The following is a 72,089-nucleotide window of genomic DNA, read 5'->3' as shown; positions in this document are numbered from 1 at the left end:
CTTCCACGTCATTGATGAAAAGATTAAACAGGATCGGCCCCAGGACAGAGCCCTGGGGGACCCCACTTGTCACTGGCCACCATCCCGATGATTCCCCACTAATGGTTACCTTCTGCTTTTGGTCAGTCAACCAGGCCCTAATCCACCAGACAATGCTTTGGTGTATCCCAAAACTCCTCAGTTTCTCCACCAGGATATCATGGGCCACTGTCGAAGGCCTTGCTGAAATCCAGGGAAACCACATCCCCTCTGTCCAGCCACCTTGAAACCTTGTCACAAGGTTGTCTGGTAGGACCTGTTTTTGCGGAAGCCGTGTTGTGTGGCTGTCAGCCACCCTTCCCTATCTAGCATCACTAGATCTCTCTCTATTATGAGCCTTTCCTTTGTTTTTCCTACAATGGGCATAAGGCTAACCGGTCTATAATTCCCCATGTCCTTTCTACTATGCTTTCTGAAAATTGAGACCACTGATTCCACTCTCCAGTCCTCTGGAACTTCACCCGTTCTCCACGAGGTCTCAAAAATGGAGGCCAGCGGGCGTGAGAGAACCCCTGCCAACTCTCTAAGTACTCTCGGGTGTAACCCGTCAGGGCCTGGCACCTTTGTAATGTCCAATGCCCTGAGGAGCCCCTCGACTTCAAGGGGGGGTGACTCTAATCTGTGCTCCTAAGTCCCCAGCCTCATCTAATCTCCTATGCGGATATCCCTCGTCCTGCTTTGGGGAGAACACAGAGGCAAAATAGTCATTTAGCATCTGTGCCTGTTCCCTCATATCAGTCACTGGATCTCCTTCCTCCTTATTTAGTGGTCCCACCACTTGTCTCCCCTTCCTCTTCCTATTTACATGCTGATGGGTGGCCTCTCCAATGGAAACCCAGTTCCTATGCTGGTAAAAGCATGTACTCAAGGGCAACATTTTTATGTTACCGAGAAGAGGGTGTTCCTGCTTCAACAGGAGCTGAAAAAGCTGGGAGGGCAAGTCTATCTCTGCAGTTGCCTGGAAAGCGGCCTTCTAGATGATTTTTTGATGAGCGAGAAGATCTAGTGTCAGGATCTAGGCTGCCCTCAGGCGCCACCTGATGGCCAGAACCAGAACACCACCTCAGCATTTGCAGGATCGGTCCAGGCCCTGTTGGATCTCAGCTAGGAGCCTGCTGGGAGCCCCGGGGGAAGGAGCAAGGTCTTCCTTACAGCAACAAACCTTTGTCTTGCTCCACAAGGTCCGCTTGTTCCTGCCCTTGCCCTGCTTGTCACAATGACAGAGCAGTTTTTGGACTTTGATACTGGACTTTGGATGGTGCTGGAGTTGGTCTTGCCTTGGGTTCTTCTGCATCTGCCCTGTTACCTGCTGCCCATGCCTGCAACCCTGGCATCTGGTCGGGTTTGGTGTCTCCTCGATGCCCACGTCGATAAGAGGTCGTGCACAGACCCCTCAAACTTATATCGGAACGTCAGAAGAGCCGGGCTGGATCAGAAGAGGGAACGTCTAGTCCCATATTTTGTTCACACAGAGGCCAGCTAGATGCCCGCAGGAAACCCGCAGGCAGGCTGTGAGGGCAACACCACCCTTGCTCAAGCAACTCTGGTGGGAGCGTGTTACCATCAAGACTAGAAGCCACTGATAACCTTCTCCTCAAATCTCCTTTTAAAACCCTCCAGATTGGTGGCCATCATTACCATGGATCAGCTTGGATCACTGTGGGAAACGAAATCAGGGAAGCATCCAAGAAATGCAGGACCGTCATAATGGATGACTTCAACTCTCCTCACATGGGCTGGATGAATGCATGTTCCAGTTCTGACAGAAGGGTTAAATTTCTCAGTGCCCTAAATGATGGTGCCCTTGAACACACACCAGCTGCTGAGGAGCTTGGGCAGGAGGTGGTCTTGCCCCCATCCCGCCGGAGGGATCCTGCGGGCAGCTGGTTTGTCACCGTGTGCAGAGTGCCGGACCGGATGGACCTTTCGTCTGATCCAGCTTGGCTTTTCTTATATTCTTATGTTCTAGCATGATATCTTGCTGTGGTCACCTCATTCACTGCACACATTTATCTACAAATAACTCCCAATCTCCAGGTTCTTTGCTCCTTGTTATGTCTTAGACTAGAAGAAACTCCACCAAAGACCTGTGTTGGGGCCATGCCATGCGTAGTCACATCAGTGCAAAGCACCCGTGGTTCCTCAGAGGAACCAACATGTTTCAACACCCAACACAAGAGTGTTTTTATGAACCCATCATTAAGGAAGTTCAAAGTCCACTTCTAGGCACAAGACATCTGCTTATAAAACAACTCTTAGGATTGGGGACAGTTTGGGTTAGAAGCAGAGACGAATCTATGATTTCTTATCTCATCACGCTGAAATGTGTTCGGCATTCTGAGCGCCGCCTTGAGACCCCAGACCTGCCCGTGCAATGCACTCACAATGAAAGATCAACCGCACGCTGCAGATTATCAGTTTAATTCTTCATCTGAGCAGTTCATTTTTGTTTCTGTTGCCTGAACTTTAATCCCTCACAACCTACAGTTGGTCTGCCCCACTCCTTATCAGTGCTCCCACACCCGTCCTGCCTGCTGCCGCCCTTCCGTTTGCACCACCTTTATGTTGACAACAACAACATGAAGGAGATGACATTGAGCGGATGTGGTTCAGCAACAAGAGATAAAACAATGCGAAAATGATGGAGATTCTCGGAGCTTATCAGCCAAATAGGACACTGGACTGGGGGTGGGGGATGGAGAGAGAGAGAGAATAATCAACATAAAGCTCTTATCAAAATGTCTCCCAGGAATAGGTTATTTGAAAACATTTTTATAAAAAAAACCTGTCACTGCTAAAGGAAAAAAAAACTAGATTATTTTAAAGCAATTTCATTTGAGAGAGATTTGGTTTGTTATGAAGGGTGCTGGGGAGTCCAAGCAAGAGGCAGACACCCAGGGAGGTGTTCTGCCCTGTGAGCGTCCATCGTCATGAGAGCAGAGGGAAGGCAGGCCTTGCTGCTCCTCCTTGTTTCCATGATCTTTCTCCACCGCTTCCGCTCGCTGGAAGGGAAGGTCGCACCTGATGCGTTTCTCAGCTCGCTTTGAAGGAAGTCAGTTTTCTTAACTGGAGGCCTGCTCTGAAGGCGCACTGGTGGCATTTCTATTTATTTATTAGATTTATTCTGCTTTTTAAAAAGAGCTCAGATTGGCTTACTTCATTCTCCTCCTCCTGCTCTCAGTCTTATCCCCACGACAACAGCCCTATGAGGTAGGTAGGTTGGGCTGAGAACCTGTGACTGGCCCAAGGTTGCCCAGTTGGCTCCATGGCTGAGCGGGGACTAGGACCCGGATCGCCTGAATTGCCAGAACAGCCTGAATCACAGTCCCTGTGCTCTTAACCCCGACCCCACTCTGGCTCTCAGTAGAAAATATATATTGTATTTTCAGTATAAAGGGGGTATGACAGTATAAAGGGGGTATTTCCCCATTGTTCACCTTGTTCCCTTCTTTGTATCCTTGATCGTCACTTGCTGGCCATTTCTGTTCTAGTCTTATGCCTAGAAATGGTCATGCCTTCCTGTTACCCGTTCCGATTGGCAACATGGAAGCATACGTGTTCCTTGGGCGAAAGCCACCATGCGGAATCGAAAAGAGACGGCACCGAAGCTGCAGAGAGGCTGACTCTGTAACTCCATTGCCTCCACTGGAATGCCAGCTCGTGGCGAGAAGAACGACGCCTGAATGCGGGTTGGACAGCGGCATTGGAGAGAGCCACCGGAATGCGTGTTGGAGTGGTGGAACCTCACTGCCCTTTCAGCTGCTCCTCCAAGATCAACCCAAATGGGATGTTGGCAGGACAACCTCTTTTCTCATACTTGGAACAGAGCCAGTTTTGGAACTTAGGGTGCAGTTTGGTTGCGGTCCCATGCTCATGTATAGAATTAAAGGCATTACTTTTGAGTCGCCAGGCATAAGCGTGTGCTGTTAGTTTCTGAGCTGACTAGAGAAGAGAAAAGCTTTGGCTTAATCACAGTGGTGCTCAGGGTATTGTATGGGATGTCAGTGTTGTTCAGCTTGTACCAGAGCTATGGATATGATTGTAAATTCATGGTTGTGAGCCACTTTGGAAGTATTTTGCAGGCAGTGTGGGATGCACATATTTTAACTACAGACAGTCCTTGGGTTACAAATGTCTGGGTTGTAACCTGTACTTACAAACATGAAGATTGCCATAAACCCTAAATGAATATCTCTAGTAAAAACCTGTGAATATTTGTAGGGAACTATTTGGCAATGTATCATCAGTGGTCACGTAGTTCCCTACAGATATTCATAGTTTTTCACTAGGGATAGTCATGGCTATCTCTAGGGAACTATGTGATGGTTTGGCAACATGTCTCTCAGTGCCCACGTAATTCCCTAGAGATACAGTATTCACAACTTTTAATTTCATGGTATACAGACTCTAGTTTCCAGGTGCAATCCCTCCTCTCTCCAGCAGCACAAGCAAACCCTGACTTTCCAGCACCAGGTCCATCTCCATCATCATCATCAGTTAAAGTTAGGCTTAATGTTGCCTCAGGAATGTTCTAAACTGTTTTAAGAAGCCCCATCGGTGAGGGTGTTCAAGGATAGGCTAGACATGCACATGGTGGGCATGTCATGAGCACAGCTAGCCGGAGCTGGGGGTTAGACTAGATGACCCAGGAGACCCCTTCTGACTTGCTCTGCTTCTATGTTTCTAAGAACTGCTTCTTTTATTTGGCTTTTTTACAATACTTTTTACTACACACACACACACACACACACACATATAGATTGTCTCTCTCTTCAGTCCCTGTAGTTACTTTATTATTACTGTATTATTATCATTATTGCAATGCTGTGTTGTGTTTAAGATGTTTTAGTGAATATGGAATTGCTTTATATGCACAGAAAAGTAAAATATATACATATAATAAGACAAACATTTGGCTTACCCATGCGATGCAGCTCATATACAAATGCAACTTAAGGATGTTCCCAGGAATAGACCATACTCGTCCATAACCTGGGGACTACCTGTAAATAATTGCTGTGGAAACACTGTCAAGGGAAACCTCCTGAGTCAGAACTGAGTAAGAGTTATTATAGAATTTGTGCTTGTTGACTTCCTCCTTGAATGTTGAATTGCTGGTTTGCTGCAGCAGGTCTCAACATCTTTGGGCCTATCAGAGGTAATACTTCTGGAATTTTCCTTTAAAATCATGAAATGCTCATGGTTTCTTTGATATCTTCTTCAGGATTGCATCGTTGCACATTTGCACAATTCTGCCCACATTCACAATGCAGTTTAGCAAAAAGTACCACACACACAGTGTGGGAAGTGGATTTATGATACACTTTAGACCAAACTGGGGCATAGGAATGGGTGTCATAAGTACAGGTTAGGTGACAAGTGGCTGGAGAGCAGCCCCTGTGAAAGGGGTGCTGGTCAACTGCAGGCTGAACATGAGTGATGTGGTGGTCAAGAGGACGAACGCCACCCTTGGTTGCTTAGCCAGAAGGGTGGCTTCTGGGTCGAGAGAGGTGTTACTACCACTCTATATGACTCTGGTGTGCCTGCAACTGGAGTATTGCATTCAGTTTTGGGCCCCTCATTACCGAAAGGATATAGCCAGGTTGGAGTCAGTGCAGCGTAGGGCCACAAGGTTGGTGGCCGGTTTGCAGGGGATGCCGTATGAGGCGAGATTGAGGGAACTGGGTCTCTTCAGCCTGGAGAAGAGGATACTCAGAGGGGATCTGTGGTGACATACAGGTATGTGAGGGGAAGTCCGGGCCCAATTCAAGGTGCTGGTTATCACCTACAAAGCCCTGAACGGCTTAGGCCCTGGTTACCTAAAGGAGCGCCTGCGTCCATATATGCCCTCCCGCCCCCTGAGATCAGCGGCAGAGGCCCTTCTCTGGGAACCCTCCGTGAGGGATATTAGGAGGGTAGGTACTCGGAGGAGGGCTTTCTCTGTGGTGGCGCCCAACCTATGGAATGCGCTCCCCAGAGAGATCCACCTGGCGCCGTCGTTATTTGATTTTCGGCGCCAGGCCAAGACTTTTTTATTTAAATGCTATTTTAACTGTTAATGGTTTATTTGTTGATTTTAAATTGACCAGGCTGTTTCCACTTTTTTATTTTATGTATTTTATAATTTTTTTTGTATTTTATGCGGGATTTTAATGATTGGAAGCCGTCCTGAGGCTTATGCGATGGGGGCGGCATATAAGCTGTCTAAATAAATAAATAAATAAAAAAGTCACATGGAAGTGGGTATAGACCTGTTCTCCCCTGCAGAGGAAGGCAGGACGCGCTTCAACGGTGCAAAGCTCAGGGAACCCAGGTTCCATTTAGATGCCAGGAAGAACTTCCTGACAGTCAGGACCTCTAGGGTGTGGAATGGGCTTCCACGAGAGGCTGTTGAGGCCCCATCGGTGAGGGTATTCAAAGATAGGCTGGACATGCACATGGTGGGCATGTCGTGAGCAGAGCCGGCTGGAGCCGGAGGTCAGACTAGATGGCCCGGGAGGACCATTCTGACTCGCTCTGTTTCTATGTTTCGAAACTACTCAGTGGGTGCTGCAATTTTCAATTGCATCAGGTCTCCTTCCTACAAGAGTTCCTCTGTCCCATTTTTGAGAATCCGTCCTTCCCGACACACCTCAGCTCCGCCATTCAGCAGCATCTCCTGACTTTCCGTGCAGCAGTTTCTGGGGTTTGGAGTGAAAGCTGTAGGAAGGAGAGGATGAAATCCACTTCCAAAAAAGTTGCTCTGGCTTAAATCCAGATCTAACCATCAGTAATATGAAAAATGCACTCCATGCATCACCAGGAAAAGCATCCAGGTGCTTCTTTGGCCTGCACATTCCCGAAAGCTGGATCACAAATTTATCAGAAAGGAATGAGAAGTGTGCACCAAGGCAGTTCCTTCAAGCGTGAATGCTGCAGTAGGTGTTTCTTTAGTTTTCAAAAGCCCATGAATATTTCAGGATAATAAATGTCAAATTAAATGCTTAACGATCTTGTTTACATTTAAAAGACCTTGAGAAGGATCGTTAAAAAAGCCACACAATTCCTGCTTTTTGTTCAACAGGAACATCCACCCCCCAGCCCTGCAAAAGGCAAATGCACTTTTAAAAAGTGCGAAAACCTTTAAAAAACTTTAAAAAAGGGTTGATAGCAACCCTCAAAACATACTGTGCAGTGCAATCCTGTACAAGTTTACTAAGGTTCAAAGGGAGCAACTCCCTAGTACGGTGATCCTACCTGGTACAGATAATGCTAGGGAAAGTCAAAGGCAGAAGAAACATAGAGGACCATCTCTGAGAGGGATCTATTCCTTGAAGGAAGCTTCAGAATGAAGTCACAAGAGCTGAGCAGAGCTGTCCAGGGCATCTGGACAGCTGGGCTGGAGTCCAGGGAGCCACATCCAGGGAATTGAACAGATTCCCGCTCTCCGAATGGATTTCTCACACATCCGTGCTTCCCACTGGCACCAGCTTCATTATTCAGAACCCGGTTAAGGCTGACCTCTTTGCCAGTGCCTTTAGCAATTCCAAATAGCACAAGGGGTGATGTTATGTTTTACCTCAGATTTTGTTTCCCACCTGTATTTTATTGTTAGCCACCTTGGATGCTCTGGTTTGGGTGGAAGGACAGGGCATCAATTTATTAATCTTAATATCATGATATTATGGGCAATTCCCTGGGGATTTTAAAAGTCCATTTATTTATTTTATTTATTTAGCAAACCTATATGCCGCCCCATTCACCTAAGCCATTCTTAGTGCCCTGTTCATTCAATACCTTCCTAATGTCCATTCCCTCTATTGTGGCATTGTCTGTTTTTTGCCATTATCTTGCATTTTATCATTGTCAATTAATTGTACATCAGCTAAGGTATTTTGGTTACTGGGCACCCCAAACAAATAAAGAAATAAAATGTGGTTGTTTGGAGATGCAGCGCAAAGTGCCATTATTTATATAGATGTTTAGGAAGGTCAAGTGTCCCTTTTGTGTGGGTTTTCTTGCTGTTTTTACAGGTTAAAAATTGTCAATAGTTACTTTCCATCCATGTTTTGCAGCTGCTTCTTTTTCCCAGTTTCATATGGTGTTTATATTTGTAGTGTTGTTTTACTTACACAGTAAAAGGTGAATGATTTGGATATCCGAAGAGAAAGCTGGGGTTGCATTACAGGGAAAGATGTTTCCCAGGGAGGGCATATGGTTCTTTGTGATGGCTCGGATGAGTCAGGCATGAAAAGTGTTAAATTCAATATGGACTGAATGCTTTTGAATCCACCTACTTTCCTTTTGATAATTCTGAATTACCCTCCCCTGCAAAATATAAAGAAGCTATAAGCCAGCTCAAATATTCTCATCAAGAGCTAGTCTGTCTCTCTCTCTCTCTCCCCCTTGCTCTAATCTTCGCTAATAATCATCACAAACGTCTTTGGTGTGGCTCTTTGAAATGCAACTGATTTAATGTTATCAGCAAGTGAAATAACCTTAGAACTGAAATAGACTTGGTGAGCTGGTCTTGTTAGGAAGCACGGGCCTTTCATAATCTCTTCATCACAAACCTTCTGTCAGCACTGTCTGCAAATGCAGTCGTGTAACAGAGCGAACCTCCGACGAGACACGGAGTACCTTCTTTTCTCAAAATGCAGCTCATATCTCTTGGATGATAGAGCATGGAAGTGCACACGACGGAACTGATGGTTTCTCTACCTGATAATTTGTTGAACTCTGCTTGTTGTTGTAGTATCATAATTTCAGCTCAGCAGTGCAGTCTCACCTGGTGCCCTTTGCTATTACAAATCACAAGCATCGGTGTTTCCAGAGCACCGCCATCTGCCTCTCTCAACCGGCTGCCTTCCAGCGGAGTTGGACTGCAGTTCCCATCATTCCTAAGCAGCATGGGAGTTGCGTTTTGGGAGCTGTGTTCTGGCACCTCTGGAGGGCAATCCACAGGGGAAGGCTGGCTGACAATGTATAGGCAGAGTGAGAAGATCAGGTTGTTGCTGTGATGATAACAATTCTTTTATGGCTGCTTATTGCTAAGTATGTTGCTGCCTCTGTTGATGGGAGGTTGAAATGGAAGGCTGCTTGGGCAAGGGACCCGTCCCCCTTATAAAATGACGTGCATGCTGTTGGCACTACATCGCTGGCAAATGAAACAGTAACGATGGCTTCTACAGTAACTACAGGATCAATGCATATCTTATTATTTGCGAAGTGCAGATTGGAATGTCGCTGGTGCATCCCTGGTTGCGTTTGTGAAACATCAGCGTGTCTAGAGATACCTGCTTTCAGTGGCCAGTTTCTGACAACTTAACATGGGTCCTCATTGCCCTGTGTACTGCTGTGGTGATGTGGGTTGTCAGTGAGCTCCAGCTACAGGGCAGTCTGGAAACAACAAGCATTACCACTGCAACAACAACGACAACGTTGTCTGAAATCAGCTGTGCTAAGCTGCCCACAATTCTCAACCCAGCAACAAACCGTGGCTTCTCTTCCTGTGTTGTTCATGATGAACAAACCGTGGTTTGTTTGTGTGTTTGTTGTGGCAATGTGGGCCGTAACAACATGGGTTCTCGGACAAGGCGCTGTGAGCAAACTGTCCCCAGAGGCCGCATGTACCTGCTGCTAGGACAACAGAGACAGATGTGCAGCATTCCAAATAAAAACCAAAGGGAAATAGTAGCGGAAGGAGAACAGGGACACAAGGAGTTGGTTTTTAACTTCAGAGTCAGAGACTAATGAGGTGGCCAGACTTAAGGTGGGCTCTGGAGCATTTGACTCTAAGAGTCTTCTCTGGGCACACAGAAGGAAACATGGCATGCAACATTAGCTCTCAGGATTTATTACTATTTATTTAAAACGCTTGTATGCCGTCACCACATGCCTTGGCATCTCGGGATGGCTCACAATATATACAGTTAAAAACAATAAAATGATCTATAACAAATTCAATAAAAGATCACATAAGAAAAAAAACCCAAAAACAAAAAGAGCGACTGTTCAACGATAAAATATTAGTTTTTAAAATAGCGATTAAATAAAAAGGTTTTAACCTGGCACCGAAAAGAATATAAACTCGGTGCCATGCGCGGCTCTCCGGGGAGCACATTCCATAATCTGGATGCCACCGCAGAGAAGGCCCTGCTCTGGGTAGATGTTCTTTTTATCTCCTCTAAAGCGGGCTCCTGGAGCAGAGCCTCTCCCACAGATCTGGTCCACAGGTTGGAGTCTCTTGATAATACCTCACTCTCTAACTTCTCAGCAACACCCAGGCAATGCATCTCAGGGACCCTGCATCAGAAAATGCATGTTTCAGCTCTGTTGGCCTTGGCTTCAGCTCATCCCTGGCTAAAATAAAAGGGCCAAAGAGCTGCCTGCAGAGGCTTGACAGGTCTGTTGTAACCTGGAAGCTATCAAAGAAAGAACAGAGCATTTCTGAGGATTCTTTGAGCTTAAATACAGACTCATGTGCATGCCTGCGTCAAGGAAACAGGAATTCCACAACCTGTACCCCTGATTCAAGTCAAGCATGTGCACATAACTTTTCTCATTTTGCAATAAGAGCAGAGAAGAGTACCCATGTCTCACCCCTGACCCTGGGAAATCTCATTTTCAAACACCTCTGCTGCCTCTGATGTCACACACATACATTTAAAGGTATATTTCAAGCCATAATGGTGACAAACCTGCCCTAGAAACAAGAGCTTATAAATGTTGCAAGCTGAACACTACATCCAACATAACGCTTTTCCCTGCAGAATTGCAGTGCACCCTGGGATGGGAGGAACCTTGCTCCTTCACTTTTGATCCCACGTATAGAATGGATACCCAGAGTGCTTGCTGGTCCCTCTCCCTCCATCCCATTGCAGTTGGCCCAGCTGTATCTGGAATAGCAAACGCATGTGGGAGAAGTCAGGACATGCTTAAAAAAATGCATGCCACCTCACCTGGGCTCCAGCGAGCCAATCAGTCTTACCCCCCTCTAGGTTGCGTGGGATCAACATAGTCCTTGCTATCTCCCCTTCCTCAATTTTCCCTATTTCTCTTCCAACCACCACCCAGTATTTCCTTATTACCCACCATGCTCAGTCCTCCACAGGTTTGTTCCAGGAAGGACTTTGCCCCCTTGAATGTTCTTTCACAAGAGCCTTCTGCAATCCTGCTGATCATGGAATCAGAGAGTCACAGAGTCATAGAATCAACCATAGAATCATAGAGTCATAGAATAGTAGAGTTGGAAGGGGCCATAAAGGCCGTCAGGTCCAACCCCCTGCTGTTGCAGGACACCAAGCCACACCATCCCACTCAGATGGCTGTCCAGTTTCTTTTTGAAAGTCTCTAGTGTGGGAGAGCCCACCACCTCTCTGGGCAGCTGGTTCCACTCTCTTATTGCTCTGATATTTCCTGATGTCCAGCCTGAATCTGGGTTGTCACAACTTGAATGGATTACTCCGTGTCCTACACTCTGGCATCAGCAAGAAGAGCTCTTGACCTTCCTTTTTGCGACAGCCTTTGAGGTTCTTCTAGAGGGATCTCATGTCCCCCTCAGTCTTCTCTTCTCAAGGCTGAACAAGCCCAGTCCTCTCAGTCTCTCCTCACAGGGCAGAGTTTCCAAACCCTGGATCATTTTTGTTGCCCTCCACTTGGCCCTTTCTAATTTCCTGCCTCTTTCTTAGGTGATGCCTCTGCATCTCTTCCCCCAGGTTTGTCTGTATGTGCATTGTCACTCATTAGCTCAGTTTGCTGTTAGCAAGACTGATGGGACATGAAGGCACCAAGGTGGCACTGTGCCTGGTCTGACCCGCCCACGTGAGCATGCTTTTCCTCCTTGGTTCAGTACTGGGACAGGGTATGAAAGACTCCTTGGAAACTGGACTGTGTCCTCTTCCATTTGGGCAGCGCATGAACCTCCCCTTACCTCCCAGAACAGGGAAAGGTGCACCTTTTTGGCATTCAGCCAGCTGATGAGGTCTCTTCCTCTCTGTTTGTTAAAAGTTTTATTTTCAGACATGCAGTTGAAGAAAACGGGAAGTGATAAGGAGAAGCATAACTCATGCTAATGAACTTCCCGCCCTCCCCATTCAGAGCGGCTATAGAGAAGCTTTGCGAGAATTTTAATTAGCCTCCCATCGGCATGTATATCATCCATAATATCTCTTGCTGTTCAGGGACCACAGCAGGAAAACGAGTTTGGAAAAGTGGCACAAAGTGGAAAGTGAGCTGGGGCTGCCCTATATTATGGGATGGCGGCATCAACTGGAGAAAGTTTGGAGCTGCTGGTACAGACATTTTCTCTGCCTTTTGCCTCCTTCCTTGTCATTGGCCGTTGTCCTCTGATTTGATCTTCCCCTTCCCAGTTTAAGGCTGTCTATAGATGCCATCAGGTGAGCTTCACATTATTTTGAAAGGCCAAATTCTCAAAGGAAAGGTGATAATACAAACTCATACCTTGTGCTCAATGCCCCCATTTTTGTTAGCATGCCTGTAGATAATTTAATGGCTTCCTCATTTGATACCTAAGATGAGGGGTTGGGGAAAAGGTAGAGAACAAAACTGCACAAACAAGAGGCTTACTATTGGGAGCACCCAAGAGTACAAAGGAAAGCCACCTGGTTTATGATCTGGTAATGCCTTTTCAGAGAGGATCTCAAGGCTGGAAGAAGTGGTCCTATTAGCTCATCTGCCAGCACGTCCACCATAATAGGCAGCTGATTGGTTCTTTCTGATCTGGCCTGCTTATAATTACTCTCAGCTTAGGTCTGGGATTTGGCTAGACCTGGGAAAGGCAAGCTAGTACCCTCCAAATATTTGGGAATGCAACTGTCCATCACTCCAGCCAGAATGAGCAAAGGTAAGGGGCAATGGCAGCTATGGTCTGAAACATCTGGAGAAACATCTGGTCTAGCTGTTAGTAGGATATAGATCAAGTCAAGCCAGAATTTTCCTGGGAGCAAACATGATGAAACTGAGGCTGTTGTACTTTGGGCGCATCATGAGAAGGTAAAACTCCCTGGACAAGACCATCATGCTCGGGAAAGTCATAGGCAGAAGAAGAAGAGGAAGAGCTGCTATGAGGTGGACTTACGATAGCTGAGCAGGGCTGTCAGTGACAAGACCGTTTGGAGAACCTTCAGTGGAGGCTCAGTATGAGCAAGAGGCTGGATGGCATGACCAGCGCGAGGGCAACCACATCGACGGCCTTCCCCTCTGTCAATTTGTCATGGGCAAATGTGCCCTTTTAAAGCCGTTTAAGTTAGACAAATCAAATCTGCAAAGAGAAAAACAAGCGCGCGCGCGCACACACACACACACACACACACACACACACACACACGCTGTAACCTGTACACACTGGGCAAATTAGGCCTACTTGCACACCATCTTCTCTGTGAAATGTGTTTTTTGGTTGTTAATGTGCAATCTCACCAAACCATGGCACGACCCATCAAGCCCAATAAAATAACACAATGCCAAAAGCATCACCTAGTCTTAACATCATCTAGTCATGCCCCCCCCCCCCCACACACACACACAATGAATGCCCTCTGGTGGTTGTGTGGCTGTTATTCGTATTACTTTAAAGCTGAAATTCGTGGGAAGCAGTGAATACCTAGGGAATTCTGCGGATTTTCGGTGCTTTTGCAAAACCATTGCTTAGCCGGTGACCTGGAATCATCTTCCTGCAATCAACTCCTCTTTTTGTGCAATGATTCATTTAGTGCGGGTGTTTTTCCTAGGCTATGCTTCACTCTTCCTTCTCTCTGCCTTGGTCTTTATTTCAGAGACAAACCAGCCGTGACAATATTCCTCCCATTTAACAAATCCATGGAAGTTTGGTGGGTTTTGTTTGTTTTTGTTTTTAATGTAAATTGCTGGTGTAAGGAAGCCAATCTGGATCAGGGCTGCAGAAAGGCAGGTGAGTTTCAATCCTCCCAATCCCAATTAAAAAATGCCTCCATGGTTCTTTCCAGGGGTGCCCTTGGGGCTGTTTCCAGTAAATTGGAATGCCCGATGTAATTTCTTTCCATTCACATTTTAAGTATTCGAAAACCTATAGCAAAGAGGAGCGCAAGATTCTTGAAAGTGCCCTGTGACTGATTTTTTCAAAAGGGTTTCTTTTGTCTGCCACTACTAATGAGAAAAAGGGCATTGAGTTACTTCTTCCCATCATTTTCAAAGTTTCCAGTGACAAACTGTACCGAATTCAATTATGTTAAGACAGTGGGTCCAAAGTTCTTAATTGCAAACCTTTCCTGAACTGGGTTGAAGATGCCACTGGAGACAGAAGCTGCAAACGTGCAATTTGTCCTATTTGTGTGATTTCCATGTAAATCCTATAATAAAAATGCCCCATTTCAAGAGCAAGCAAAAACAAGCAAACAAACAAACCACAAACAAAACAAAAGCAACAACAACAACAACAAACAGACTGGAAAAGAATGAAAGTATTCACTTCCCCATGAAAGAACAAAACACAGTTTTGGGGATTATTTAGATACAGGAGAATCTGGCATTAAGAACCAAGTGTATATTCAAGTTATGATTACAAAGCACAGAATGCAGATTGCTATTAATGTATATTTATACTGCACCCTGTGTTCTCTTACAAGAGAAAGAAAGCGGCTTACAAGTCTCTCCTCATCTCTATCTTCAAATCCTTACAACAACCCTGTGAGGTAGGGTAGCCTGAGAGTGTGTGACAGGGAGCTTTCTGGCTGAGTCGGGACTAGAACTTGAATCTCTGGAGTCCCAGTCTGACAATCTCACTACTAACCCACTGTTTAGCAGTATCATCCTCAAAACCAGAAGGAGAAGGAGAGCAGCCAGGTGGCTAATGGGGACCGGTTGTTATTCTCATGCAATGACAGTCCTCTATCAACTCCACTGGCTTCCTGTTGAAGTCCGGGTCCACTTCAAGGTGCTGGTTTTGACCTATAAAGCCATGAACGGCTTGGGATCGGGATACCTGAAGGAACGTCTCCTTCCTTATATGCCCTCATGCCCCTTAAGATCTGGGGAGAGGCCCTGCTCTGAGAACCCTCCCTGAAGGAGGTAGAAAGGACATCTACTCGGTGGAGGGCCTTCTCTGTGGTGGCACCCGGATCGTGGAATGTGCTTCCCGGAGAGGTGCACCTGGCGCCCAGTTTTTATTCTTTTTGGTGCCAGGTTAAAGCCTTTTTATTTAACGGTTATTTTAAAAACTAATTTAAATTTTAATGATTAACAGTCACTTTTATTTAACTTACGTAATTGTATTTTTTGGTTAATTGTTATTTATTGCTGTTTTATTGTTGTTGTTTTAATGATTGTAAGCCGTCCCAAGATGCCATGCATAAGGGACAGCATACAAAAGTTTTAAATAAATAAATAAATAATCAGCTCTGTGCATTTCTTTTACTGAAACACTTTTTAAAGTTAAGGCGATCCCTGGCATATCCTACTCACAAACTTCCTGGAGCATCCAGACCGCTGCTGAAGGCAGAGTGCCGGAGATGAAAGCTGGTCTCCCAGCTCGCATGTGGGCCTTTTGGACTACAGACAGGGGACTCTGCCCTCTTAGCTAGCCCACAAACCACATGCTAAGCCGACAGTACCGCTCTGAGCTTTTGGACTCTCTCTGTGTGCTGCAAACACCTTTCCTGTTACTGCCAGTTACTCTTCATCATTGTGAAGGATGGAACTTCTGGGTCTTGTTGGCCACCTTTTCTTTTTCCCACAATCCCCCAGGACAGGAAGCCTGGCCCTGATTTTGGCTTCCCAGTATAGGAACATGCAAGTGCCATCCCAGGAACCTCTCACAGACTCATAGCCAAGGTTACACCAAATACACACCAGACTGGAAAGACTGGCCTTATTTAACCAGGCTCATGGGATCTCAGTGGGATGTTGGTCTCAAAATTTTTATTTCATCATCATTGTTGTTGCATGTGTGCATTTTAAACTGTGCTCTAACATAGTTGTTTTCTCTTTGTTTCATTCCCTTTTAATGGCTCTATTATGTTAAGCCACTTAGAAAAGAATAAATGAATAAACTTCTTCAATTAGCAACTGTTACTGCATTTCTTTTTGTCATGGTCTAGAATCCTGACCAATGTGAAGGTTCCCTTCAGCACCTTTCTCTTTGCTACTTTTCTTCTCTGGATCAGAGCTAATCAGGGATCACAGGATGGATGCTTGCATCACAGGGCTATACAGCCAATCAGAGACAGCCATGAGTTGGCATTATGGAAGCCAAATGCAGACAACAGAGAATACAAGCAATGCTTCCTGGAATAGTTACCTAGGCAATTATAGAGATTATGCAGTGAATGGCAGAGAGAGCCAATCAGAATTGCCTGTACTATGACATCACTGTGGGCCGACTGAGGCCAGCGAGAAAAACCCGAAAACTTAAAAAAGCACCATGGATGGCTGGGAGGGTAAACGAGAAAAATGACAAGGGAAAACCAGCAAACCCTCCGGTTTTCAAAACCTGCTTTGTTTATTTTGTAAAAATCCCTCCCTTCCACTATTCTCTCTTTCTCATGGGCTTTCGCAGCGCTGATTGAGAGAGTAAGTGAAGGTAACCTCAGTGAATATTTTGCAAGGCATGTCAAAAGTAGTTTAAAAGAAGGGAAAAAAAGAGGGGGGGATGCATTTCTTGATACTGCTGAGCATGTTCAGTATACATCGCATCGTTTCAGTTCACTCCTAATCATAAGTGATAGCAAACACAAGCAAGCGGTGTCTTAATTATGAGATGGAACGATTTCACGCACAAGACATTTGCCACATGTTAATGGCCGAGAGCTGTGCTGAGCATGTCTCCCTTACTGCCTGTTCACCTCATTCCGAGGCAGGTTTCTTTCAAGGAAACATGTAAGATGAGTATCTTCTGTAACTGAACCTGCGTGCTTGAGATTGCAGGGGGACAAGGTCTAAATAAATAAGAATATTGTTGCATCAATATTTTGACAGAATGGATTCTGAGTTACTTCCATGCCTCGGTGCTGTCATTAGCCAGAATGATTTCTTTTTAAAATAAAGTTTGTCCCTGCAAATGATAATGAGAGAAGTCACTTTGCCATGGTATGTCTAGTAATTAGTGGAGGGGATGCTTTGGGGTAAATGTTGCCCTTGAATGCACACATATGGCTCCAATTGGCATTAATAGGAGCCATACGGATGTCCAAGGACAGCAATTAACCTGCAGGAAGACAGGAAGGGGAAAGAGAGACAGAAATAGTGAGTCAGGTTGGGATTAGATTTTCTGCCTAGCACGCATAAGGACATGCTTATTAAAAAAAAAAAAAAATCTCACAGCTCAAGGGAACACATGGAACCACGGGAAAAAGAGAGGCTGGAAGCCAGTTTAGATAATTGCCATGTTTCCTGCTACAGTGCAACACTTGCAGTCTCCGAGCATCATGGTCCAAGGAGGCTGGCGACCTTTCCTGTCAGTGGGTTCCTTAACCAAGACTGCTTTTATTGGCTGCCCAGGAGCTATCCGTGGTGCTCCATGGTGATGAACCCATTCTGAAGATGGAACTCAGCCTCATGGATAGTTCCTATGAAGCTTGGTTCACAGACGTGGTGGAGATGTCCCCCAAGCGCCAGGGTCCCCATCCTGACCTTAATCAAAAAGGGAAACCTATTGCACCGTAGCGAAGCAGAATATGCAAGAAGGCGGAAAGACCTGTGCTCAAGACTAGGAGATCGATGCAAAGCCAGATTCACTACGTCTGCTCCATCTGAATGAAGCATGGCCCTATCATGCTGCAGCCCCATTGGTCAATGACCTTTATTGACACACAGCCTATCCAATCTATTCCCTGATGGGTCCTACCCCATCGCAGGGGGCAGGTATAGAATTCTGCCCTCAGCCTGATTTACCCTGCTTCCAAACAGCTGGACCACAAAGCTATGTTCTTGTTGGGGAAGTCCACTCCTGATGGCTGAAGATGTCACTGAGGGCTTCAACCACACCGATGCCTTTACATTAAATGAAAACGATTATTTGGACATTGAAAATTCAGCTTGAATTTTCAAAATTCTTGGCTGAGCGCATGCTGCACAGAACAGCTGAGCTTCCTAGTTGGAGCGCAAATGATGTTTCTGCTGACACGCTGGGCAGGAAGCCTCCACCCATCTCTGGGTCTTCTTTAAGAAGCTGGTTGTAACAGAACTGGTGTGTTCAAGTCAGCCTGGACAGAAACATTTCTCATCTGTACCTAGAATATACTGATCAAAGCACAGCTCTTGTCCGACACTTGCATAACACAGATTGGCTGGGTTCAGGCATCCCAACAGGCAATGCTCCATGGCTTTACCATGGTTTACAGGTTTTTACCTTGATATGCCTGGCAGATGATCAGGCTCATGGTGGTAAGGAAGGTCTATGGAATCCACCCGTCCAGCATTCTTGGATTCCCTCTTGTGCTCTGCCCAGTCTTAGGAAGTGAGCTGAGCTAGGAGGAAGGCTTGTGGAACTGGCAGCCTTTTTCCATAGCATGTGCAGCACCACAAAGGCAGTTGCACATGCTATGGAAGAAGGAAGCTGCTTGCATAGTGGTCATGAGAGGCGGAGTTCCTGCAGATGGCTGTGCGAACACTGGGGACACTTGCCAGAAGCTCAGCCTTGTGGCTGCAGGAAAAGGGACCCAAGTCTGGGGAGATGAGCCAGGGAATCCAAGGAATCCACCCACAAAACAGGTTCCTCACACCTCCCTGAGGGCAACCCTCCCCGCTCTTGCAATTTCCTCCATGGTGGGCGGGAAGGAGGCTTTGCTCAATGACTGGAAATCAGCAGGGTGGTGTTGCCCCTTTTCAGTGCCAACCTGTGGATCAGTGGCTCCTGCAGGAGGCAGGCAGACCAGGGGCTCCTCTGGTAGAAGTGCAAAATGGCGGCTGTTGATGGACCTTGAAGGCCAGCCACTTCGAAACGTGGCAATGGGCCATTCTTGCCAAGCAACTCTCTGGCTCTGACCCTGGTACCACAACAAGTAGTGTTTCTTGGATTTGGGTGACACAATGAGTCCATACAGCACAACAGTGGTAAAATAAAATAAAATAAAATAAAATAAACCAAAATCTCCCAGCATGAGCACCAGTTAAGAAACCATCTGTTTGTAAAACAGAGGAAGAGAGGAAGAATTGGGCTCTTCAAAAATTCTTTTGCTCTCTTATAATCCATGGAATATGTGCAGGCAGCATTTTAAAAAACCAGGGCGCTTCTTCAAGGTGTCTAAATATAGATTGCAGGATCTAATTTTAAAAAGGCCCTTTGTTTAATATAAAAGCTCAGAACATTAAAAGGGACCTCTGATGAAGATGTATAAGCTCAAGAGACTCCCAAAAAGAACAGCAATATTTTAGGATATCCAGGAAATATTCTCAAACTTCTTTTGACTAATCCTTGAGATTTATATAATTTTGTCATCTGTACCTGGGCAGTTCTTCTGAGATTCATTTTCCATTTCTTTACTCTTTATATTCTTAACAAAACAAATCACTGGCCACAAAACCTATGTGTGTCATCTTTTTTGCTTCTAGGAATCTCTACTTAAGATATGAAATCTGTCCCTTTCTAAGTTTCAAGATTTTGGTTGTTGCTGTGTGGGGATGATTGAAAAAATGAGAAAAATCATATAAGTTGCCTAGAATTCCTTGGAAGGAAAAAGTCAGGATATAAGTATAAATATAATACATATATTCAAGAAAAATAAATAAAACTTCATGGGGTTCCTTTTCTGTCTACTGGTAGATATATCATGTTACCCTAGAAGAATCTTAGCAATGGGTGAATTTTTACCCAATGTGAATTTATGATAGTCTTTCCAACACTTTTCTGATCTGACAGCCAAAAGCAGTCCAAGTCAGGGGGGGTCAGTTTCTACAAAATTGGCTAATTTCCCCCCCAAAGTCGGAGCCAAGAACTGCATGAAGTCAAAACCACGAATTTAGGCAAATCTAATTGTCAATTCTGAAAAACATTAAATTTGTGAGCAGTGTCCTGGTTTTGCAGCCAACAGATCTGTTATGCCACCTAGAGAAGCAAGGTCGATTGGAACATAAGAGAAGGCCTTTTCAGTATCAGCATCCTGGTTGTGGAATTCCCCGCATTTGCAAATGTTATGTGATCGTGTTCCTTTGTTCAACAGATGAGAAAGTTGCCAATGGCTCCTAGTCTTGATAGTTATACGCTACCTCCAGTATTCAAAGTAGTGTGGTTTTGAATTCTTGTTGCTGGGAAACCATGAACTCGAGGACAAAATTGCACTAGTGCCTTACCTGTGCGCTTCTCAGAGGCAGCTGGAAGGCCACTGAATGAACATGATGCTCGGCCAGATGGACCGTAGTCTGATCCGGCAGGGTTCATCTTATGCTGTTAGGTTCTTTGGGATGTATGTGCAACTCTCCCATACTCTACAGCTGTGAGCCCACATGCCACAGGACACCTGCTCATTTAAAAATAGAAAACATGGCCATGTGAACACCACAGGACAGTAAATGGGCCAAATGCAGCTTGTTCTGAGTATCACCTCACCTGCCAAATTTCACCATTCATTGGCTCACTGGCGGAACTTCAGTCATTCAGGATGCTCAGTTTCTAACATGGCCAGACCAACGTGTCATGAAATTATCTTGAAGTTCAGAATGGATCACATGTTTCTGAGCATGTAGCCCTCTCAGCTGAAAGGAAAATGCTATTTCTGTGCATGAAATGAGCGGACTGGATTCATCCTCTTCTTGCATATGGTAAACTATGAGGCACCATGATACTTGAAGAAAGAGTTGGGTAGGTGTATACACACTTGCTTTTCCAGTTTCGTCCTCAAATGCAGCTTGATTTGCTGTTCAGGCACTCAGAATCAAAACATGCTTTCTCCCTCTCTCTTATCCTTATCGGATCAGATTTGTGTTGTGCAAACAGTACTTCAATTTTATTCAGCGACTTTATTTGATGTGCTTTATTTGAAGTTGCTGGTGGGTGGAGAGTTTCTGTGAGAGCCCAAGTGAGACCCATCAGTAAGAAGAGGAGTGTGTAACATGATGTCACACAACGTCATGATACCATGCACATTTCCATACTACAACATCCAACTAGGGATTTGCGAGGAATCAGGTAGGAGGGTGAACATCCAATGGATTTCTTTTTACAAAGAATCGTGGATCATAGAATAGTAGAGTTGAAGGGGCCATGAAGGCCATCGAGTCCAACCCCTGCTGTTGCAGGACACCACGTTACACCATCCCACACAGGTGGCTGTCCAGTTTTGCCTTGAATGTCTCTGGTGTGGGAGAGCCCAGCACCTCTCCAGGCAGCTGGTTCCACTGCTGTATTGCTGTGACAGTGTGGAAGCTTTTCCTGCTATCTTGCCTGAATCTGGGTTGTAACAACTTGATTTGTTTATTCCATGTCCTACACTCTGGCATCAGGAAGAAGAGATCTTGACCTTCCTCTCCGTGACAGCCTTTGAGGTCCTTCTAGAGGGATCTCATGTCCCTCCTCGGTCTTCTCTTCTCAAGGCTGAACTTGCCCAGCTCTCTCAGTCAGTCCTCACAGGGCAGTGCTTCCAAACCCTGGATCATTTTTGTTGCCCTCCGCTGGACCCTTTCTAATTTCCTGCATCTTTCTTAAATCTCAAAACATGGCCTCACAGATTCCATTTGTCACACATGAACTTCCTTTTCCAAATTGGGCTGGGATCTGCATGGCTGGGATTTGTTTCTTAAAAGCTGGACATTTGTGCAACTTTCAGGCCTCCGGCCCACAAATTCTGCCAATTTACACACACCAAGGGGTGACAGTCCAACTGTAGCCCAAGGCTGTGAGGGCACGGCTCCTATGCTTTTCACGTCAAGTGGGACACAACAGCAACACCACTGGCTCACCGTTCAGCAGTTAGCCTCAGTGCATGCAGACTGTGGTTTGTGAGAACTCTCTTGGAAATAGGCAGTTCTTGGCTGTCCAACTTTATGCAAATATTTTGGCCAGTTTTATGGAAGTTGACCCCAGTTTTGGAAGATCATCATAAATTTATCTGGTCTACATTTTCCCATCTCTAAGCCCCACTCGATCAGGCCAAAGGTCTATTTAATATAGCATGTTATTTCTACCCATAGTCAGAAAGGCAACTCAGGAAGTTTTATTTATTTTTATTTTCTGTTTATTATATTTACATCCCACACCTTGTTCCTTAAGGTAGCTTACAGAATTCTCCTCCTCTCAACCTTATCTTCACAACAACCCTGTGAGGTAGGTTGGGCTGAGAGTCTGTGATTGGCCTAAGGTCAACCAGTTAGCTCTATAGCTGAGTGGGGACTAGATCCCAGATCAACCTGAGTCTCAGTCCTGTGCTCTTAGATCAGTTAGATCAGTCTTTAGGCCAACCTTCCCCAGCCCATACCTTCAAGAGGTCTTGGCTTATGATTCCCATCAGCCCTGATCAAATGTCATGCTGGATGGGAATGATGTGACTCATATCCAATGCCTCTGGTGGGCACCAGATTGGGGAAGCATGCTTTTGGAAGGTATCTAATCATTAAAAATAAACAGGTAAACCCAACTGAACAGGCATTTGTCTCCTGCTGGGCGTTCTATAGTTGGAAGATGAGGGAGAAGATGGGTTGTGAGGGGGGAAGCCAGTTTCTCAACCCACCCATGAATTCCCTGGGTGGCTTTTGGAAAGTCTTTGGCATGTCATGAGCGGAGCCGGCTGGAGCCGGGGGTCAGACTAGATGGCCTGGGAGGCCCCTTCTGACTCGCTCAGTTTCCATGTTCTGTGTATCAATGTTTATCCCTCCCGCTGCCTCAGCACTCACATGCCTATTGTACACGGTTGTACACACAGTTACGGATACAAATGTTTGCAAGAACCGAGCTGGGCTGCTAAGGAGAGGACATTTTGAAGGGCGTTCCCTCACAGGGTTACCATAGGTCAGCAATGACTTGACGACGACGACAACAACTATATGCTGTTAGCCATCCAGAGACGTTAGTAATTGGACGGCATACAAATTGTATAAATAAATAAATAAAATGGATAAAAATACCGACCCACCATATATGGGCTTGTAAAATCTACTGAAGTAATTACAAGAAGTGTTTGCAACATTGAAATACGCACCATTAGTGAAGGATCCCAAAGCATTTCTTCACCACCCTCCCTCCCTCCCTCCCTCACACCAGAAGCTGTCCTACACTACTCTTCAATATCCTACATAAATTCCAGTTTGTGTAATGATATTCCCATGGCCTAAATCTCATTCTCTCTCTCTCTCTCTCTCTCTCTCTCTCTCTCTCTCTCTCTCTCTCTCTCTCATTCTCTCTCTCTCTCTCTCTCTCACACACACACACACACACACTTCCAGCCACTCTTCAACTGCAGGTGAAATTTGTCTTCACTCCTTGTTCTGCAAGGTTTTGATATGGTCACTGCGCGCATCCTTTGGTGTTCCAGAGACGCGTCTTCGGTGGCCGGTGTGTTTTCACACTCCTCGTGCGACGGGTGCGTGGAACAAGAGGAGATCTGCGGATCTCCTGGTGCACTTGGTCCCCTTTGTCCTCTCAAGGAAACAGCCTCGTTCGCTCTCTGTTGAAACACTTACACAGCACGGCCCCTCCGAGGCTGAGGTGGGCCTTGGGTCTACTGCAGTAACGCAAGCACCGATAAGATCTATTACACAAATAGAGGCACATTACCATAATGGTCATAAATACTGGCGTCTCTGCTATAATTCACGGTGTGCGGCGCTCCTGCAAGACTGGGTGGAAACATGCTGGGAGCATGATGTGTTTCTAAATGCAAATGTTTGCCTGCTTTTTATGGTAGTTCTATGCTGTGGCATGAAATGTCACCCAGGTGGTTTCCCTTACCTGTGGTGCTTCCTGGTCTTTTTTTTCTCCCCTAGCTGTGCTAAAGGAAGCCAAGAGTTGGGACATGTGCAGAGTTCTTCCCTTTACCCCCACAGAACAACAGTCTCAGACTGTCGAGAAGAAATGTAGGCAACCGAATGCCCTCCAGATGCTTTGGGCCACAACTATGATAAGCCTCAAGCAGCATGGTTGCATTTGGAGACCCCCGTCAAGGTTGCATCTTGGTGCCCCTGGGCAGACATCCCCTTCACTCTTTTGCCCTCCACCTCTCTTCCTTCTCCTCCTCATCCCCCAGATGCATCCTCCACTATCTCGGACCCTCCCACCAACCACCTGCCAGCGAAACTCCCCCCTTCCTCCTCTTCCTCGCTTTTCCCTTCACCATCAAAAGCCCTGGACTCCTCTGCCTGGCTTCCCCTACTCCTTCCCTTCCATATGCATTGCCCTGGCCACCACTTCCTCCTTCCCTCCTCCTCTGCAGCTCCCTCCCTGGCCACCAGACCACCTAGATGGCCATGCCTTGCCCACTGACCATGAAGGGGGCGAGGTGGGGCTGGAGATCAGTGTTGAGGGGTTCCCCAAAGCCTGGAAGCAGCAAGTGGGGTCTCCAGCAGAGTCCACCCCACCTCATGCCTGGTCCTGAGGGGTCCTCAGGATTATGTATCTGCTGTCTGCAGGAGAGCACTGGGAAAGACTTCCTAGGATGCCAGGTGGGCTTGCTCTAAGAAATCCTGTGAACTGCCCCTGTGAAATCCTGTGAACTGCTGCGCTTGCTGCCGCCTAGGAGGACCTGGAGGGTCATTGCCTCCAGCACCGGCACCACATGGCTTCAGCCATCACCGCCACCTGCAGGGGTCATTTACCACCCACAGAACTGGGAGCCCAAGGCAGTCCCCTCGATCCTGTCCTCACCAGCAATGAAACTGTGCCACCTGTGGTCAGGAATTATGGAAACTGCAGTCCCAGACAGCTGGAAAGTGCCACGTCGCCTACAGCACAGGACAAGGGGCCGTCCATGCGAAGGCATCCTCTCACATTTTCAAAAAGAAACATGAGAAACTGACTTCTTTTCGGTAAGATCATCTGACCCAGATGCCTGAATTCCATCCCAAAGCTCATTCCGACTCAAGTCCTTATCAAATTGTGAGCTTTTCACATGAAAACCCATGCATACTTCTGTTCACATTTTCCAAACTGTATGCATTAATTGTGCCTGTGCATTTTCTTTTGATTAACGTCTATTGGTACACATTTCCAAACGCACACACACCCTCAAATGCATTGTTTTGGATCCACAGCGCAGACTGCAAGCGCAGAAATATGCAGATTTCTACAGTGGATGGCATCCCTCTCCCTTCTGTCTGGATGCTGAAAACTGGGTATTTATTTATTTATTTATTTATTTAGAAGACTTCTATGCCGCCCCATTCGCTGAAGTCTCAGGGCGGCTCACAATAATAAATAAATACAGTATAAAACAATATAATTTGGCCCAAAAATAAACAAATAAATAATATTAACAATTAAAATAACGTTTGAATAAAAAGGTCTTTGCCTGGCACTGAAAAACAAATAACGACGGCACCAGGCGGACCTCTCTGGGGAGCGCATTCCATAGATTGGGTGCCACCACAGAGAAAGCCCTCCTCCGGGTACTTACCCTCCTAATATCCTTCATGGAGGGTTCCCGGAGAAGGGCCTCTCCTGCTGATCTCAAGGGGCAGGCGGGCATATATGGACATAAGCGCTCTTTCAGGTAACCAGGATCCAAGCCGTTTAGGGCTTTATAGGTCATCACCAACACCTTGAATTGGGCCCGGACTTCAATGGGAAGCCAGTGAAGCTGACGGAGAACTGGAGTCATGTGAACACAACGCCCAGTCCCCGTCAGCAGCCTGGCAGCTCTATTCTGAACCAATTGACGTATCCAGACCGTCTTCAAGGGCAGCACAATGTAGAGTGCATTACAGAAGTCAAGTCGGGAAGTCACCAACGCGTGTGTCACTGTCACCAGGCAGTCGTTCTCCAGGTAGGGATGCAGCTGATGGATCAGCCGAAGCTGAAAGAAAGCGCTCCTCGCCACTGCTGTCACCTGAGCTTCCAGTGAAAGCTCTGGCTTGAGGAGCACTCCCAGGTTGCGGACCTTGTCCCTAAGAGGGTGTGCAACCCCATTCAGGACTAGGTTCAGGTCCCCTTCCCTGAAGCCCGAACCGCCTACTAACAAGACATCCGTCTTGTCTGGACTGAGCTTCAGTTTGTTGGCCCTCATCCAGCCCATTACCTCGGCCAGGCACCGGTTCAGTCCAGCCACCGCCTCACCTGGACTGGTTGAGAATGAGAGGTAGAGCTGGGTATCATCAGCATGTAAATTTGGATTAAAATGAGTTGAAATGGATTTCTCCCACATCCCTAGCCCAGCATTGACTGGGGTTAGCTCTCCTTGCTTTCAGTCTGGAGTTTTTCAAACCCTCCCTGGAGATGCTAAGAACGGGACCTTCTGCATTGAAAAGGAAAGGCCGGCCACATGCTTGTGATTGCTACTTATATTAAAGGCAAATCAGGAAGGCCTCGATGTGTCATTAATTAGCAGTGCAGCTGCAAAGACTGGGTCCACTGGGTTTCTGTGCTGTCATCTGTATCTCACATCGGATCTTTTGCACAGCGTACCCTGTTTCTTTCTCTGTGGATCTGGGATTCATTGCAAGAACCATCCTCGGTGTTCACCCTCTCCACTGCAGAGGGAGCTGCTTTGCGGTGCTGCTGGCAGATAATGCCCCTGGGTGAGCAGCCCGGAGTAGGGGATGGGGCTTGCCAAGGAAGACGTGAGCTAAAGGATGAGCTAAATCTGGATGCTGCTGAGGATGCAAGCCAAACAGGCATCAGAGGTGGTTCGGCTGCCATGGTATCTCTCTGCTTTGCAAAAGCCAAGGAAGGTGGGGCCGTGGGGGAACCAGGTCTCAGATTCCAAATGAGCATTAAGGAAGGCCTTTCAAAGGCACCAAATTGCTGTCCGAGCAGCACTTCACAATCTGTCGATTAGGGCCTGGCTGATGTGCCTGCCTCAGCTCGGCTGCTGAGCTGTAGCTCACACCAGATATTCCTGCTGCTAGGCATGCAGCGCACGTGGGCTGGGCAGAGCAGGGGCACGAGTGGGGCTGGTCACAGCCCCTGCTGGACCCCGGAGACTAGACGTTGCCGGTCGTGAGGACCATCGTGCAGAGGCATGGAAGGCTGCACAGGCTGGGTGGCGCCGGCCAAAGTGTTGCTCAGCTGCAGGCACTGGCTGTCCCGGGGACCTGAAAGGGAGAAGTGCAGTCTCCAGCAGCAGTGGGGCAGGGGGTTGTCTCCTTGGCTGGAAGGCTTCTCCTGGGCCTCCACCTTATCGGTTGCTCTGACAGTTGCTTAGTCAAGGTGATTAGGGTGGCAGGCAGGAGGATCAGGCCCTCTGGGTCATACCCCATGCCCGCTTGCAGAATTCTCCGGGGCCTGGATGTGTTTATTCACCTTGGCCTAAAACAGAGTCACAGAGCTATGAGGTCCTTCTGTGTATATGGTGTGAGCTGGTTTTAAAGATTCATTTTCATTTGATTCTTGTTGTCTCCTTCTCCACCATGTTCTCCCCCCTCCTCCTCCCCCTCCCCCTCCTCCTCTCATCATCATCATCATCGGTTTTAATTTTTGCACCCATCATTAGAAACAGTTTCCCTAAACTCATTTAAATAAATAAATAGATAGATAAATACTTTTTGTCTTTGGCCTGGCATGTCTGCCAGGTTCCATCCTGAGATAAAAGGCTCAGATTGGGCTATGCACATCAGCAAAAAACTGAGTGAGTTGATGTTCCATGAATTCCACTTCAGTGCACAGTGGGGATTCTGAGAAAGATTTTAAATTGCAGATAGATCAACACAGGAGAAGGCGGTCTTTCATGTAACATGGTCCCATTGGAGGGCTTTACCAAGGAAATCTGATAATTTCTGCTGGGCATCCAACTGGCCTAGGAGAAGATGAAGGTGCGGACCCATTTCTTCACAACCACTGACTCTCGTGTTCTGAGCCATCATGCATTTTTCTTTACTTGTGTTCCGACTCCTTTCAGCTCAGGTGCACACCAAGAAGCCAAACAGGGTTTGCTCAGAGGAAGAAGACACTTGGGAGAGAATGTCTTTTTCTCCCAAGTCCTTCCCCCATTCCACTGAGGCACTATTGGTTTAACAGATTTAACAGGTGATTTTAAACAATTTTATATCATTTGTTTATTGTCGTTTTGTCTTTTAATAGTTAGAATATTTTAACTTATGGTGCTATTTGTAAATTGTTTATTAAGAACTAGATGGTCACTGACTGTAACAAATTGTTGTTGCTCTTGATTTAACAAGCACCCACTTTCTGGATAACAAGCATCCAGAATGTCCCCAGTGACCACAGAGCTCTACCCGAATCCATTAGACATTTGTCTCCGGGAAAGGGACCATTTCTACAGGTCTCCCACACTTGCAGAGGGAGAAGCCAGAGACAAGCGAAACCTTAATGGAAATGTTTGACTGTAACAAGGGAAATGTTGCCCTCGCTCTTCCTCACAACACAACCCTGATGCCAGATGCAGTGCCAGGTCTTGTGTTCTGCGTGGCATCAACACTTTGGGACCGAAGCAGGTCAGGACTCCATGATGAACATGGGAAGGATTGGGATGAACCCTCCAAACTTGGGGGACTTCCTCTCATCCTGCTCAGTCCTGCAAAGCAACCTGAACCAAGAGGAAATCTTTGAAAGCTTGTAGAACCCAGATTATGCAACAGGCAACCTTTCCCATCAGGAGAGGTTGCAGGATGAAAACTGGGGAGGTGTGAGCAGGCAACCACTAGCCGTTCCTCGTGGCCAAACGTGTCCCCTGCTCATGGCCACTGGCGGTGGCAGCGCACATGGGAAAGGGGTGCCAGGAGTGGGCACACCGGTCACCATTCTCTGCAGCCAGCCTTCTTCCTCGCTCACTGCTGCCTGCTCGGCACATGGGCCAGATGCCTCCTGGGCACCTCATGAATGCTAAGCAAGCTCACCAGCAACTCATAGTCTGAGCCATTGCGAAGTGGACCCAAGTCCAGGGAGCCAAAACCAGGGCACTGGCTGGATTTTCCACACAAAATGAATTCCTCGCACATCCCCAAACATGGGCATTGCAAAACATTTCAGTGATATTAACCAGGTGGCTTCTTCATCCAAGATTTAAAGATGAGTGACACATATTTTAGCTGGGTCTGGCCTGGTATTTAGCATCAGCACCAGGAGACCAGAGTGTAGGCAGCTAAAATAATTAGGGAATACCTTGCTAGGGAATGGCTTGAAGGAGGAACCGGCCTAAGTACTTTCTGCTCGCCAGTAATTTATCTGACCACCACCTCGTATCCCTCCAGTCATTGCTTCTGAGGGCCAACCCCATCAGTCCCAGAGAGTATCTAAATTATCCAGGGTCATAGTTGAAAGGGCGGTAAAACCAGATAATGAGCTTGTGGGTCCCTTCTAAGCTCTGGATCCAGAGAACTAGGCAAGCTGGCAAACTGGGAGGAAGTTACGAGAAGCTGAAGCCACGGAATCAGGGCTGGGTGTCTCTGGGAATCCATCCTCCGAGGCACAAAGATGCCCTTGGAGAAATCACAGGTAATCAGGAAGCAGGTGGAAAAGTGCACTCAGCACCTGTAATGATGTTTGCCTCTGATTCCGCCTATCCAGTGCTACAGGGAAAGCCACTGGAGTGAGGACTAAGCCGGCAGGTGCATACAGGTGAAAACCCCTTTATGGTTAAGCACAGCAAAAGACCATGACCCAACATGGATCTTTTGGAAGATGTCCTGCCACTCCATTTCCATGTTATCTTGGACAATTTGCTGATCTACAATCCAACAGGCAGCTCCTCCTCTTTTGAAGGAATTGCTTCAATGGCACTCCAACTAATTACCCCAAATGTGTCACAGATGAGTGATAAAGCACTGGGCATCCATCCATCCATCCATCCATCCATCCATCCATCCAGTCCACCGTTGGCTTTCCATCAAGAATGACTTCACCTCAGCTCCAGCAATTCCTGTGTTCATTTCACACACCCCTGTGTGACCCAAACGATCCCATTGCTGGCTTCAGTGTTAAGACGACAAGTTAATTTTTCACCTGTTTGGTGAATTACTGTGGCACCTACTTCTGTGAGGTATGGCTGGGGCCTCAGAAAATGGCTCATAACTCACAGCAGGGGATGCTCCAAGTGAAAAATGAGGACAGCAGCGATCACTCGCTTCCCACCGTGGTTTTGGAAGGGTTTTTCTTCCCACTCACATGGAGCACAGTAAAAGGCGGAAATGCATGCGCATGATGTATCTAGGGCTAGATCTAGGGATAGAACAAGGTACCTTGGCAGTACTCGTGGCTTCTTCCCCTCACCCTTTATCCATAGAACAACCTTGGGATGCAGGTGAGTCAGTGAGAGAGTGACTGATGCAGGTACATCCGAGAAGCTTGACGGGATTTGCTCGCCCATCCTGGATCAGCAGCCCTGTGCTGGTGCCAACCCACTACGGTGCAAGTCGAGTCATCTCACAGACTTTTGTCTCTAAGATGGATCACTAGGGCTCCCACCCAACCAAATCTGTGCAAATAACTACCTCATCTTCATGTGTTTCTAGCCATTTTTTGTAGAACTGGCCAATTTGCCTTTCTGCTGCTCCAGAGCAGAATGGAGATTTAAACCAGGCTGCTCCAGTCCTGCTCCAACACGCTCTCCACTCCAAGCGCAGCACTGAGTTCTGGTGTTCAGGCTGACCCTGCTGGAAGGGATGCACAAGAGCATCAGCCCATGAATTAGCTCAGCGGCAGCTGGGAAACAGGCCCAATAGGTGGGAGGCAGATGTTGTCATACTTAAAAAATACCCATCACTAACCACAGTCCCATTTATAACGAGCCCTTCTATGAAAAACGGGACCTCAGGTGGCTAGAAATAACAAAGCATAGATTAAAGGCAAGTTTGGGAGGTGGTTGAAGCCCCATTGGTGAGGGTGTTTAAGGACAGGCTGGACATGCACATGGTGGGCATGTCATGAGTGGAGCCGGCTGGAGCCGGGGGTCAGACTAGATGGCCCAGGAGACCCCTTCTGACTTGCTCTGTTTTTCTGTTTCTGTGTTTCTTAATACAAATAAAAACCACACCCAACCACTTCCAGCCCCTTTGAGAAATAAACCAGCTTACATTTCCTTGGGTCTCACCAGCTAGATTTCAATGGGTCTTCTCTAAGTATGAATAAGCCTTGATCCATCCTGGCATGCTGGACACTTGGAATGATGGAAATTTCAAAGCTGACCTTGGCACAGTGGAAAGAAGAAGGCCGATTTGTTCAGCTAGTTGGACACATTTGTATCCTCAAGACATCAAGAGGAGGAAGGAGGGGCTGGGGGCAACCCATAATTGATCAAATGGCAAGAAAGGCTCCAATTGGCAGCGAATCTCAAGAAAACCGAAAGCACATCTGCTGCTGTTGCGTTCTAAATACACAGTTGTGCCCCTCATGCTGTGAACGCCAGTTGCAGCTGGCCCCCCATTGTGAGTAAGAAATGAAACGATTTATTACAAAGGGACCTCTCTAAATCAATCTAGAAATCAGTATCAGAGGACTGGAAGCAGATGTGACATGAGCCATGGCAGTGCATCCAAAGTTGCAGTGTTTAAAAGGTCTGAGGGATTTTTCCTTCCCCGTAGGTTGAAGAAAATGCTAGGCTGCATTCATGAAGTAGCCAACCACAGGAACACGACCCTTCAGCTGGATCTTTCTGAGACAGATCGTGGACTTCCCAGGTTGCTGCTCTTGAACAAGCGCCCGCAGCTCTCCAGTGTCTCAGCGCACATCCTTGCCTGGCTGTTCTACTTGAGATACTTTTCAACAGAGACAGGAGAGGCTCTTGGCAAAGTGGAGGGACTGCTTGGAATTTTGCTGCCTTGTGGTTTTGATAAGCATTTATTAGATTCCACAATGTTCTTCATACTCAGAGCAAAGAAGAGTTTGTGTTTAAAATAATTTGCCTGTGGAAAAATCCAAATGGAAGCCTTCCTCCGTCCAAGCCAGGACTTTGAGTGCTTTGGGTTTGAATTCTCCTGTCTTCAACCACAGAACTTTCCTTGAGATGATCGATCTTGCCATGTTAAGATCGCCAACAACATACATGCTCGGGAAAGTGTGAGTAGAACTTGCTTTTGGATCTTGCCTGTTCAACACAGTGAAGTCTGCAATGAGGGTGGTGAGCCTGGCATACCAAGACGGAGTCAGTGGGCCTAGCGTCTCCTCATGTGTTTGGCCACATCCTTGAAGATGACCCATGTCAGTTGCCACCTCCTTGCTTTGGCAGGTACCCCATGCCCTCTCCATGTTGGGAAGAGGTAAGCCAGCTGTATTTGGCTGGGGTAGAGAGTAAGAATGTAATTTTTTATACAGGACTGATCAAAACCCCTAAACTTCTTCATAGAACTTGAGGGTTAAAGACTTCAAGTTCAGGAGAAAGAAAGCGCAACTGACAGAGTTGTCTAGCCCTAGCAAAATGACCACTGACCACTGATGAGGACATGCGCCAGCAGGTTGACTAGCCATGTGTAGCCAGAAGAAGGCCATCCTGAGCATCCTTATCTGGGATTAAGGCCCATTGACTCAAGAGCACTTAGTGGGCAAGATTGTGATCTTACTCGGCAAGAGTATAACTGGGCAAGATTGTGTTGCTTAGTGCTTAAGGAGGAGAAAGACATGCTTTTGTTTACATGACAGAGCAGTTAACAGATGTTTGATTTACTATGGGATCGTGCAGCATTTGCCATCTTGTGAATAGAGGCAAATTGTTTGCATGTTTGTTCTAGTAATTACACAACTGTGATGCTTGCACAAGGCCTTTCTCGGACTCTGAGAAAGAAAGCCTGTGAAAGTCAAGAACTGAAATGGTTTGCGGATTCCCAAGTGGGATGAAAAGCAAAATGAAGACAGATGCGAGGTCTGGCACCACCCCATCTTGGAAGGGGCCTGGAAGGGGTTGCCAGGATGGAAAAGGTACGGTGTACAGCAGAAGCAGACTGGCTTCCAAATCGTCTTCTCCAAAGTCTCCTGTGTGGATGCGAATGTTACATATTCTCTAGATATCTTTTAAGTACCGAAGTGTTTGCTGAATGCTTGATATCTAAATGTGATACTTCATTAGAGAAGAAGGGCTTCTCAAGCTCCCAGACCTTCTTCTGGTTTCCAGCAGTTTTGGAATAATAATGATGATGGCATAAAGAATAAGAATTTATTTCTATGTGACACAATGGCTAAAGTTTTCAAGCCATTTTCATCTTGAATAAGAATAAGTTTTCCCTCTATCTGGTTCCCACAACTATTCTGGGGGTTGGGGCAGACAAAAATGAGTCCTTGGGCAGCTCTTGCTTATTTTTATTTTAATTCTTTCTTCCTTTATTAAATTTGCATAAAAGCCACCCATTAGCAACATTCTCTCTGGGCAGTCATTTCAATATCAATTTTATGTATTAATAATATTTTCAATCTATCCAATAAGAGCACAAACAGTTTAAAGATTAAAAGACCATACAAACAATTCTAAATAGGAAAGGTAATACACTTTTTAGATGAATAAAATTGAAAACAAACTGTATATATATATAGTTTATATATAGTTGTTTCATATACACACACACACACACATATACACACACACATACATATATATATATATAAAACAACAAAACAAACACCAGCAGCAAAGGAATCGATATATTGACAGCCATGTCAATCTAGAAGTCGGTCTTAAAACTGCCTGGAGAAAACAGAAGATCTTTGTGTGGTGTCCAGGAGAAAAGACAGTAGGTGGCAGGAAGACCTCTTTGGGTTGACTCCTGTCCATTGAGACATTTGAAAGTTCCTTCTCACTGTGGCTCACTCAATAACTTTCCAGTCAATGTGATAGCTCTGCCTATCCTTTTTATCTCTGTGTCACTTCCAGCTATTCCATTCCTTTCCCTTTCACACCAAGTTGTCATTTTTTGCTCCCAGTTTATCATCCTTTGAGATTACTTTTTGCAGGGTTACTCCCACTTAATTTACTCCACCTGGAGTCCTCTTTATAATATTTGAGCCCCAGGACAAAGGGCAAACCACACATCCAGCTAATCTCACATACAGTAATTATGAGCGCTAGTTTCCCTTTCTCTAGTATAAACACACTGAAATAGGGATGCATCAGAGCTCCGTGGAATGAGAACAGGCAGAATGATCCTGTATCACTGCCCTACGTTTGATTAGGAGAGCATGTCGTTTGGCTCTCAAATGGATTATTTTTCTGTCGTATATTTTTATTAGTATACCTTCTCAAGACCGTCATGTTGAATCCATTGCTGTTTTAGTTGACCTATGCTAGTGATTTGCTTTTTCTTTGAAATATTTTGGAATGGCTTGGCTTTGGGGCCAGAAAGGCAGGGCATAAATCTATTTACTTTCATTTGTAAGTAAAAATCCACACTCTTTTTGCCACCCAAGGTTCCTAAAGCAAAATTCCAAGGTGCCTTTGGGAGGTTCCTCCTCAGATCAAAGGACAGGGAATTTTTGAAGGAAATAAAATCAGTTTCAGTAAGGAATGCATGCACTTTTTCTCATCCCTATTTAAAATAGTTAAGACTACAAATGTCCTACACATTATAGAGACAGTATGTGATTTAATTTTCAGCATTGCAGACCAATATCATAAATCAGGAAATAAGCTGACATTTTCTTGCCAGAAAAGCAATGTTTTCTGTTGTAAAAAGAGGTAAAAGTAAAACAATGTCATAAAAAATCCTTATTGGAGTCCATCAGATTCCATCTCAAGCTTTGTCTGAATTGAGCTGTATCGGATTATGAGTTTTGTCTTTTTATTTTTGCATGAGAATCTCTCATATGGTTAACACATTTCCCCACATAGACACATTAATTGTGCATGTTTCTGAAATGCACACATTTTTCCTATCCATGAAAGCATGTGTGTGCACATTTTTAAAAAGTACACCTTTTTCTTGCATGCTTTCCAAATGTACTCATGCTATCCAAAGCACTGCGGAAGGGACCGGGTGGTCCTTGAACTGCATTGCAGACCTGGAAATATGCAGACGTTTCCCCAGATTGCCTTTGGCTCGGTGTTTGATATGGAAGGCGCAAAGGGGGTAAATCCCGATCAAAAATGAGCCGAAACACATTTCTCATACATTTGTGTGCCCTGCTAGTCACCCTTTACACAAAAGGGGAAGATAATCTCCGTCCAATATTGTCGCTCACAATATTAAGAAACATTACAGACCAAGATCTTTCCCCCCTGGCATTGATACTTGATTGAGTTTTTGCTCTGCTGCCTAATTCATTTTGCATTGATCTAGTTAAAGAGCTTCAAGCCATTAATGTACGTGCACTCAAACCAGTCCTGCTTAATTCAGTCACTTAGCAAGGGAGGCTAAACTGATTTAAAAGGGGGTTCCAACGATTTAAGTGCAGGGACGCTATGGATCTTAGTTTATCCAGATCAAATTAACACCTATTTTCTGAAATTAGTGCATTTTTGTTCTCCAGACAGACCACGACAAACCAAGTCTATCTGGAAATTGATGGAGTTCTGTGTGTACTTTATGCTTCGTTTTGCAGATCTGAACTACAGTTTGTTGGAAAGAAAGCTCGGTTAGATGGCTTGCAGCAGAAGACCACATTCTCTTTCCAAACGAGGAATCATTATGCTGGTGGATAAGTCAACCACATTTTGGACCATTAAAAGAGCCCTAATTCAATTGCTACTCCTTTCATTTTTAAAGCCCTTAGAGCAATTCTCCTTGTGATTCGTTGTGGCAGCCCAGTTCCTCTTGGAATAGACGCATGGTCTGGTTTAGATCCAGAGGTGGAGAGTCAACAGGCCATCAATGTTATCAAGGGATACGCCATCTGCTGTCTTGGATCGTTTGGAATGTATTCACCACCTGCTTCTATTTTACTGAGCGGCCTGCTTCTGTGATAACCAGTTTTCTTTTTTACGCATGTGCTTTCAGAGGAAACCAGTTTATATTGGGATTGCTGGACCTCATTCCACTTGAGGGCTGAGTTCCATTTCAGAGAAGCACATTCCAGTGGAGGAGGTCCAAAATAACAAAATACCACTAGTTTAAAGCTCTTCCTGCTCTAACGGTTGCTGTTATGTGCTGTCTAGTTGTCTCCAACTTATGGCGACCTGATGAGTGTGCTGGTAATTAAGCTGTAGGAAAGGCATTTCAGCTTTCTGGAATCGGGCAGAGGGTGTGAAAGACTGCAAAACACCAGTCACGGTGGCCTGGGAAAAGAGGGGCATGGAACCCCCAGTTCCATGAGCCAGTGTGGTGTAGTGATTAAGAGCATGGGACTGGGACTCAGATGACCTGGGTTCTAGTCCCCAGGCCATGGAGCCAACTGGGTGACTTTGGGCCAGTCACAGACTCTCAGCCCAGCCTACCTCACAGGGTTGTTGTTGTGGGGATAAGATGGAGGAGGAGAGATGATGTAAGCTGCCTTGAGCCCTTTGTAGGAAAAAGGCAGGATATAAATTGAAAAATAAATAAATAAATAAATAAAACCCCCATGGGAGGGATTGAGATTCAGGGAGGACTGCATTTATCCTGCCAGCCAGAAGCTACCCATCCCTTAATCACTTACTGCTCTTATCCATCTCTCAGAAGTCATTTCATGGCAGTGTGTCCCAGTGGTTAGAGCATTGATCTGGGACTGGGGAGATCTGAGTTCTGGTCTCTGCTTGTCTGTGAAGCTCACCACTTGACTTTGGGCCCATAATGCACTTTTGGCCTAACCTTATGTCACAGGGTTGTTGTGAGGATGAAATGAAGGGGAAGGGGATTACTTAGAATTCCTTGGGTTCCCCACAGGAAAAAAAACTGGGCTATAATTATCATAAAAATAAATAAGTAAACCAATAATTTAGACCAACAGAGTGAAGCTCAGGGAACCAAGGTTCAATTTGGATGCCAGGAAGTATTTCCTGACAGTGAGGACCCCGATGGTATGGAATGGGTTTCCATGGGAGGTGGTTGAGGCCCCATTGGTGAGGGTGTTCAAGGACAGGCTGGACATGCACATGGTGGGCATGTTGTGAATGGAGCCAGCTGGAGCCAGGGGTCAGACTAGATGACCCGGGAGACCCCTTCTGACTCGCTCTGTTCCTATGTTTCTATGACCTGAAACACCTGACACGAAGTTTTGGCACTGGATGTTCTCCGATATGCATTTCCTGGATGTGCTTTGTCATGCAGCAATCTCCTCAAAAGCTATTTACAAATTATTGCAGCCAGAATGACCAGATTGCTAAGGAGAGTCTTTGCCATGGTGATCCATGACTGTCATGGCTAGTGGGAGCAGGGAAAAAAAACCAGGCAGGGGTTCAAATGCTTGACTGCCCACCAGACAATTCTTTCCCCTTCTCATAGGAAAGTATCCATCACCATTCCCTGGAGAACTTGAATAGGCAGGTACTGTTTGCCCCTGGGTTTCCTAAGAGCAGCTGGATGGTCTGTGTGTGGACAGGATCAGTGCTGGATTTTCATACGTGCTGAGTGGGCTGCAGCCAGGGCCCCATAATCTAGCAGGGCCTTGACCTCCTACCAAAAAATAATTTTAAAAAATTACAAAGAATTATATGTCATTTGTAATGATAAAAATCAGGGGTGCATCTAGGCGAAAGATCATTTTCTAGACTGAAAAGGATAAAGAAGGATCTACAGTCAACAATGTCCCAAGATCAAAGCATTCTCTGCATAACCCACGCCTTACTGAATTTAATGACATCATTGATAAGTTTGCATCCAAGAAAGCTTGAAAGAAACAATTCTGACTTTCTATATAGTGTAATGTTATAACATACGTAACTATAAGGGAACTTCTTTATTAATTCCACACTTTTGTAAACTTAGTAAAGGTTATAAATGTATAAACAATCTTTTTATCACTGCTAAAATTTCAGCAATGTTCTACTTTCATTGTATAGATCAGGGATCCTCAAACCTTCCCATCACTTGAACCTTCCCTTCTATAGCAGTACAGCCACACACACATTTTCGGCGAATGGGGCGGCATAAAAATGTTTTAATAAATAAATAAATAAAATTTTAAACCCAGGGTGGTGTAGTGGTTAAGAGTGTGAGGCTGGGACTCGGGGGATTTGGGTTCTAGACCCTGCTCATCCATGGGGCCAACTGGGTGACTAAGACTGAAAGCAGGAGGAGGAGGAGGAGGAGGAGGAGGAGGAGGAGGAGGAGGAGGAAAGCTGCTTTGAGTTCACTGTATGGAAAATGGTAGGATCTAAATCTAATAAATAAATAAAATAGTAAACTTCTACTTCAACGAAGTATGCAAACACAGGGAGCTTTTTAAAAATGATATTTGTACTGTTGGTTTGTTTTGCTTTAGGCCATCTGGGAGAGTGTGTATTCCTTCCCTGTTCCACAAGATCTAGGTATCCATGAAGAAGACAGGAACGAATTATGTGCCTCGAGATGCAAATAATGCAATTTAGCATCGAGCTACTGTGTCTCCCTGCACCCTTCTGAACACCTTTCAGAAGTGGGGCTTTTGAGAAACTTCTGAGAGCCAAATGATGGTTACCAGAAGTGAATCTCCTGCTTCTGAAACTTTGTGGAGAAAAAAAGAAAAAGGGTGGCTGGATCCACCAGTTTGGACCTGAATCATGGAAACATAGAAATAGAGTGAGTCAGAAAGGGCCTCCCGGGCCATCTAGTCTGACCCCCAGCTCCAGCTGGCTCCGTTCACAACATGCCCACCATGTGCACGTCCAGCCTACACCCGCACCGATGGGGCCTCAACCACCTCCCATGGAAGCCCATTCCACGCCCTCGGGGTCCTGACTGTCAGGAAGTGCTTCCTGGCATCCAAATTGAACCTTGGTTCCCCGAGATTTGCTCCGTTGGAGCATGTCCTGCCTTCCTCTGCAGGGGAAAACAGGTCTCTACCCACCTCCGTGTGACACCCCCTCACATACCTGTATGTCGCCAACATATCCCCTCGGAGTCTCCTCTTCTCCAGGCTGAAGAGACCCAGTTCCCTCAGTCTCGCCTCCTACCCTATCCCCTGCAAACCGGCCACCAACCTTGTGGCCCTACGCTGCACTGACTCTAACCTGGCTATATCCTTCCTGTAATGAGGGGTCCAAAACTGAGCACAGTGCTCCAGCTGTGGGCACACCAGAGTCATATAGAGTGGTAGTAATACCTCTCTCTATCTAGAAGCCACACTTCTGGCTATGCAACCAAGGGTGGCGTTCGCCCTCTTGACCACCGCATCACACTGCTGACTCACGTTCAGCCTGCAGTCGACCAGCACCCCGAGGTCCCTTTCACAAGTGCTGCTCTCCAGCCACTTGTCCCCCAACCTGTACTTATGACAGCTATTCCTATGCCCCAGGTGCAAGACCTTGCACTTATCCACGTTGCACGCCATCATCATGGCGATGAAGGTAAGGCCTTCATGCTTATCCATGTGCCATCTTGCCAGGCTGCTTCTCCTGATGACAATTTCTTCTGAACTTTCACAGTACGAGTTCATCTTAAGTATTGCCTGATGGGGCACAGAGCACCTGTGGGAGTGTTTCTGATTAGGAAAATACCATGGCCAATGGGCATTAATTCCCAGTTCGAGTCCTCTCACCCAGCTGGTTTTTACTAACCTGCACAGAATCAGGGAACCTTCTTACTGATCTCTCTCATGTCACCATTTCGGTAACAAGTCTAAACACCTTCCTGAAATCATGCAACTGTCTCTACTTTGGGAAAGAACAGAAGCTCTTCCAGTCACCTGTGACACACCCGCACGGCTGAAGCCAAGGAGCCTTTTGCTTGCTCCCCTGTAGCTCCTGATGCCCACCTGGCAGCTTCATGGATGACACTGGGTTTAAAATTCAGAAACAATCCATCGGTGCGAAACTTTGGGTCTGGTTTTTTGAACATTGTAATAAGTAGCTCAATTCCACGATACTTCTCTTGGGAAGCAATTCTGAGAGTTACTGAAGCATTTAAAATGGACTGAGGTCCAATAAGAGTCTCCATTATTTCAACCCCATTCAGTCTTATTTCTAGAGTGATTGCTGATTTAGAATGACACTTATTAACACTGCAAATGTCATGTTCATTTACCTAGGCCCAAATTAAATCTCTGTATTTCCTCTCTCTCCCTCTTCCTCATATAATGTCTGCCTTGCTTGATGTTCACCTTTGAGCGGTTGCTGGAGGATAGCAGAAGATGGGAAAAAATAATTTTGTGAACTTCTTTAAGTTAACTTGTCTTTTTCTCAGTGTGAGTGCTACAGTTGGATGTATCTGACAGTTTGGTTTCTCCTGGGGCAAAATCCAGTTGGGATGTCTCTAACCCTCCAAATCCAGTGGGTTGTGGGCATTATATTCAGGGCAGAAGAAAGGAACTTCTTGCCCCATGGGTGGTTAGTTTTGGTGATCTAAGTGTTGTGTCTAGGAGTTGGAGAGGAAGTGGCAATCAAGATATTTTATTTTGTGGACACACCTGTCTTCTTCTCTCCCTGCCTCTAGGAATGCAACCTAGAACCCTTTTATGACTTTGGAGTTGGATCTCAGAAAAATTCTAAGGATGTCTCGGCAGTGCATAGCAGCAATAGGACTATACTGCCACTCCAGGAATAGGATTCTAAATTTCTAAATTTAAATTTAGGATTTTATGCAAGTGGTTGCATCTGTGTTTCCCAGATAGTCAGGTGACTTTCATTCTGCCCTCCAGGAATAGGATTTTGTGCAAATGAATTTGGAGAAGACAGTTCAAATTTAATACTTTTCCAAACACAGAAATCTCCTATAATTTTCATGCTTTGGCCATGGGGGAAATTAGTTTTTTTATTTTAATTTACCTTATTGTTCTAAATTTTTGACTAACTTTGGGAACAATATAAAAATTAAGTGAAAGAAAATGATTCACAAGACTGTGAAATTCACATGACCCAGGAAAAAATCAATCTGCTGTAGAACCGATGGGTCGGATTCTTAGAGAGATGAGTTCACCTAACCACAGATTTCACTGACATTTCTATTTCAATTTGGCTTGTCCTGAGCTTTGCGTTTTTTAAATAGTTTTCATGAAAAATTGTATGTGTTTTTATACAGTTTTGCTCAATATGCGAACCCTTTGCAAGCAATTTCCTTTACACAACACCTTTTAATATTATTTCCTCTAATAGGCATATGCTTGTGTACTTTCCCTCAATGTGCATATTTTTCAATGCTTTGTTTGACTGGAGGATTTAGTTGAATAATCACAGAAGTGTGAATTTTGCCGGGGAACAAATTTCCAGTTTGCACATTAGTTCCAAAGTGCAAAATGCTCTAAGTCAAAATGAACCGACTTCTCTCCCTTCTCTCAATCCTGTTTTGCCCTGTGCTACTTCCACTGTCTGAGTACAAAGCATTTGTTCCTGTTTCTACACACTGGCTTAAGAAACACCCACACCAGGTCAAGCCTTTCAGAGAAACAGAAGATGTGCTTCAAAACCATAGTGTCTTGATCGTACACGCCTTTTCCCCCGAAGATGATGGACAACCAACAGATGATGCCTGATATGCCCAGCTAATTACATGGACACCAGCAGCACTGCTCCATTTAAAGACCTCTCAGCAATTTCTTATTTGTCAGGTTTAGGATGCAGTTGTAAGGAAATCGATTCAGGGCTGAGTCCCGACACGCTGCGCTGTGCTCCCAAGGCATCAAACATCTGCTAAATGCAGCCTATAAACAGCCTTTCCTGTCACTCAGAAGGGAGGGGATGAACTTCTGGCCATTAAGGTAATGCACGAGTTTAACTGTGAATAGATAGGGTGTCTCAACAAACATCTTTGTTTTGTCTTCCTGTCCATGCTAGTGCACATAGGATGCATGAGATACAAGCCAGCCAAAGCTCCCGGGAAGAAATAGGCAAGAGAGGGGGATTTGCACAATTGTTCCTGGAAGAAGAATTGGTGATTGTGGTGTTGATCACAGCAGAATTTGGATAAGCTCTCACTGCAACTTGTGACACCTGTTCCTATGTCCCAAGTGCAAGACCTTGCGTTCAGTGTGGATAAGAGCAAGGTCTTGCACTTGGGGCATAGAAATAGCTGTCATGAGTACAGGTTAGGGGACAAGTGGCTGGAGAGCAGCACTTGTGAAAGGGATCTCGGGGTGCTGGTTGACTGCAGGCTGAACATGAGCCAGCCGTGTGATGCGGTGGTCAAGAGGGCGAACGCCATCCTTGGTTGCATAGCCAGAAGTGTGGCTTCTAGATTGAGAGAGGTATTGCTACCACTCTACACGACTCTGGTGCGTCTGCAACTGGAATATTGTGCTCAGTTTTGGGCCCCTCATTACAGGAAGGATACAGCCAGGTTGGAGTCAGTGCAGCGTAGGGCCACAAGGTTGGTGGCCAGATTGCAGGGGGTGGGGTATGAGGCGAGGCTGAGGGAACTGGGTCTCTTCAGCCTGGAGAAGAGGAGACTCAGAGGGGATCTGTTGGCAACATACAGGTATGTGAGGGGGTGTCACACGGAGGTGGATAGACCTGTTCTCCCCTCCAGAGGAAGGCAGGATGCGCTCCAGTGGAGCAAAGCTCAGGGAACCTGATTCCATTTGGATGCCAGGAAGCACTTCCTGACAGTGAGGATCCCGAGGGTGTGGAATGGGCTTCCACGGGAGGTGGTTGAGGCCCCATCGGTGCGGGTGTTCAAAGATAGGCTGGAGGTGCACATGGTGGGCATGTCGTGAGCGGAGCCAGCTGGAGCCAGGGGTCGGACTAGATGGCCCGGGAGAACCCTCCTGACTTGTTCTGTTTCTAGAATTCTAAAACTGCTCCACCACTGGTTGCTGCAAGGCTTCCTACGCCTCATATTATCCGGGTCCTGGAAGCTCCTTGCATGATCAGGTGGGTCACAGTTGCACTGAATTATTGGCCCAATGGTTGCTGCACCCATTTGGAGCAACCTTAAAAAGTGTGCTTAAAACACAGGGAAATGCCATCTCTGCAGCCTCTGTGCTGTGTCAGGTCCTCTGGTGTCCCCAGTTCAAAAGGAAAAAGAGTGGGACCACGTTATTTCCTCAGAAACAGTGCCTGAGATATGTAAGCCGCAATTTAGAAATCTCTGGTTCAAACTTCATCTCAGCCACATCCTCAGAAGGCTGCCCATTTCTCTGAAAAGATACATTTTTGTTTGCATTTTTGCCCAAGATACACATACTTTCCAAGCAATTTTCCCAACATGCTTCAATTTTCCTAAGTTAGGGATAACAGAGCGATAGGGGGTGCTTGGAAATGGCTCACTTGGGTTTGAACCCCAGGACTTATATTTGGAGCCACATGTGGTGGTCCATGGGCACTTAAGGATATAAAGGTACAGGGCCCCAAGTTTCTTTGCTGGCTCTGATCTGTCTAGATTTTCCAAGCAGGATTTTGGCCCATATGTGCTTTGCTTCCTGTTGCCTCCCTGCAAATCCTTCTGCCTGCATTTCTTCTGAAATCAAACACACCCCTCCCCTCCCCTTAGGAAACAGAGTCCTTTAAATATACATGCACAGAAAGACTTGAGAGCACATACACAAGTGTATATTCAAACTTGTGCATTTTTCTTTTGTCCTGGGGTCCCGAGTCCTGGATTTTTCCAGTAGAAAGCACTGCCCTGACTGTAAAGATTAGGTCCACTTTTGTCCAATGAAGATAGACCTAAACCGTTCCACTTTGGGCACATCACGAGAAGGCAAGACTCCCTGGAGAAGACAATCCTGCTGGGCGAAGTCACAGGGAGAAGAAGTAAAGGAAGAGCCACTATGGGATGGATGGACTCCATCAAGGAAGCCACTGCCTGGAGTTGGCAAGCGCTGAGCAGGGCTGTTATGGATAAGACATGGGGTGGGGGGGGATGGCTTTCGTTCATAGGGGAAGCATAAGTGGGAGAGGACTTGATGGCACACAACAGCAGCAAAAGCAACAACAGCATAAAGATAGCAGAGAAAGTGTATGACAAGTACCATGCATTCGTTTGGTGTACAAGATAATGCGAAATACTGCTGCTGAAATACTGATTAAGTTACTGGAAACATGCATGCTGTACTTCTGCCTGTTATAATGAAGGATCTTATGGGCTTCCCTCATTGGCCATTGTGTGAACAGAATGCTGGATGAGATAAAGAACCCCATGGGGACCTGGGCACGTCTTCAGTGGACCCAGAATTTTGAGTGGCGGTCAAGGGAAACTGGGAAAACAGGAGTGGATCAGGTAGGGTGGAATCGAGTGTTGGTACCCTGGACAGGCAGGACTCCATTCCACCAACCTTTTGGTCACAGATCACATTTGTGCCTTGCCATTGTTTCCCCAAAGACCACTCTGATCTTCCCTTACAAGATGCTAAATGTACAGGGAACAAATGATCACTGGAGAGGGTTAGTTGATTTGATTCACAGCTTATTACATTATTCAAGGAAGGAAATAAAAAGGCCTTTTAGAACAACCATTTATACATCTGATATGTGTTTTGGTGGCTCAGAATGATGCATTCCCTTTGCGAAAATCACTAACAAAAATGGCCAAGCATGCCTGCATTTCACAGCAATAGTCTTTAAAGTTAAACCTGAGTACCATGAAAAGCAGGGCCTTTTCCATGGTGGCACCTTTCTTTCGGAAACACTCAAGAAGCAGGACAGGGTTGAAAATGAGTGGTTTCCCCTGGAAGCCAATTCCAAGATGGAGTTGCCACATGCAAGACCTGTCATGTGTTTGCTCAGATATTTGAATCACCTCTCAGTCCATTCATAAGAAGAATAGTTAGGAAGGAATTATAGCTGATGTTTTAATATTTCATCTGATTCCTTGCAAAGAACCACTTTCTATCACACTGCTGTGGAGCACAAGATACTATCTGTGTATGATTGCACCAACTTTGCAACTTTCAGTCCGTTCACTCACAATACAAAAGGCAATATCATGGATGGATAATGACAGGATCATTAAATACTGCTTTCCGTTACAGGAAAGGGTGGAGCAGATATTACGAATGATGCCTGTGGAAGCCACAGAGAAAGGATTTTATCACAAGAAGATAATGAAGTAATAAACATCCAAGCAAACTAGGATATCAAGTTATTGTTCTGGGAAAGCATTTAATTGCATCCTATTGATGAGAAATTTTTATGACGGCATCTCCTAATTCTCAGAGTTTATGCAGATTGAGCTGATTGGAGAGTCTGTATTTGATATAGGATGGCAGAATTTGGGTCCCAATATGGCCAGTGTCATGAACTGGTCCCTTCCTTCCTTCCTTCCTTCCGGGTTCAAATGCAAGAAAACCCTTTAAAGTGCAGTTCCTTTCCTTTTCTTTAAAAAAAATGCTTTATGGGACCTACCTATCCAGAACTTTGCACTTTTAATAGGACAGACTGTGATAGGTTATACTTTTTATTTATTTTTATTAAAATAACAACCAAAAGTTTATTAATTATTAAACATCAAACCAATATAAAACAGAGAGGTTCCTAAGTACATATATCATTACTGAAGTACATATGTCATTATATATACTGATAACAGGAGTACAAAGGTGGTATTCCAGAGAGGAGAAATCTCAAAGAGAAAAAGCCCATGGAGAACCTTGCAGTCCAAGCCTCCTACAGCAAAGGAAGCTTGGCCAGAGCTTGTCATGCATTGCTGGGCTCAGTCTTCAGACTCAAGAGCAGAGTCCATCTCCTCCTTGGTCAACCAAGTTGCTAGAAGGTGACCAAATATGCTCAAATGTGTCAATATCTAGATGGTGTTTTAGATACCAACTTGCTGGGCCTGTTTCTCCAATAGAGCTCAGTTCCACACCTTCCACACCAGTCACTATCTGCGATGGCTGAGAAAACCATCCAGGGTGGGAATCCGTCAGATTCCCTGGGCCGGGCTCCTCAGGCTAAGGCTGACTTTGCAGTGTCCCAGAGCCCGAGCTCCTGATAGGCTCGCCCAGTGGTCACAGACACTCTCCAGGAACTGACCCACGTGTGTTGGGCAAGCAATGCCCCACTCATGCGTCAGGAGCAGCCGCCGTTTTAATGGCTGCAATTGGCACTGGAGAAGGCTGGCTGCCCGGGGTTTGCCAGGAAGGCAGCTCCCGCAGACCTCGGCATAAGCAGCACCCGTCTTTTGTGTAAGTAGGTTCCTGTCGTGCCTGATGCCTCAACAGAGGCGGCACCTCACAAGGAAGAGTCAAACGTCCAAAGAGAGAATCAGGCATCAGAACAGGGGGACTTATACTTGAGGCCCTGTGGCCAAGTGACCCTTCCACAACCTGGCTTGGGAGTAGCTGAACAGGTAGCCATCCCTCATCCTGACCCTTTACCCCTTGGGCAAACAGCCAAGCCTCAGTCCGACCATGAGGGCCCCGAGGGAAAAGGCACCACAAGTTCTACCACTGAAGAGCGTGGGCAGGATACCCCCCTTCCTCCTGACGCTGAGTCTCCTGAACAAGACACAGAAGAGGCAAGAGGCAGGATAGATTTGTCTCGCACGACTCTTAGACGTTCCTTACTCCGATTGGAACAAAAGGAGGCTTTGTCCCACCTCAGGGGGGAAAGGTGGGACAAAGAAAGCTAATCCCACGTGGGTTCTCTGAGGGACATCACTCAGAAGATAGCAACTAACTTGTAAAGGTCATTGCAGTAGAGCTTATTAGTAGCATCGTAAATCTTATAGAAAAGTAGCAAAAAAAGACTTTAGTTTTATTGCCGGCATAAGTGTGGGTCATTTACAACTGTGAACTGACACCGCACAACAGTTACCAGTTGTGCATCCAGGGGTCTGCGAGTGGTCCTGGGTCTCTCCTTGGATTGGTTTGCCTTGGAGGACCAGTCTGAGCACAAGGAAGCCCACCCATGCTTGGATGGGCAGAGTTGGAAGGACCCAGACTTGTCAGTTCTTACATTCTCATTTTATTTTTTTTATTTATTTTTGGATTTATATCCTGCCTTTTCCCTACAAAGGGCTCAAGGCAGCTTACATCATTCTCCTCCTCCATCTTATCCCCACAACAACAACCCTGTGAGGTAGGTTGGGCTAAGAGCCTGTGACTGGCCCAAAGCCACCCAGTTGGCTCCATGGCTGAGCAGGGACTCGAACCCAGGTCGTCTGAGTCCCAGTCCCATGCTCTTAACCACCACACCACACTGGCGCTCACCATGGCACATTTTCAAACTGGGGGGATGGGATAGGTGGGATGCCACAGGGTTCTGTCCTGAGACTGGTGCAATTCAACATTGGTATTAATGATTTGGGGGGGAAGTACAAGGAAAGATAATTCAGTTTGTAGGTGACATGAAGCTGGGTGGAACAGCAAATACCCTGGAAGACAGAGACAAGATATAGGGTGCTCCTGATAAGTTAGAACGCCGGGCAGAGAACGACAGAGTGAAATTTAATAGGGACAAATGCCAAGTCCTCCACTTAGGGGCAAGAAACCAAATCTACTGCTACAAGGTGGGGGACACTTGGCTCAACAATACTGCAAAGGAGAAGGATCTTGGGGTTGTTGTAGATCACAAGTAAATATGAGCCAACCATGCGATGCAGCTGCAAAAAGGGCAAATTTTGGGCTGCGCTAACAGAATGACCACTTCCAAAACACACGAAGTATTAGTTCCCCTATACTCAGCACTAGTCAGACATCACCTGGGGGACGGTGTCCAGTTCTGGGCAGATAATTTTTTTAAAAAACATGCAGAAACACTAGAAAGGGTTCAGAGGAGGGCAACAAGGATGATTGAGGGCCTGGAGGCAAAGTCCTACGAGGAAAGATCGAGGAACGAGGCATATTCAGCCCCAGGAAGAGAAGCCTGAGGGGAGAGAGGACAGTCCTCTTCAAAGGCGGTCACAAAGAAGGACAAGATTTCTTCTCATTCATTCCAGATTGCAGGACATGGAATAGTGGGTTTAAGTTAGGAGAAACCCAAAATAATTTTCTCACTGTCAGGGCAGTATGACAAGGGAACCTATTAGCTGGGGAAGTTGTGAGCTTTCCCTTGTTGGTGACATTCAGAAAGAGTTTGAACAGCCCTCTGAATGGGATGCTGTGACTTGGTGTCCTGCAACAGCAGTGGTTGGACCCAATGGCCTTCTGTTCCCTTCCAACTCTACTCTTCTCTAATGCTATGATTTTAAAATTGTGTTAGAGGGGTTTTAAAAGTGCTGTATTAGTTTGGACAATTCATGCATTAATTGAGCATACAGGGAGAATCTAAAGTGTCCCCGTAATCACCCAGACAAAATACTCACCTTTTATGGTGTGGAAAAATGATTTAGGCTCATGATTTGCTCAGACTGGAATACTGCAAAGGGAAGTATGAAACAAGCCAAAGAAAACAACCCCCCTCCCTCCGTAAGCCGGTCTGGAAGCAAGGTCCACTGAGCGCAGTAGGCAAGTCCAGGAGTCTGGTGTGCAAAGACGTGTACCAGAAAGGAAATGGCGTGCATAGAGCGAGCCGTGAAGGGAACATGCTTGCAAGCAACTGCCTGTTAGGCGGGACCAGATACACATTTCCATGAGGATGTTTAAAATAAAAACCTTCCCGAAGTGGCCCAGCAATGGGGGCATCATGAACTGGCACATTTAAAACAAGTGAGCACTACAGAAATCGAACACATACAGATGAATCCTTCCTAGATGAGTGTGCGGAGGACCGTAATGAATGGGCTATTGGACGGGTCTACTAGAGAGGCATAGGAGAAATGCTGGTGATTCACCAAGCGTGTTTGGTTTCTGGAGAGAAATGGAGGAGGGGAACGGGAAGGGGAACGTGGGGTGGGGGAGGAGGAGGAGGAGGAGAGACATAGATGAGGGAGAGGGAGAACCTTGCCTTCTTTCTGGAAGCTGATCGGAAGCAACAAAAAATAAAAGGAAAGAAATAAAAGAAGCCCTGGCTATTGTTATGGCAACCAGAAGTGACATCCAAAAGATCTCGGTGAACACTGTGCTTCGCAAGAGTGTAATACACCTCCTGTGCAAAGGACAAAGTGAGCATCCCGATCGTTTAATGGAGACATTTCGGTCAGCGATCTGAGCGGAGCGGCCACTGCAGACCTCAGGACCTGATGCTGGAGGTGCAGCTGGGGCTGAAGCATCTTCTCTTCATCCTAAGGCACAGCCTTACTTCTGTATTCAGGCAGAAGGCCGGGGATGGGCACCATGGGTTCCTTTGCCCTCCTGTCCCAGGGGGCTTGCATGCACAATTTATTCTATCCTTAACTAAGCATTTCAGGGATTTTGCAAAAAGGGGGACATGACACAAATGTTGGCTCACATCGTTCATCCAGTGTTCAGTGCGGCAATGGGTAAAATCCATCTATGAGTTTGCTCAGAGGTCTTATCAGGTGGAGGGAGGTAGAAACGGCAGTCGATCCGCTCTAATTTAGTGTCCAAGGCCCGCACTGTAAAAACAGTCTGCACATGTGCAGAATCTCATTTTACATCCCAAGCCGTAGCAGACTTTCTTGAGGAAATGATGATTGAGATTTGTAATAAATGTGGGGATTGTGAAGTAGGCAAATAAATGTTTCAAACCAAGAAAGGACAAACTTCATCAGAATCATTGTCTGAAACAGCTGTGTTTTGAGGAGTTCCATCTGATCATACTTAGCGGTGATGTCCGTTCATTGCTTATGTCCATCTGGGTCTGTTTTCTGTCCTTGCTTTGCTGCAGAAACATCTCTGGTCACCTTGATGTGTGCCCAGTGCTAGGAGAAGGACGAAAGCAGCAGGACATGCTAATTCTCCTGCAGCTGTTGGGGACTGGAGAAGAAGCCCTGTTTGAGTTCACCAAGATTCTTCAAACACTAGCTTGCTTCTAGTCTCCCACCGATTTGCACTTGTGTTTGTGATTACTATCATTTTTGCTTCAATGGGAATGCAAAAAAAAAAAAAAAAAAAAAAACAGCTGATAATCCTGACAGGCTAACCCCCTGCCCCTCCAATTTTCACAGATTTCTGTAAAAGTGTACATTTTGGGTGATTTTGAAGTTGTCCATGTTGAAAAAATCAAGCATGGATGATTTCAAAGTTGTCCATGTTGAAAAAGTTCATAGAATCATAGAACAGTAGAGCTGGAAAGGGCCATGTTCTGGCAATGGCCATCCAAGTAAGAGCAAACCACTCCATTTCTGAACAGCTCAGCTAGAGGAATGCCTTGACTGCCCCTGAGAGACAGGCTGCAGGAGAACTTCCTTTCCATTCACAAATCATTGGAACATTCCATGTTCACAATCCTGACCATGAAAGGGGACACACGTTCTCAAAAACTGTTCACAAATTTAAAAATTTGCATTCAAATATAGAACTTTCTCGAAATGTGTGACTTTTTCAAAGATTGCAACTTCTTCTCACTAAAACCTTTACGAATCAACAATTCAAGTTGTGACAACCCAGATTCAGGCTGGACATCAGGAAAAGCTTCCTCATTGTCAGTGGAACCAGCTGCCTGGAGAGGTGGTGGATCTCTCACACTAGAGACATTGAAAAAGAAACCGGACAGCCATCTCAGTGGGACGGTGTAACATGGTGTCCTGCAACAGCAGCGGGTTGGACTCAATGACCTTCATGGCCCCTTCCAACTCTTCTATTCTATGATTCTATGATTTGGGAAATGGCTGTTGGCACCACCACAAATTGGATCCTATGGAGGAAGTGGCTAGTCATATAAGAGAGGCCAAGGGGATGTGGCTGGTCCAAAATGTGTTAAAGAGATGAGGCAGACAAAGAGCAAGGCTAAAGCTAGAAAGGGAGAGGACAAAGTTCAGGCCAACATTTTCTAAGGGGCTGCATTTTTTAATAGTGTCAGGAAGTGGGGAACTTCATGGGTGTCCAAGTGGACTGCTCTGGAGACCTCTGTAGGAGACATTGCCATCTGCCTTCTGGGACACGGAACTAGATGGTTTGAAAGGAAAGCTAAATGAACAATAGCAGGACCATATGGAACATCAAGGAATTGGAGGGCTGGAGCAGAGAAAGATCAGATGCTATAAAGAATCAGGTACTTTATCACTGATGTGATCAGATTAGAGACAAGCTCATTTCAAGAGACTTTATGCATGCCAGTCGCAACACTGCCGCAATTTCCCCCTCTACATTCAGCTTAGGTATCAGGCAAATGATAAATCATTTGCATCCATTTCTCAATGAATGGAGGGGAGGCAAATTAGTATGCAAATGTAACCATTGGCAAGCAGGACCGTGTCAACCCAAACAGAGTCAAATTAGTTGATGATTTTCCAAGAACAAATTTACATATTGGAGGGGGAAAAAACCACATACCGCAAAAACCTCAACCTGCTCACACATCCAGGGTATCCAACTGGGAGTAGACTTTTTTTCAGTGTTGTCTGAGAGAATTGGATTAATGGGGGAAATGATGGCCACTTTAGGTATTCAATTTGAATCTGTGGCAAAACATTTTAAGGAAATAGCCACTGAGGAACCAGCACGGATGCCTGACCTGGGGCTAGGGTTTAGATAGAATTCATTGGAATCGGTCCCTCTAGCTTTCATGGACTTTTTCTTGGATTTGGCCCAGTCTTGGAAAGAGAGCTAAGCTGAGAAGAAGTCTGCGGATGCTCAGGGAATGAAGTTGCTACAATCGGCAGCCTTGTGCAACAGCCCAAACATAGGTAGCTGCAGGGGGTGTGGAAGATGGTTAGGGTTAGGGTGGGCGCGAGGGGCCCGACTCTTGGTGAATGCTGGGTCTGTTCACTGGGTATGTTCACTGGGTCTGTTCACCCCAATACAATTTGGAGTCAGTGCAGACAGAGTCTGGGGACTGAGCCCAGGGAACCAGCGGATTTCCACCCCCAAAAGGGATTGCTCACGAATTCCAAGCTGAGTCCTGCAATCACTGAGAGGCGGCAAGCTGCCCCTTAAGTGTTCCCATGTGGCCTTCAAAGGTAGCATGGCTTAAGCCTACCTGGTAAGCCTTCCTGGGGTCGTGGTGCGACACAGCTCTCCCTCCTGCTCATGTGTGCACATTTCCACGTGTCGATAAGAGGGGGCAGTTTTGAATACTGCTATCTGGAAAGGATCCCTGGATGTACACACACAGCAAATCAAGGCAAGGCTAGCCCTCTCGCATTCATCTTACAGAATGGGAAAATGAAATGGGTGCTTCTTTGCCCATGGACTAGCATTCAGACATTCAGGAGCCCCATCTGGAGGGAAGAAATGCCATAATCCCAGAAAGCTCAAGCATTTGGCTCTGCTAAATGCATAAGTTTATTCAAAGCTTGACCTCGTATTGATGTTCTTCTTGACAACCCCATTATTGTTGTCATTGATGTCATCATCGTCATCACCATCAGTTCTGGAAGATACATGTTGTGGGAAATCACTTCTCTATGTTGCTGAGAACACACACAGACACCACGCACCCGATTTCATTACAGGAATTAGGTATCAGCTCCAGTGTTTTGGCATAATGATTGGATTTGTTTCAGAATGAAAGAAAAACTGAAACAAATGCATGGATTTGGGATGAAGTGTGCCGAGGTCTGTTGGGGTGCTAATACCTATCCCCGAATCCTTAAGAAGTACCCTTTCTACTGTTGTTTGCAATGATTCCTGGTTGTTTCCCTACGTCTCCAGCTCCAGCACCATTTGAGGAGGAGATGGGCTTTCTCCTTCATGGAGAGATCTTTGCTAATTAGCAATCACATCCAAAATGTGATGACCTGGCACACTGCCCACTGGATTTGGCTCTGCAGCCACCTCCCAGGAGACAAACCAAGTCAGGGCTTTGCCATCTACTGAAACTGGCATGTGGAGATGTACTTCTGGCCAGGTTGATTTGGTGAAGGCCTTCCTGGACAAATCGCCAAGACTTTCTGTGGTGGTTGATTTACAAAAAGTTTTCGTTAAAATTAAATCATCAGTTCAGCAGAACTCTCACTGTTCCCCAAAAAACCTCCAATGAGGACAGTTCCGTAAAGCTGCAGGGCAGAGAAGCACAGAAGTGTGACACAGAACCATACACTTGGGTGAGGCCTAGAAGGGTATTGGATCCAGTGCAGGACTCAAGTCTCCTATCCAGATTCTAACCAGGCCTGACCTTGCTTAGCTTCCAAGCTTATACAAGATCAGGCACTTCAGGCTAAGCAGAAGCGAGTTATTACAGGGGGAGAACATTGGTAAACCTTAGTGGAGGGAGAAGCCACTGAGGAACAAACACAATTTTAACGCAAATCGACTAATATTAGGCAATTTAGAGTGCTCAATTAAGTACTTCCTCTCTGACATAAGCTTCCCTTGCAGCAGTCCTCTCAGGAATTTCTTTTTCCTGTCCTGGATATGAGCAATAAACCAAATTATTTTCTTGCAGATGGTAATTAGACAGGAGGGCTGCCAGTAAAATAAATAAATGAATAAACAACCCTTCCTTCTGCTCTGTGCGCACTGTATGAACTCTCCACACTGTTTTTATCATGCTCCACGGAGTTGCCGTTTCCTGTCTCTCTTGAACATGCCTCGCTGGCTTTCCAAGGGCAGCCAATCACAGGCCACCACACATACGGAGTGGGTATTTACAGCACCGGAGTGGCCTCCATAACTCAAAGCCGGTGGGGAACCCTTGGGCTCCTGTCTTCACAAGCAGCAGCAGAGCAAAGCTGGTTAGCAAACAAAAGGAAGGCTGCTAATGGAATGGCCAATTTGGTTTGCTACAGAGAGAAAGGGAGATGTGGTTCTCGGGTTTGGGTTTGGATTTTGGGGAAAGTACTGATCAGTTTAATGAATGTCTGGTTCCTTTTGAGTCAAGCTGAAAGCCGATCTTTTGATGGATTTGTGGCAGGATGCGTTGTAACAATTCTGTGTGTGATCTTCATGAAAAACCTCGTCTGAAAGGGAGTTCACTGCACCCTAAAGCAGCACGTTCTACTGTCCAAAAACCTGTGCTGTCAGGAAGGTCTTGGCTAAAGCCCTTCATTGCTATTTGGACCTATCACTTTTGGTCCTACCCCCATCAAGGAGCAGGTGCCCCTGTAAGCTTCAGGGGAGATCACTTTCCCCCATTGCAAGTCCAGCTTTTGGGATCCTGTGGACGGTTGGCCAATGTGCAAACAGAATGCTGGAATAACAGGACTTTTCCTATCTTCTTATTCCAAGCTTTGCATCTGTGCATTCAGCCCAGAACCTCCTACTCTGCTCAGAATGTATTTCAGTGTCAAATTTTCATCAACTCTATTTTCCCCGGGGCCATTTTATCTTTAAACCATTCCTGTGAGGAGGTTAAGCTAAGAGAGAATGATAGTCCCTGGTGATGGAGAATTTGAACTCAGGTGAGTATTCTAGTGGGATTTTATTAGATTTCTGTATCACCCAATAGACAAGGTTTCTGGGTGGTTTACAAAAATTAAAACCTGAAAAATACAATACTGCATGTAATATGAAAGCCATTTAATACCTTGATGACAGGCCTTCTTGGCAGCAACACCCATCCTTTGGAATATTCTCTTTTGTGTGGCTTGGAAGCCAGAAACTGTAGCATCTTTTCAATACCTTCTGAAAATGCACTTGTCCACCCAGACTATATCTGGCTTATAATTAAATGACTCAAACTGTTCTATTTAACTGCTTCTGTATTGCTTCATATTATTCTTATTGTTACATCGGAATTGTTTAAAATTGTATTTTAAATGTGATTTTAACATTTATAGGTACACCTCTTTGGATAATTAATGGCAATAAAAACTTCATTTTTGCTGGATGCCACCAGGTTGCCTCCAACTTATGATAACTCTGTGAGGGAAAGCCCCCCAAAATATCCTACCCATGATAGCCCTGATCAACTCATCCAAGCTCACCACTGGCTCACCTTGTGCCCTGCGAGACTTACAGACACTGAAGGTGCAGGACATTAGAACATGCCTTTTCCTTCCTGCCACAAGCTTTTCTAGACCATCAGACGCTTGCAGTGTTAACCTGGAATCTAGATTGGCCAATCTGAGTTTGAGAATTCACGCATTTTATGAAACAGACGGAGTCCATGAAAGCTTGGGCCAGAACAAATACATCTCTTCAGCTTCAAGGTGACACAAGACACGGTTGTTGTTTATTTATATTTTTATTTTTTAAATTATCATTTGCCTAAGGGCAGATGAAATCATTACAGGTCCAGGGGAATAAAGAAAGAAAATAAAACTTACTCGCTAGGTAAAAGGATCTTGAGTAACAATGGAGTACTCTAGCGTGGTGGGGCAGCTTTTATACAAACTAGCAAGATCACCACGGGGGATGTGATGGCTGTGAATGATGGGTTGTATCTTTCAGTGGTCACACAGACACACTTTACACATGGAGGCACGCTGGATCTCTGCAATCGAAGACCAGGATGTCTGGTCACTGGAACAGGCTTTGCCTCCATACCGCAGGCCGTGGCTTCCTTATAGGGGTCAAGCCACCTCACAGCTGGATAGAAAAGCTACAGGTAAATAAACCAATAGCAGCAAAGTTCCACACTAGTTCCACATGGAGACCAGAGAGGTGCTGGTGAATCCCTCTATTTCCGGGAAGGAAAGCTCGCTGCATCTTTCATCCATTCACCTTGACTGAGGAGAAAAATCATACAAATATTGGGTTTCCAGAACTTTTTCCCATCTGAGGTCTGCATTCAGCCTCAGAGAGGTTCTTGAGGAACATGTTACCATGGTGGGTGGAGCTGAAGACCAAAGGCAACAGAGGTGGGGCCAAAAATATCAGCATAGTTCAGCTGAAAGGTTTTACCACCATTAACTAAGCCTTAGGAGAGAAATTTCAACCTTTGAACATGGGGAAAACTACCCCAGGAAAGTTTCCTGGGGAAAACACCAGGAAACCCCCCAAACATTTGGTTACTGGGGAAAGGGGAACCACAGGGACTGGACTGAGACTCCAGGCACATGGGCCTGAAGTCTGATTACCTTAATGGTTACAGCAAGGGTTAAAATGAGTAGAGATGAAATAGGAAGCTTCATCATTTCAACCATAGGTGGACTGAATCTAAACTGGACCAGTTAGCTATGCTGGTGTTTAAGAAGGTTCTTAGTAATAAAGCTGTTGCTTTGTTAGGCATTTTTTTGGATTGGCCTCCTCTCTGAAAAACCTGCCAATGACAGCACATATAACATGATAACTGACATTCAAGGGTTGGGTACAGGTTGTGTCTGGCTTGTCGTTCAACCATGAGTTGTGGATGAAACATGGGTTATCATGTGGTCTGAACCTAGGCATGCTGGCAAAAATGGTTTGTTAACACAAGCAACCCCCTATTCACAGTCCAACCCCAAACCATGGGCTGTCTAAGGTTAAAACTTATCAGTTGTTAGTGTGGCAGCTGGTTCAGACAACAGACTAACCATGGTTTAAAAACAACCTCTACACAATCCATAATACCTACAGAGTTTTGGCTTTGGGGTGGCATAGAAATGAAATGAAATAATAAGTAAAGGACAGACACTCAACCTTGAGTTGCCTAACCTGAGCCAGTGACACAGTTGTTGCCTACACACAAATGCACTCACTCCACAAGTGTAATGGTGAATGTCACAGTATTATATTCTTATTCTTATTTTACATTTCTATACTGCCCATAGCCACAGTTTCCTGGGCAGTTCACAACATTAAGTCACCCATCCAGATTTCAACCAGGCGCAACCCTGCTTAGCTTCCCAGATGAGGCGGGATCAGGAGCTTCAGGCTCTATGGAAGCCTAGTACGGCAACATCATGTCACCTATTTTGAATGGGGGGATGTTACAAGGAAGGGAACGAGAGTCATTATGCAATTTTGTGCGCATTCTTGGAATAAGGCAGCTTCTGGACCATCTGCTGAGTCAGATCACAGACTGAGAGGCCCCTGCAATCGAATCAGCCCAACCCCATCATTGATACAGAAGACCCAGGACTCCCAGGCAAGGTGCGATATGTCGAGGTGGAGATCATGTGCCATGAGGACCATGACCATGGCCTTCTCCCCTTCACTTTGGGCAAGAGATTTTGTAGGTGGCCTCTCTGGAGAGGTGCCCAGGCCTGATGTTCTGCTTTAAGGGGAGTGTCCTCAAAACATGTCATTTTGAGGCGATCTTGTAGGCACCCTCAAAACCCGCCTGTTGTTCACTTGAGCTCTTTTCCATTGGAAATGCCTGAGATGAAAGCTAGGAATTTCTGCAAGCAAAACATGCACTACAGATGTAGTCCCTCTCCAGTTAGGCTGCCTTTCCACCAAAAGCAAAACAAAACAGTATTGTATTAGACTGCAGGGCACATTTCTTTACATACAAACAGAATGGCTGGTGCCTTCATCTGCCAGGGAATTCCTTATTGTTCTGCATGTTAGTAGATGCCAAATGATGCTAATTGGCTTAGGAGGTTGAGGAATTCCACCCCATTTCCACTATCCAGGAGAATTCCCCTATTTTGCCAAATTGCTTCAGGACAGAATGCATTTCATCATGAGCACATTTGAGCAAAACATTCACAAAATCAAGACTGGAAGGAAGGCTGGCTGTGCAGAGTTACCCTATTTTTTCTTTCTAGGCACTCAGATACTGAAGCTTTTCTGTGTCCTTTTCACTATCGGATCTCTTCCCAGAATTTGCATCAAACTAATTTGTCAGTAATTTCTTGGACCCTCTTTCTCAATTCAAGGATGCATCTTGCCTCCTCTGAACAAAATAATTGAAAATATATTTGATTTCTAAGCTTCTTCAGTGCTCTGGAGTATGTTTTCTTAGGTGCAGCTTGCTTAAATTAATTCATACGAGTCAGGTCTGTTATGATATCTTCCTTTTGTTCTGCATTATTCCTTATCTTTCTTTCTCCCCTACCTCCTAACGTTAGTCATCTGCTCTCTGTCTCCCACATGCTTAAAATTTTTTATTTAATTCTGCCCAGTATGATTGGAAAAAGGAATGCTGCTTTTATTTTATTATAGTGACCTTATACCCATCCTAATGAAAGTGAAAGAAGAAAGTAAAAAGCCAGGACTGCGGCTGAATGTTAAGAAAACAAAAATCATCTCCACAGAAGAATGATGGAACTTCATTGTTAACAACAAGCGTACTGAGAGGCTTCACATACCTCAGCTTAGCCATTAATTCAAAGGGAGATTGCGGCCAAGAAATTTGAAGAAGACTCACACTTGAAGGGTAGCAATGAAGAAACTGGGAAAGATCATCGAATGCATGGATGGAGACCAAGGCTGAGATCGTTCCCACCATGGTGTTCCCAATCACTATCTATGGGTGTGAAAGCTGGATGGTGAAGAAAGCTGATGGGAAGCAAATGGATGCATTCAAAACTTGGGGCTGGAGGAGAGCTTGGCAAATAACCTGGACTGACAGAAGTCAAGCAAGTGGGTCCTAGACCAAATCAGTCCAGAGTTTTCCCTAGAAGCAGAAACGACAAAACTGAGGCTGACCTTCTCTGGGCACATCATGAGAAGGCAAGACCCCCTGGAAAAGACAATCCTGCTAGGGAAAGTATATTTTTATTTATTTTATATTGTTAATTTTAATTTTATATTGTTATTTTTGTATTTTATTGTATTTTATTGTGTTTGTAAGCCGCCCCGAGGCTTCGGCAAGGGGTGGCATAAAAATGTTCTAATAATAATAAAAAAAAGAAAAGAAAAGGAAGACCAAATAAAGGATGGATGGACTCCATCAAGGAAGCCTCAGCCTTGAACTTGGAAGAGTTGAGTGGGGCTCGTATGGTTAGGACATTTGGGAGAGCTTACGACTTAATGGCACACAACAACCACCATCTCATACTTAACACTTAATGTCCATTTACGTTTAGAAAGGTAGGAACCCAGTCCAGAAACAACATAAAACTAGAGGTGATTTGCATATGCCCCATCTCACCTCATTGTGAGGAGCTCAACCAGCAGAACGTTGCAGTGCTTTTGGATCAGAATTGCAGCATATTGTGTGGGCTGCCCTGAGGACAGCTTACGAATACGCGAATCAATTCTGTCCCCCTGCAAGCTGCTTTGCTGCCTCTGTCCTCTTCTTCGTGTTCTCTGCTACAAGACAAATGAGGACTGGCCATCTGCCCACTTGAGAATATCAGTTCAGTGCTGGGAAGGCAAACCTCTTTTTCCTGCCCCAAGTACCATACTTGATAGATTTGTAATTAATATGCAAAAGCAAGAAAATTGCTGCATGATGAGGAGATTACTAAGCCAGCTCTTTCATCTTTTTTGCAATTTCACCCCTCCCTTGCCAATGGCTGTGATTACTATTCAGGCTCTATTTCCATATTTCCTTGAGCATTTGAAGGCGCACACTGATTTGATGGTTTATTCCATTTTCAATGTGTTGCAGGTGTCTGCTGACAATCAGGATTGCTATCATAGGTTGCTTCCATCTTAAAGCCATTTAGCGCTGCTGGTACATTGCTTTTCTACAATCAGATGGAAATAGAATGAAAATAATAGTTCCACATAGCATCTAACATACTGCCGTATTACCAAGCAATCCCCTTCTCACAGCTAAGTTCCTTCAAGAATGTTTGCTGAAAACAAAGTCCTGTTTTAGAAAGATCTCCTACAATGTTAATTAATAGCTTCCCCCTTACAAGTTTTGGCCTTTTATCACTTCCTGTTTTGCATGGTTGGGACATGCATGATGAATTGCCCCTGAATTAGGTAGCACCTGTTCTCCATGCAAGAGGGGATGCAATTACTTGCTTTAAAAGAAATATTTAAAGAAAGACAGATGAAAGGAAACCTGTAATTAAGCTTACCCCATGTCCAACTAAGAATACCCTCAAGTTATCTATTGAGAAACTTGAGCTTATTCCTGGTGTATAAATTCCAGACCTCCATCTTGGTAGAAGGTTCATGTGACTATCAGAATATGTAACAATAAAATATTGGAAACAATAAAACCTTAAAATAGGGGAGTGGAACTTCTTTCGCCTGAAGGGCAGAAATAAATTTCAGAGACACTCTTTGGAGCTGCATTCCAGTAAGAGAACAGGAGCAGGCCAAATACCAAACATTCCAGGATATTTTTGCTTACAGTTCTTAAGAGGAGCAACTAAACCTTCGGAAAGGTATTTCAACATTTTTGAATTAATGGGGGAAACCCAGCAATGCTAGGGGATCTCAAAACGCAGGGCCAATAGATGGAGACAAGATCACCCAAAGATCTCCATATGGCTGGACTTGGTGCACACATTGTCTAGATTTGGTCTACGGACCTGAGCCTATGCATTCCTGATTGAGAGCAAATGATCGGGCAGCCCATTCCTAAATGCTCCCAGCTAGCTCCCCAAAAGCAGAGAACTTCATAATGAGGATGCTGCTAAAATAAAAGCCAAGGTGCTTTCCGTAACTTTAGTATCACATCATAGTATGTATGATGATCATACAAAAAGTATCTTGAAAAAAACATACTTGCCATACCCTAAAGATGATGTTTATCTGTGCTTTATCAATAAGCACTCCCCAACTTTAACAGTCTTTGAGGCATTAGAACAGGGGTCCCCAAACTTTGTCAAGAGGGGGCCAGTTGAAAGGTGGGGGTGGCAGGCGCAGGCCGGGGAGGTGGGATCGTTTTCTCTGAGCGAGTCCAAAACGATCTCCAAGCGAGCAAACTGCCCCCTTGCTGCATGTGCAGTGAGGCGGGTGGTGGGGGTGGGCATGGGGGGGGTGCAGGGAGTCCAAAACCCCTGAGGCGGGCTGGATAAATGAGCATGGTGGGCCAGATCTGGCCCGCGGGCCGTAGTTTGCAGACCCATGCACTAGAAGAGCACTTCCCAGCATGACTTGTTTTGCTCTTGATCCAGGATGTACAGCTTCCTGGACTCCGGTGGCCCAGATCCTGAGTTCCTGGCTCGTGTTTTCCAGGGTTTTCAGGTACACTCTCCAGGAAAGGAGCCTTGGCAGGCCGCAGGCCGCATCGTCCTTCCATGCTCATTCTTGCATCCGGAGAATAAGGTTGGCCCCTGGGAATGACGGCTGGGTAAGCTTGCTGGTATCACGACCGGGGTTCTGCAAAGGCTCACAGGTTTCCTCTGGGCTTGGCTCAGAGAGGGATGAGTGCTGAAGAAATCCAAAAGGCAGGTGCAAACCGCATTCCAGAGAGGCTCGGCACATCCCTACTGGTTGGTGTTATGGGATTTGTAGTCCAAGAACTGCTCATCTGAAAACAGATTGGTTCGGCTGTCATAGAGGCCCTGCTCACTTGCGGGGATGCATTGGGTTAACTCGGGGCATCCTGAAGCATCAGGAGAAAAAAGATGGTCCATTGCAGAAGCTGACTACCTCATGGGTTACCTCATTCACACCATTCCGAAGTGCAACACATCCGTTTCTGACTAGCTGCCAGAATTTTTGCATCAGGCTGTAGAAGTCACTGAACTAAAATATTCAACACGAATATCGATCTTCAGATTTCGGTGAGAAGATTGTAATCCATTTCTTTAGCAAAGCAACAGCTTGTTCAATCGTGCATGTGGTGACCCAGTTAAATCTTTCCCTTTTTGCAGAATTGCAGTCGGGATCAAACCTGAGACATGCACTTGTAGGATCTGAACTGAGCATTCAGTACCGCAGGGCTTCCGTCCTCCCTTGCATATACTACAGTGAGATTAACATCAATTATTGGTGTTGGACTGAACTACCGAAAGCTTTCTAGAAAACACATTCTGAAAATTTTATGGAGACATCCAGTTGGCATGTGACTGCAGGCAGAGGACCACATCTTCCTTCCTGAGCCAGTCCTCCCATTCCTCCATTTTTAAATCTTGTATGTGTCGATTTCAGCATGCTGCATGTCCTGGGAAAGACTTGGAGAGCAGAGTGTATCCATGGGCTGGAATTTTCTACAGCTACAGTACGACGATTGCAAATGGCATCTGCAGCAAGATGTGGCAGCAGGGGAGCGTTGCCAATATGGGATCCCAGACATGCCATTCTATTCTCCCTTCCACCTGGTTTCCATTCCCCCTCTCCGATAGACAGCCGCTGTTCCAATACTGAGTATACTCCCCTGTCACTGGAGCCATCCTTTGCTTTTTCCCTTCCTTTAGAGCTCCCCTCGACCACAGAACTACAGAACTTTACTGCTGACACACACACACACACAGAGGGAGACTTGCGAAAGGTTTTGCATACCTTGGCTCCGTCATCAAGGCCAAAATCACCCACATGCTGGTATTCCCAATCGCCATGCATGAGTGTGAAAGTTGACGGGAAGAAAATGGACGGTGTTCAAAACATGGCTCTGGAGGAGAGCTCTGTGAATACCCTGGACTGACAGAAAGATGAACAAGTGTCCTAGATCAATTCAATCCAGGACTTTCCCCAGAAGCAAACATGGCAAAACTGGGGCTGTCCTACTTCAGGGACATCATGAGGGGGGCACCCTCCCTGGAGAAGACAATCCTGCCAGGGAAAGTCGAAGGCAGGAGAAGAAAAGGAAGAGCAACTATGAGATGGATGGACTTCACCAAGGAAGCCACGGCCTTGAGCTCAGATCAGCCGAGAAGGATGCCATGGATGGGCCATTGTGGAGGGCTTTCACCCATAGGGTCGCCATAAGTTGGAGAAGACTTGACGGCATATGACAAGGATCAGACTGATATAGCTGTATGTAAACGTGTGTGCGCACACACACAAATATAAGTATATACTCTCAGTCTATACATATATTGAGAGTATGCACAGATACACAAGTATAGATTCAAACACTTGCATATTACATAAATTATGGCACTTAGTCTGAGCGTCACTTGCCTGCGCACAACATCCCCAAACCCTCTTGGTTCAGCGAGCGCATCTGGGGTAGGGCAGGGTGTGCCCATCCATAAAACACCTCCCGTGGCAATTGTGGCAAGTCACACAACACTTACTGCCAACAAGGCGAGCTGGTGAGCTGAGAGCTGAGCACAAATACCCCTTCTGCAACCCCCCTCTCTTCTGTGGGCAAAGAAATTGGGCCAGCAGTTTTACTGCATTTTTCTAGTGGGAGAAAGAATTCTCAACAATGTTTCACAAGTACGTTTCACCGTGGACGGGCACTGCTTCTGTCTGTCTGTCCGTCCATCCATCCACCTCTCTATCGGGATTTTGTGTGTGAGTGTGTTGTGTGTCCTGCCGCTGCAAGTAGGAACATTAACTCTGTTGGCTGCCTGCCCTCACGTTTGGTAACTACTGCCGTAAAAGTGTTAGGGGCTGCACTGTTATATCTTGCTTATTTATTTATAGACTTACTATCCGCTGAATCAGCCCAAAGTCCCTCTGAGCAGGTTCTACTTCCAGGGAAGAAGGTGAAGATCATGCTGTGCCAAAAACTGCCTGCTAATTTCCTAAACTTTCCTTTCCCCATGAAAGAGATGTCCTTGTTCTGCTTCATTTTTGGAGTGTTTTATAATTTACGGAGTCATTTCTGAGCTTCTGTCATGGCTGCAATGCAGCCAAGGGGGCTGCGCTCTGGCTTCCTTCCACTGCGCATCTCTGCATCCTCCCAGGCAGTCTGATCTGACAGCAAAAAATCCCATACACATAATGGGCTTTAACTGAAGTTTGAGGAGTCAAGGAGACTATTAGCCATTGGACTAAATTGCCCAGACACCAAAGTACAAGGCAGAGGTGGGTTCCGCTCCCAGACACCAAAACCACACTTCTGAACCCAAACAGAACGGTGCTGAATGGTGGCCCTTCATTTTGCAGAATGCCAGCCTCCCAGTTAAAATAGATTATCTTAAGGAATGAAATAAAAGTCAATTTATTTGACTTTTGTGGGAGCCAAGAAAGGAGGTAGCTACTCAGAGATGCTAATCGGACCCTAATCCCAGCTGCACATGAATAGCTAAAGGATTTGAAGCAGAGAAGTTTGGCTTGAGTGGGGCATCTTTGCTGCCATTCCTACCATCATAGCCACTTGCTTTTGCCCAAACCTTGAACCCCATTCACTTCATAACCAAACTGAAATAGCCGTTTCCACGTAAAATTCCTCTGTGTGTAGTCTGGCTATCAACCCGCTCAGGACAATCGTCTTATCATATTGTCATATTATTACCTGCATAGTTTTCACACTTAATGGTGAAAAGGGAAAGCAAAATGTTATCAGAACAGTCAGCCTTTATATGCCCACATTTCTAAACTCAACTACAGAAATAAATGAAGTGGCTGGTATATGGAAGCGAGTAAGGAATCAAGGAGGCAAAGAAGTTTTGGCAAAGATTGGAATGGTCCACGCACAATAGTTGATTTGATAGGTGCATCCTTTGGAAAACTGCAGTTGATAGTCCATAAATGCAGTCAGACACACGACATAATGTGGGTTCAAACAATAATTAAAATAAAAGGAAGCTGTACTTCTTCATAGAGAGGAGGAGGAAAGGAAGAAGAGATAACTGTAGAAAAATGTAACCCCATAGAAGCAAGAGCAAAATGCATTAACTACAAAGTTATTATAATGATCTGTGCTCATATATTTTAATAAGGCACTGAGAATCTATGAATTACTTGTTCATCTGCATATATCAAAGAACACCTTTAAAAATCGTCACAGATGTCAAGATCACAGTATGTCTGCATAATTAAAAATCAAGGGATAGGCCCTTTGACAAAAGCTGAATGTAATTTCAGCCAGCAGAAGGGAACGTTGGAAATCCAAGCCCACTCTTGGAATGTGTCTGTTTTGAACTTTTGCCCCAACTGATTAATTGGGGTGTAAATCCCATGACTGCCAAAAATGGAGATATCTGAAGATTGTCAAGTCATGGCAGGCTCTGCTTTCCAGACCAAGGAAGTGCCTCTCCTTATTTACCCCACTCCAATGCCAAGCAAGCCGCTTCTCCGGGAATGGTTTTATCGCCCATCGCACTGCATCAAGGGCAGGCAATGAGCTGTACCAAGTGCTAGGATTTCTGGAGGGTTAGTTTGCTCAGTGTGTTTTTGTAGCGCATGCAAACTCCAGCAGCCAGACCGGTAACAGTGAGAAGTTCTGAATACAGTGCACTGATTTTGGCCGCTTGCATGGACTGCCCATGTTTCTGAGCCCAATTCAAGGTGTCGATTTGGCCTGTGCAGCCCTGCATGGCACACCTGCTGACATAAGGAATGGTGTCCGCCATGGTCTCTGTTGCACCCGATGTCCTGGGTTCACTGGCTCTTGGCCCACAAGTCCTTCACTTCCATAGCTCTTGCTTCTGCAGTTTTTTCTTACCTATTCCCTCCTCTCTCCTGTCCATTCATCCCTCTTTACAAACAGGGGTGCGCTTAGGGGAGATGGTCCTTGGAAGAGAGCCAGGGTGGTGTAGTGGTTAAGAGCATGGGACTGGGACTCAGACGACCTGGGTTCTAGTTCCCGCTTGGCCATGGAGCCAACTGGGTGACTTTGGGCCAGTCACAGACTCTCAGCCTAGCCCACCTCACAGGGTTGTTGTTGTGGGGATAAGATGGAGGGGGAGAATGATGTAGGCTGCCTTGAGCCCTTTGCAGGAAAAAGGCAGGATATAAATCCAAAAAAAAAAAAAAAAAAAAAGATGCACAGACACAATTAGGATGTGCAGATTTGTGCAGTTTTTAAGCTGTGCTGGCCTGGACCCCAAGCTTTTCCGCAACTAGCATTACCCCATTGCCCTGTGGATTTAGGCCCCAGCAGAGTGTTTGCACACTGAAGACGTCACTTGCAGGTTCTTTCTTTCACTCCATCGGTCATCCACTGACCTCTGAATTATTCCTGGCTCTGAGAAGTTTGTCATACCCATCTGCCCCAGTTCAGGTCTGCATCCACAGCCTTTTCCTGTAAGCAAACTTTCTTCATATCTCCAAAAAGGGGCTGCATGGGCGGGCATTCATGCAAAATAGCAAGATTCCTCCAGAATGCCAGTTAATCTGATCAGAGCCCGACTAATTAATATGCCTTTTGTATTCTAATTGAAAAGGGAAAGAAAAGAAAGCCAGCAAGAGAGAGCATGGAAAATGTGCAGAGAACGCCTGGCTTGTGTTGCCGTCTTCAAGTGCTTCATGCCATTTCCCTACTCCTTACCGGCTTCGCTATAATGAATTATTTTTATGCCATCTGAATAAAAGGTTAACACTCTGTATAAGTTGCTGCTGAGTATCTGAAAAGAAAATGCTACACTTTGTGTCTCCGCACGGGCGGAGGTTTATGTAATGTCTACATTGCCAGCATTGCAACAGATTAATTTATTTATCTCTTTATTTTATATTCTGTCCTTTTTCCTGCAAAGAACCCAAGTGCTTGCATCATCTTCCTCCTCTCCTCCTTATCCTCAAAACCACCCTGTGAGGTATGCTAGGCTGAAAGTGAGTCACTGGCCCCCGCTGAGCATCAGCTGGGGGCTCGAACCCAGATCTCCCATGCTCCAGTCCAACACTCCTATTGCTACTAGGGCATTTATTTATTCTCTGTATTTATGTATTTTCCCAGGTTCCCAGGGAGGTGAGCACTGCATGAAAAGAAACAAGACTGGCCCCCAAGTTGCACATTGGAATACAAACTAAAGAAGAAGCAGGGCTCTTGAACCAGCAAGCCAAAAACATCCATCAGCTCGAGGTTAAAAAAAAAGAAATCATCATGTATATTTCTTAACCATTAACAATGCAATGAGAAGGCATTCCAAAGCTCGGGTGTCTCCATAAAGAGGGCTAAGGATGTGATGGGGGGAAAGAAGATTTGTCTTTCAGTTAAGCATGGTTTTTGCCATTTGATGGTGTTACCAACAAATGAGAAGGAAAATTTTTAGGGCATTTTGTCCTCAAGTGCAGAGGGCATGGAACAAGAATTTGCTTGGTCTTTTTGTGGCATCCCATCCCCAGCTCCACACACCCTGCAGTTCAAAATCAGGGTTGTATGTACTCTTATGCCAAGATGATCCAGTTCCTGAACCACAAATAAAATCTGGATTCAACCACTAATATACATTCTGTGTGATTTATGATCATTCTTTCCTGTTACATAAAAAGATCACATACTTCATTGGGGAGAGGCAGGACACCGAAGCCCTAGGGCTATGGGGAACATTTTTAGCCACCTCTCTGACTTCTGAGAGTCCAGTAGGTGCAACCCACCTCCTTTCAATCACATCTGCTGGGCTATGAGGACTAGAAACTTGTTCAAAGAGAGAGCAAAAGGGAGGGAGGGGGGAGAAAGATAAAAACAGGGATGCGGGCACATTTACAAAATTCTATTCCACAATTACATAATCGCAAGCCATGCAGACAAATCGAGTGCAGAGTTCCCGTAGCTTTTTTGCTTGCATTGCCAACCATTCACAATTTCCCTGCATTTTCCTGTTGTACCTTTTCGTCCAAGGGTTGGCAGTCTGCAGGGGCCCAGATATTGTGGGCTGCAGTTCCCACAATCTCTTCCCACTGGCTTTCCTAGTTTAGGCTGATAGGCTTTGTAGTTCAAAGCATTGGGATTCCATGAAGTACCCTACTCATCCACCCCGTGTGACAGGATTGGATCATGGTGTACAGAGGGGATACATTTAAAAAGTTTGGAAACAGAAGGCAAAGTGTCCATGAACCCATCTTCAAACTTCCATCCAGGTAAGAGCATCCTCTTGATGGAGGCCTTCGGTCACTGCCCCAGGAGTCTGTTTGTTTGTTTGTTTGGAGTTTTTATATGCTCTCCCATCGCTTAACACCTCAGGATGGCTTACATAAATAAACATAAATGGACAACATAGTGCCCAATATAAATACAAAAAATACAAATAACACAAATTAAAAACCCTGATTCATTCTGGCTGGAAGTTGAGACCTATAGATAATATTAAACATTGTTAAAATATTGTTTAAATAAAAAGGTCTTAGTCTGGTGCCAAAAAACAAGTAACGTTTACCAAGCGTCTTGTGTAGGCATTGCTCAGTTGGAAAAAAAATGAGCTAGCCAAGCATAGTTTGCTATTCAGAACAGGAGGAAAAATGCTTCACCTGGGCCTGGAAGAAGAGGCAGGTACCCCTTCGTTCTTCCTCCATTCACTTGCTTCACCATGAGACACACCAGTGCATCAAGCTCCCAGCAAAATTCCTTTCTGATGCTAACTTCCACAAAGCACAATCAATCCACAAAAGTGGCCCATGCGACAACGGGGGTTCGGCCAGAGTGCCGCCATTGACAACCACTCTTTACCTCGATGTTTATTCTCTTCTCCAAGCCATTTGTCTGCAAGCGTTGCCCCTTGGCTGGCTGGAAGGATGCTGCCCAGGCCCTGCTTCCGATCAGCTGCCGACTAAGCCAGTCCATCAGTCGAAAGGAAGACTCTGCTTCTTACCTTGCGGGGGATTTAGCTTCCTTAATACTGTTTTATGAGATGCCACATCAATGGCTTTCCAAAAATCCAAGTGAAAGATACCCACTGGGTCACCTTTAGCAACTCTTTTATGAATCTCTGCAATGAACTCAAACGGGTTAGTGAGGCAGAATGCTCCCTCTGAGAGCCGCCAGAGCTTTGACCCTGCTCTGCCAGCCCCGAGCCGTCCTTCCTTAATGAGGTCCGCATCATCTTTTATTTCCAATTTGCACCGCAGCTGAGGCACACGTGTGATGTGCCATCACATGCCTGTGGGGCTCGAGAATCCGCAGCTTCTACTCTTTCATGTCTTCCGCGGTTTTTCTATTGAAATTTGGGTAGCCCTTGCATATTTTAAGCACCCCAGTTAGAGTACAGATGGAAATGGCTCAGTGGACTAGCGTAGACTATTACACCTTGTAGAACTTTCCCTCCCAGTGATCCATAAGATAGAACTTTCTCCACATCAAGGCTGAGTTTTGACCTTTCGTTAGGATCTATTGCAGATGAACACCACCTCCCGGTAGCGCTTTATCAATGAGCTAAACCAGGGCGTCCAAATTTCCATGCCTCGAGGGACTTTGGCATGCAACCCCAGGGCAGCAGAATGAATGGCGTTTCCATATCGTCAATTAAAATGTTTGCAATATATTTATTTAATTTAATAGGCACCATTCATATATTTAATTGACCATTAAATGAGGGAGAATGAATTTTTTAGGACTAACTGAATGAAAAGGAATGCTTTGTGGGCCTGTGATTGCTCTGGAGATCACAGGCAGCTCCTTCTCTGACCACAGCGCAAGCACAAGAACCGCTCCTCTGGGCGACCCATCCCTTTTCCCCCTGTTTCTCCTGCCCAGAAAGCCCCCCATGTGACCCCTTGGAGCTGCCTTCCTTCTTGGGATTGGCATGCTGAGCCTCTTGTGCTTGAGCGGACAAACTCTCCCCAGCCTGCCTTTGTGCTCGTCAGCTGGAGCAGCACGGGGCATGCTGGGGAATGGGCTGGCAGCCTTGGGAGAGCTGACCGCAGTCATGCCTGTGCCATCGTTGGGATCCGGACTGGACAGTGATGGGGGACTCCAGTGGCAAGAGGGCTGCAGAGCAAGGCCTCGGGGGCTGCATGGCCCACGGGTCGTGTGCTGGACCACCCCAGGTGAAATCCAACATTAGTTCTGCTTGCAATAGGCTACTGAAATAAATGGGTCTTCAGTGGATCATGATGAAATAGGCATTTCAAGGGGCCTCTCCTGTGTGTCCCACATTATTTTGTTTGCTGGATTTCTGACAAAAGATATAATCAGGAGATTTGATCTTCCTACATTTTTTTTCTTGAAGTGGCTTATGAGTCCAGTGCCATGCAGAGTAAAGTATCTGAATTAACCTGTGACCTGGGTTAGCCAGCTGGCAAGCTTACACTTATGCATCAACCTAAACTTGAGAGCTTCCGCCAGGGCAGAACAAACCAATGAACCGATTCCATATGGCACGGCTTCACCTATTCATGCATTAAGACCATATAGAAACCAACCCAAACAGAATGATTCAAGCAGGGTGCAATGAGGCTGCAATACTAAAAAGAACATCTGAGAGAATAAAAAGTCTTTACTTGACAGAGGACAATGGAAAGAGGAGAGCCAACATGGCCTCAAGGCGAGAGTGCTGGGCCAGGACTCAAGAAGGAGGGTTCTAGTCCTCACTTGACCACAAAGCAAGCTTTACCCCATCACTAATCTCAGCCTAACATACCTCATAGGGTTGCTGTGAGGATACAGTGCCCAATAGGGGGACCATGTAAACTGCCTTGAATTCCTGGCGCAAGCGAAAACAGCAGGACGGAACTGCAACGAGGAAAGCATCTGCAGATTAGAATTCGGCCCTTTGGCTGCAGGAGCCTCCAGCACCCCGGGTTAGACCGACAGAGAACAAACACTGCATTTCTTTGCCACTGCATTCATCTCCTTGATAGGCCGGATTTATTTGAGAACTGCTCCCCAATGAATAGCACGAAGTCACGAGAAGGGGCTGTCGGAGGAAACATTGTACTCCGCTCTGATCCGTACTGCTGATACTATTGGTATCCTTTATCTGGCAGGAGACAGGTACTTATTCAATTTCAATGCACTGTTGAGCTGAAAGAGAGTCCACCAGTGCTTTCCTGCTCCTTTTAACTCACGTCCATCATTACGAGCTCAAGTCCTTCTCATCCCCCTCCCTGCAAACAAAGAACAGTTTTATCGCCTACCGCTTAATATAAACAACGCAAGGGAGGGGCGAAACCAGCTCCATTTGTTAGCAATTTCAGGTGACAATGCGGGAATGATTGCTTTGGCCTCCGTGCAGCTGTCGTAAGATGGGGGAATCTGCGGAAAGGCTAAATTCCTAACAAATGGAGCATAGAAGGCGAACGCTGCCACAGGTGTCTTCGAAGAACTGCAAGAGGCCATTAATCAGCAGGTAACACCGTTCTCCTCCGAAAGACAGACAAAGATGATGAATGCCACATTTCTTGGACAGAAGTTGCGTTTCCAAACCTCTGTGGTGGAAATAAATGAAAAGACCCTTCCCCCTCCAGCGAAAGCAAAATTAATTGCTTTACCCTTGAACTGGGGTCTTGCAGAAGGTACAATCGAGCATGTTGTATTCAAACAAGGGTAGACAGGGTCTCCAGCTTCTTGCCCTCCGTTCTGTCTGACTCTTCATTTATTTAAAGTAGTCCAGATGCTGTCCAGAGTCTTTTGTTCGGTATTTATTATTGTTTAACCTGCTCTGAAATGGGAATGCAGGAGGGCGCCCGGGGTCAACACATTCCGTCTTGAAAGGCCGTCTGGCCTTTTTCACTGTTCTCTTCCACCACAGTCTCCATTTTTAAAGCTTTTTCTTTCAATCGGAGGCTATCTGGTGGAGGAATGGTCTAAATATTTTAAACCAGAAGTGGACATGGGGGGAAACTTGTGGCATGAGCCCAGCAGTGGGAACCCGAAAAACTGATTCAGAATACTAGTGCCGTGCTGGTTCCAGGATTTGGGGTGAGCTGGGATATGGTGCCCTGAATAGCCGCCTCTGCCCTGCAAGAGGGAAGGAACACAAGATGCCTTTTCTCTTAGGTTGACCCCAAAGTTCTTGGATCTGCAATGCAAGTGGAAATGGTAAATCCATTTGGGAGCTGTGCTGTCTGCTGGGTTCGAGGCTCTGGAAAATATCAAGCACCAAGATCAAATGTGGAGGCCCAAGACACTATGGAGCCAGCCCTAAACTGGTTTTTTTTTTGCCATGTTTATGTCCCCATGGTACATTCTTCCCAGGGGAATGTGGGACAACGAGCCACTCTTCTGGATGCTCCAATAAGGGTCAGCATCTTCCAGGAGCCAAGACCCCGGTAGGTCTTGAACTGCAACAAATTACTGAATTCATCAGAGGACTGGTCCATCTACCAGTGGTGACTGCTCTGACTGGCAGTGGCCCTCCTGGGTCTCAGACAGGGGTCATTCTCTGTCCTGCAACTTGAGTTCTTCTAACCAGTCAGTAAAACAGGCAAATTTAACACTGATACATCAATAAATAACAATACAGGACTAATATCTCCAGCGGAAAGCAGGAAATGTTTAAGAAAGTGAAATATATTAAGAATGAGAAATTTGGAAACAACTATCTGCAAAACATCTAAAGATGGGCAAAAGGGATCTTACACAGGAGGGAATTCTGCAGAGTGGGGGCCACCACTAAGAAGTCCCTGCCTCTGCTAGGAGAGGTTCGGCGCCTCCACACTCCAGTGCCGAGGCTTGGCAGGCTCCGTCTGTAAGAAGTTCGGATTC

Source organism: Varanus komodoensis, unplaced genomic scaffold (assembly GCF_004798865.1).
Source record: "Varanus komodoensis strain SLA01 unplaced genomic scaffold, ASM479886v1 scaffold4, whole genome shotgun sequence".
Lineage (NCBI taxonomy): Eukaryota > Metazoa > Chordata > Lepidosauria > Squamata > Varanidae > Varanus > Varanus komodoensis.
This window is presented reverse-complemented; position numbering follows the sequence as displayed.